The sequence below is a fragment of the Phalangium opilio genome, unplaced genomic scaffold, assembly GCF_054372755.1.
Source record: "Phalangium opilio isolate 3A_F unplaced genomic scaffold, DU_Popi_V2 ptg000483l_1, whole genome shotgun sequence".
In the NCBI taxonomy this organism is placed as follows: Eukaryota; Metazoa; Arthropoda; class Arachnida; order Opiliones; family Phalangiidae; genus Phalangium; species Phalangium opilio.
In genome coordinates, this window is record NW_028324236.1 from 1024319 (window position 1) to 1096407 (window position 72089).

The 72089-nt window shown below is 38.0% G+C and overlaps 2 protein-coding genes and 2 long non-coding RNA genes across 4 annotated transcripts; 3 read left to right on the forward strand and 1 right to left on the reverse strand.

Annotated features, from left to right (window-relative positions):
- Positions 1–26155: 26155 nt before the first annotated feature.
- LOC149594017 (uncharacterized) lies at positions 26156–27213 on the forward strand. The gene is made up of 4 exons (XM_089861661.1): positions 26156–26528; positions 26616–26701; positions 26777–26887; positions 26958–27213. The coding sequence occupies exons 1-4, from the start codon at positions 26156–26158 to the stop codon at positions 27180–27182; spliced, it is 795 nt and encodes a 264-aa protein (XP_089717787.1). The 3' UTR covers positions 27183–27213.
- A 5296-nt stretch (positions 27214–32509) lies between these two features.
- On the forward strand, positions 32510–32906 carry LOC149594018 (uncharacterized). Its single transcript, XR_016379510.1, has 3 exons — positions 32510–32580; positions 32644–32739; positions 32819–32906. It is a non-coding gene; the product is annotated as an uncharacterized LOC149594018 (long non-coding RNA).
- Positions 32907–33000: 94 nt separating this feature from the next.
- On the forward strand, positions 33001–34168 carry LOC149594019 (uncharacterized). Its single transcript, XR_016379509.1, has 3 exons — positions 33001–33123; positions 33278–33693; positions 33802–34168. It is a non-coding gene; the product is annotated as an uncharacterized LOC149594019 (long non-coding RNA).
- Positions 34169–66252: 32084 nt separating this feature from the next.
- Positions 66253–71888, reverse strand: LOC149594020 (uncharacterized). Its single transcript, XM_089861662.1, has 2 exons — positions 66998–71888; positions 66253–66878 (listed from the first exon to the last, which is right to left on the reverse strand). The coding sequence occupies exons 1-2, from the start codon at positions 71886–71888 to the stop codon at positions 66253–66255; spliced, it is 5517 nt and encodes a 1838-aa protein (XP_089717788.1).
- Positions 71889–72089: the final 201 nt, after the last annotated feature.

Here is a 72089-nt window from a genome sequence, read left to right on the forward strand (position 1 = left end):
TTACCAGTCGTCGGTAATCTAGCTTAATTACCAGTCGTCGGTAATCTAGCTGAATTACCAGCCGTCGGTAATCTAGCTTAATTACCAGTCGTCGGTAATCTAGCTGAATTACCAGCCGTCGGTAATCTAGCTTAATTACCAGTCGTCGGTAATCTAGCTTAATTACCAGTCGTCGGAAATCTAGCTGAATTACCAGCCGTCGGTAATCTAGCTGAATTACCAGCCGTCTTTAATATAGCTTAATAACCAGCCGTCGGTAATCTAGCTTAATTACCAGTCGTCGGTAATGTAGCTAAATTACCAGTCGTCGGTAATGTAGCTTAATTACCAGCCGTCTTTAATCTAGCTGAATTACCAGCCGTCGGTAATCTAGCTTAATTACCAGTCGTCGCTAATCTAGCTTAATTACCAGTCGTCGCCAATCTAGCTTAATTACCAGTCGTAGGTAATCTAGCTTAATTACCAGTCGTCGGTAATCTAGCTTAATTACCAGTCGTCGGTAATCTAGCTTAATTACCAGTCGTCGGTAATCTAGCTTATTTACCAGTCGTCGGTAATCTAGCTTAATTACCAGTCGTCGGTAATCTAGCTTAATTACCAGTCGTCGGTAATCTAGCTTAATTACCAGTCGTCGGTAATCTAGCTGAATTACCAGCCGTCTGTAATCTAGCTTAATTACCAGTCGTCGGTAATCTAGCTGAATTACCAGCCGTCTGTAATCTAGCTTAATTACCAGTCGTCGGTAATCTAGCTGAATTACCAGCCGTCGGTAATCTAGCTTAATTACCAGTCGTCGGTAATCTAGCTTAATTACCAGTCGTCGGTAATCTAGCTGAATTACCAGCCGTCGGTAATCTAGCTGAATTACCAGCCGTCTTTAATATAGCTTAATAACCAGCCGTCGGTAATCTAGCTTAATTACCAGTCGTCGGTAATGTAGCTAAATTACCAGCCGTCTTTAATCTAGCTGAATTACCAGCCGTCGGTAATCTAGCTGAATTACCAGCCGTCGGTAATCTAGCTTAATTACCAGCCGTCGGTAATCTAGCTTAATTACCAGTCGTCGGTAATCTAGCTTAATTACCAGTCGTCGGTAATCTAGCTTAATTACCAGTCGTCGGTAATCTAGCTTAATTACCAGTCGTCGGTAATCTAGCTTAATTACCAGTCGTCGGTAATCTAGCTTAATTACCAGTCGTCGCTAATCTAGCTTAATTACCAGTCGTCGCTAATCTAGCTAAATTACCAGTCGTCGCTAATCTAGCTTAATTACCAGTCGTCGCCAATCTAGCTTAATTACCAGTCGTAGGTAATCTAGCTTAATTACCAGTCGTCGCTAATCTAGCTTAATTACCAGTCGTCGGTAATCTAGCTAAATTACCAGTCGTCGCTAATCTAGCTTAATTACCAGTCGTCGCCAATCTAGCTTAATTACCAGTCGTCGGTAATCTAGCTTAATTACCAGTCGTCGGTAATCTAGCTTAATTACCAGTCGTCGGTAATTTAGGTAAATTACCAGTCGTCGCTAATCTAGCTTAATTACCAGTCGTCGCTGATCTAGCTTAATTACCAGTCGTAGGTAATCTAGCTTAATTACCTGTCGTCGGTAATCTAGCTTAATTTCCAGTCGTAGGTAATCTAGCTTAATTACCAGTCGTCGCTAATCTAGCTTAATTACCAGTCGTCGGTAATCTAGCTAAATTACCAGTCGTCGCTAATCTAGCTTAATTACCAGTCGTCGCCAATCTAGCTTAATTACCAGTCGTCGGTAATCTAGCTTAATTACCAGTCGTCGGTAATTTAGGTAAATTACCAGTCGTCGCTAATCTAGCTTAATTACCAGTCGTCGCTAATCTAGCTTAATTACCAGTCGTCGCTGATCTAGCTTAATTACCAGTCGTAGGTAATCTAGCTTAATTACCTGTCGTCGGTAATCTAGCTTAATTTCCAGTCGTAGGTAATCTAGCTTAATTACCAGTCGTCGCTAATCTAGCTTAATTACCAGTCGTCGGTAATCTAGCTAAATTACCAGTCGTCGCTAATCTAGCTTAATTACCAGTCGTCGCCAATCTAGCTTAATTACCAGTCGTCGGTAATCTAGCTTAATTACCAGTCGTCGGTAATCTAGCTTAATTACCAGTCGTCGGTAATTTAGGTAAATTACCAGTCGTCGCTAATCTAGCTTAATTACCAGTCGTCGCTAATCTAGCTTAATTACCAGTCGTCGCTGATCTAGCTTAATTACCAGTCGTAGGTAATCTAGCTTAATTACCTGTCGTCGGTAATCTAGCTTAATTTCCAGTCGTAGGTAATCTAGCTTAATTACCAGTCGTAGGTAATCTTGTTAAATCACCTTTGTTGTTACTGTCTCTAAGGCAGTTGGTAACTTAATATAAATGTGTGGGGTCCTTTTCCAACTTAACTTGTTAGCTATTACAAGCTTAGGTTCTCTTGTTTTTTACCACTACGAAAAATTGGACCAAATAGCCTTAACCGTGCTAACATCATAAACTGACTCTTATCCATGGTAAAATATCGCATATTGGAATGGTTTTGAAAATGTGAAATTAAACATACTTTAACTTAAATCTAATTAATGAAAATTGGAAAGCACAAAATCTAAATACCAGGCTTTCGTTTAAAACCGGTTTCAAGTCAAACAGCCGAATAGTTATTGCATTACGGCTGCCACAAAATGGTTATTTGTAAAATATTTTCCCATGTTATTTCTATGGGAAAATTTTATGTTTTTCATCAAAATATCGTAAAAATTTTATGGAAATGAAAACCACCCTTAGCAACTTTATTTTTTATAAAATAAACTATTAAATGAATCTTTTTGAAATTTTAACCACATATTGAGGGTCCGAATTGTAGTTCTGTGGAATTTTTTCAAAACAGTTAATACAATACAAAAAAAGTTATATCCAATCAAAAAACCATCCTTATACATTAAAGTCAGTATGAAGTCTTATCTAAGAGAGCTACCGCTCTCCTAGAATTGTGAGCCGTATCATATAAGAATTAGTAGAAGTGTAGAACCATTTTTAACCTCGTCCTAGAAGTGAAAAATTTCGCATTTCAGGCAAATATTATTTTATAATAGATTAATACAAATGCAGACTGAAGGAACAGATATTATATAAAAAAGGACTTGGTTTGCCCAAGCCTAAAAAACAAAACGATAAGAGTTTTTTCCAGTTGACTGAAGCGCGGAGATTTTGTTTTTCTATATAACTTTAAAGACAATCTGTATTTTACTACTCTTTAATTCAATCTCCTGACTTTACTGCTAATGGATTTATTTCCTATAAGTTAATTGAAATAAAATATTACTTATCTCAGATTTTTCATGATAAACGGTTTACGAAAATGGAATTGTTGTTGAAGCCAGTTAGTAAAGACTAGTGTTGGTAGATGAATGGCCAAATTTCCGTGAACCGCGAACGCGTCCCGGAAATCGAGTATTTGTTTGCTCCGATTTGTAAACTGCGAACGCGGTCACGTAGGGTCTGACAGACAGACAGACACGGCCGGTGTATTACCTCTCCGTGACATACGTCACTCGGAGAGGTAAAAATGACGTTCCAAAAAAATGCCTACATATTATACCCTACTCAGTTTCAAGTCGGTAAAATAACGTTCCACAAAATTGCCTACATGTTATTGTCAACTCAGTTTCAAGTCGGCAAAATGACGTTCCGTCAAAATGCCGACGGACTGTTGCCCACTCGGTTTAAAGCTGGTTTCGTGACGCGCATCTTCTTTTCCAATTGTCGCTCGATGTGTTAGTTTTGAGTCGGTTTAGGGACGCGCAAATCATTTTCTGACGGTCACTCGACTAGATTATTTCAGCTGGTTTAGTGAAGCACAACTCCATTTCCGACTGTCGCTCAATGAGCTATTTTTGAGTCGGTTTACTAACGCAAATCCCCTATTCCGATTGTCGCTCAACCAGTTAGTTTTGAGTCGACTTCAAGGCTTGTTTATTCTTAACCAAGAGCGCATTGACTACTCAACGGCTCGGACATGAAGCATTCTGGACCGACAGTTAGTTAACTCTTTCGGGCCGATTGATCAAATTTGGTGTCGGCCCGACAAGTTTTTGCTACTGGGGATATTATCATTTTAGTACACAAACGTTACAAGTTGGAAAAACCAAAATATTACCTCTCCGAGTCAAGAGGAGGACTACTACTACAAATTATTTACCTAGATATGGAATTATTTCTCTTTTTTTGATGTAAAAATTTACGAATTATTGAAGCAGTATTCCAAGCATAGCGAGTATACAGTAAAGCAGACGACATTTTACATCCAATAAGGGTAAATCTTGGACATATGGAAATCAGTCAATGGAGAAAAGAACAGGAAATGAAGTCTATAAATTTTGCTGAGATATAACATTTATGTGTTTGTAAAGGCCCAATTGTCTACGCTTCACCTGTTCACCCTATATACTCATAGCTACATTCAAAACTGGTTTGCAGTGTAAACACTATCGTCTCATCTCACCTCAACAATATTCTTAGTTTGCCAACATGACTGTTAACGTTAAATAACACCAAATCTGAATTGTGGCTAGACGCACTGAAAGTGAATGCGCACCATAAAAAGAATGATAACTCCGTAGCTAATACCAGTTTACCACTAGCCCTTTCACTGGTCTAATTGCCACCATGATCTTTTCTTCTATATAAAATCTATACCTGATTATTTAAACGTGCGTTTAACTTTCGGCTCACAATGAACCGTTAATGTCTCTTCATTACAGACACGAAAATCAAAACCCATAGTTTACTACAACTCAGGCCTCAATTATTTTCTCTTTAGTTCACTAGGCTTATTACGGTTAATACTTGATTTAACCGATTTAGGCTTCTTTTTGCAATCGCTAAAGAAAGGATTACTCTATATAAATATAAAGTTTAGCTTAAGTAATATATAAACAGCCATTTCAAATAATGATATTAAAAAATGTCCTTGGAATATCAAAATGAAACAGTTTGCAAGCTACAAAACTACTAAATACCTCGTAATTACGAAAAATATTTCCACATTATTATTAATATTAATATTATTATTATATTAATATTAAGGTTCTGTATGATTTCTTTACACATCGAACTGCTAACGTGGCGCACTAGTGTAACAATGAACGGAAGGCATGGACCTAGCCAATGCGGGGCCTAGGGCAGATTGCTAACGCGAGGCCCCTCATTTCTTAGTATAGGTTAAAAATTATATATTTATTTATTAATATCAAAATCATTCACCAAATCCTCGAGGCTAGAGGACTTAGTATCAGAATTTCGTCTGCTTATATTTTGGTTCCACCCAGAATGGTGGCATGGCCTAATAGATCACGTACTCCCGCTACACAAAACTTATAGCGCATCGTCTACAGGGGTTATGACCAATCACGAACGCTTGTAATTCTCTTTTTGGGAAAGGTTTTAGTTCAGTTTTCATTGCAACATGGGCTTTCTATTATGTTCTCAGCGGTATGTTAATGTAAAGCCCACCCTACACGTTCAATAATATGCGCAAAATACGTGGAGCCCGCTGTTTTAGTTACAAAGTATAAATAAACGTTATCCAGACTAATATTTGAGCAAAGTTCAAAGCCACAAAACGTTTTAGGAAATAAAACATCATTTACAATAAATTTTGCACAAGTTTTCCTTTAAAAACTGAAAATAAATATTGTGCGAGTTTTTTATTGGTCAATGTTATTTAAACAATTGAACGATATTTCGCATTCGAATAACATTAAACTCTGACTTTTTGACACCTTATATTTAATGTTTGGACAATATAATTGTACCCGGACTCTAAATCAAGAGTTTTATTGTGGCAAAAATATTTTCAATATAATCGGAAATATCATGTGGAATTTAATCAATATATTTGTCCAATAACGTTTTAAGGGTTTTTTTTTCAAATATTGGTCCTTCAATAAACCATTGGATTTTAATTTAGAAAACTAGAGAAAAGATTTGGAATAATCTATAAGATGTTGAATTTTATAGATGCCCCCCACTTTTAATTTAAGCAAAATATTGAGCGAGCAAAGGCCGCATAATCTGAATTCTCGAGCAGTTGGATTTATTGAAATAAATTGAAAGGAAAAAAATTTGAAATTCTGAAGCGGCCCGATGGCCTTTGAAATTTAGCGGGGCCCCTCAAAACAGGGGGCCCCTGGGCCCGGTCTGCCTTGCGGACAATCCGGGTCTGATGGACGTACACACAGACAAAAAATAGACTGCTTTGTAACTCTTTCCGTATTAATTTTGAATTAAGAAACAAGATTAGAATAAATATAATTAATATTAAATATTTCTTCGTTAGTTGTTCGCCTAATTGAGCGTTACATTGTTTTTTAAAAGAACATTTAAACGTTCTTGAGAAACTCGACTAATATTGTCGTGTGAAATGAAGCATGCGCCTTTTGTTTCGCCTTACTCAAATAAGTGAAGGATTCGAATCGCTGCTGTAGATAAGAACATCGCAATTGCGTGAACCTTTGGAAGAAGACCCTGCCATTGGAAGGCTAGACGAATCTCGTAACCCTAGCCGATGGCCGCGTACGTCTTGACCCTAATGAAGATGGAGTAGAAGCCAGTATGTACAGACTGGTGTCCATGTGGGATGGACAAAGACCAGAAGATGGAGGTGTGTAGAAGCCAGTGTATATAGACTGGTATCCATGTGGGATGGACAAAGAGCAGAGGATGGTGGTGATTAAAAGCCAGTGTGTACAGACTGGTGTTCATGTAGGATGGACAAAAGACCCGATGATGGCGGTGCTTAGAAGCTAGTAAATACAGACTGGTGTCCCTGTGGGATGGACAAATAACCAGACAATGGAGTAATAACCAGTGTAAGAGGAATACAATTTTCCAAATTTCCGGGAACTGTAAAAGCGGTACGGAAATTTAGAACATATTTGCTCAGATTTTCAAACGGCGAACGCGGTCCCCTCGGGTGTAACACCTGACAGACACACCCCCACACACAAACAGACGGATACGTCGAAATTAGAACCTCTCCGTGAAAAACGTCACTCGGATACATAACAAGCCACGGCTGCCGTGTAGGTAGCAAAAGCCGCAAAAACCGCAAAAACGTGTAAAGCATTCAAGCTAAGTAGAAAGTCGCCATGATTCAACGTTGTTTAAGTTTAAGCTCGTGAAAACATAAATTCACTAGGTACACCAACGTGCTCATAACCCTACACCAAAATGTTCTGAACATAATATTTTGAAATAATAATGAAAGTAAAAATTTCATGATGACACCAAAGTAACGTTTCTGTTATACCAACTTTTCTACACTTGTTCAATCGATAAAAGGTAAAATTGAACTGAAACATCAAGGTTTTGTTTGATGTTTAGCAATATTAATGGATAAAGTTAAAATGGACGTTTCGTAGGTTGCCTGGTTTCTCATTTGCAACACAACAAAAGTAAGTATGTCTTTTCAATGGTATTACTAGGTTTTTCCATGTGAAATATGAATTGCGCCAAGCTACTTCTTATTTTTGAAACTTTAATAGATGTAGCACCTAGTGAACCGAATTGTTTCACTATATATTTTATGTGATATAATTTTTGGTGTAATTATAAAAAATGCAAAAGAAATCAGATGTGAAATATTGATACAATGCTAAGGCGTAAATATCGATTCCTTTGCAAATTAAAAATTTAAAATGATATTTTTTTGGAAAATTTAAAAGATTCCAAAATCCAATATAATTAAATTGCTCGAAATGAAACACTTATATTTAATTTCGTTACTTATATTTCGATCGAAAACTGCATAATATATATATAAGCGTACCGGACTTGTCGTTTTGGCAGAAAGTTTTATTTAAACATGGTTTATTATGAAGTGCAAAGAAGTATTTTGTTAGCTTAGACCTTGCACAAACATAGACGGCTATATTTAAAATTGTAATTGAAAATATAGCTCTGGAACTTCGAGCGTAACTCGAACCAGAAACCTGAAACATACTAAATAATAAAGGCTGAAAACCGTCGGCGGCGACCATTTTAGATACGTCTAACGGGTAAATGTCCAGACGGAATGCCATAAAAAATAGAAGCAAAGCCTCCAGTAATAATGGGTCACTTTAGTTCTGTTCGTCTGTTACTAACACATCCACGTCACTCTAATTAAAGGTATTTGCGATTACTAAATGTTTTTGTTTTCAAAGCCCATAAATTGTGAAAACTTTATCCCAGAGAAGCATGAAAGTGGTTGGCGGCGAAGGTTTCCACCCTACTTTTGTGGCTGCACCTCGTATGAGCAGTTCCCTGTAGAGCAGTTCTCGAAATAGCAACCGCAATTTCAAAAAACAGCGGTGTTTTTCAAAACTGCTGTTTTAGAAATAGCGGCTGCTATTTTGGGAGATAGCAGCGTTTGCGTTGAATTTGGCGCATTTCTTAACAATACAGTTGTTTTCGTTGGTTTCAAAAATGTGACGTACTAACGGATCATGTTTATGAATTTTTCTAAAGGTACACTTAAATATTGTACTATTGGATGGATGGAAAAATATTTCGAGAAAGGTGCTTTTAGTTCGGACGTAGATAATTGTAAACAGTAATTTTTGGGAAAAGGCATATTACTATTTGGGAAGTTAATGAAGATAAACAAAAATATTTTGGAAAAGGAGTAGCATTGTTCCACCATTTCCAAAATATTACTAGCCTTAAGCTAACTAAACGAAACAAATCATAAAAACCCCAAATTTACCAAACCTAATATGACCTGCTATTTAGTTGAAATAATAAATTTTAACCTAACCAAATTATCCATATCTGACCTAGTTCTTTTTGAGTTCATATAACCCTGTTGGGCCAGCTTACACCAAAATAAACAACTATCGTTTTTTACATATATGTTTCTCCGCTCTTTAGAGAACTGTTGTAATGGTACACCGCGTTTACGAGAACCGTTGTATTGGTAATTGCTGTTATGAGCACCGCTATTATGAAATTCGCTCATACGGGAACTGCTCATGTGAGGGCTTCCCACTTTTGGTGCGCTACAAAGTCGGCAGTAGCGATTGTACTGCATACCTTAATACTGTCTGTATAAAGTATCTAGTGAAATCTTTAAAGCCGAAGTCTTTTTGAAAGACTTATACTTAAAGTGACCATTTATTTTTTACCCCAAATCTGAAGCACAGATTTGTTTATGGAGGTCTGGTGATGATTTTAAGCAGGGGCGCCGATCATTGTTTTTCTCAGGGGGGCTGTCGCCCAAGGCAACACCAGGGAGCTCAGCCAAAAATTTTAATTCCTAATAGAAAATATGAATTATGATATTATTGAAAAGAAAGTGTGTTTTTATAGGAACTATAGTACTAAAAATCCTCATAGGTAAACCTATTTTAGCTTAAACTATGTAGAAAAATCTCAAAAAAACTAATCGGATTTTACTTTCAAAAGCAAAGCCTATTGAAAATATTATGTTTAAAAATTCAGAGCGAGCGAAGCGAGCTCCGCAATTTCGCTGTCTATAAATTTGATCTCGATGAAATAGCTAAATTTTGACAAACTTGGCGCTTAACTAACTCTTTTGAAGGTTGTCGTTAAATACGCATTTGCGTTTAGGCATTTTGAATAAAAGAAGACTCACTCGTCACTAGAAAAACTACACAAGTCACCTTGACATTGTTCACAGATTTGAAGAAATATTTAGCAATAATTACATATACCGGGCGATAATCAAAACTGGGACAATTTCCAGAAAACGGGACTTTTTAGTGTCCCGAGGCATTCTTCGGGGACACCGGGACAAAGTTTAACAAACCGGGACTGTCCCGGCTAAACCGGGACGTATGGTCACTTTACTTATACTTAAGTATCAATCATGTCCGGATCATTTAAACTTGGCGTTCTATTTGATATGATAAGAAAATATTTGCTTTCAGGCGAGATTCAAAATAGATACTAGAAACAATTTATCTTAAAGCGTGTATAAGATTTTAAATATTAACCATATATCATCAGTTTCAATAAATGAAAGTCTATTTATAATATTTAATAAGACAAAATACACAAAAAATATGATTCTATAGAGTTAAAAAAAATATTGTTTTTTTTTTAACTTTCATTTTTAACTTCAAACGTTAGTGATTATGTTTATATTATCGTAATATCTTTGTCGAATACAGCAATATAAACCCAGGATGCCAAATTCCGCACAATTTGAAGGGCTCGTTTGGGCACAGTTTTTACATCGAAATTTTAGTTCAACATTTTTTAGCATAACCCATTTCTACAATGATTTAGGCTTAAATTTGTTTCGGTTAGGGTTAGGCTTAATATAGAAGCTTGCTATTAAACTTGATATTTGACCCTTGCAATATTACTATCGATATAGAGAAGTGTATTGATATACGTCGATATAGAGAAGTGTATTGATATACGTCGATATAGAGAAGTGTATTGATATACGTCGATATAGAGAAGTGTATTGATATACGTCGATATAGAGAAGTGTATTGATATACGTCGATATAGAGAAGTGTATTGATATACGTCGATATAGAGAAGTGTATTGATATACGTCGATATAGAGAAGTGAGCATGAAAACAAGTGTGTTTTTGTTAAAAAAAAACAAAAGAAGAAATGCATTTTTTAATTTCCATTGTAAAAGTGCATTAAAAATAAATCGATCGTTAAATAGCATCGAAACTTTTATGATCGAGCAACCTGGAGTCTACCCATTCAACCGAATTCCATTTGAACGAATCCCATTCGTCCGAAAATTTCTAGCCAGTATTTTAAAATCTAGCCCAATGGCGGTTTTCTATTAAAAAGGAATATTTTCCCATTCAATCGAGTCCCATTGGAACGAATTCCCTTCAACCGAAAGTTCCAAGCTAGAATATTAGTGTATTTGATTTCGAATTTGTCTGCGTCCTACCGTGGTCTAGTGGTAAAGCGTCGGATCGTCACGCAGAAAATCTTCGTTCGAATCTCCATCCGGAAGGTGAGTTTACTAAAAATGTTAGGTTAGGTTTGGTTATGTTAGGTTAGGTTTGGCTAAGTTAGGTTAGTAATATTTTGTAAATCATTTAACAATGTTACGCCTTTTCCAAAATATTGATGTTTAGCTTCATTAACTTCTCAAATAATATGCTTTTTCCAAGTAATTATTGTTATGTTAGGTTAGGTTTGGTTAAGTTAGGTTAGTAATATTTTATAAATCATTTAACAATGTTACGCCTTTTCCAAAATATTGATGTTTAGCTTCATTGACTTCTCCAATAATATGCCTTTTCCAAAACATTACTGTTATGTTAGGTTATGTTTGGTTAAGTTAGGTTAGTAATATTTTATAAATCATTTAACAATGTTACGCCTTCTCCAAAATATTGATGTTTAGCTTCATTGACTTCTCAAATAATATGCCTTTTCCAAATCATTACTGTTATGTTAGGTAAGGTTTGGTTAAGTTAGGTTAGTAATATTTTATAAATCATTTAACAATGTTACGCCTTTTCCAAAATATTGATGTTTAGCTTCATTGACTTCTCCAATAATATGCCTTTTCCAACATTACTGTTATGTTAGGTTATGTTTGGTTAAGTTAGGTTAGGAATATTTTATAAATCATTTGACAATGTTACGCCTTTTCCAAAATATTGATGTTTAGCTTCATTGACTTCTCAAATGGCATGCCTTTTCCAAAACATTACTGTTACGTTATGTTATGTTATGTTAGGTGTGGTTTGGTTAGGAGGACGTCTCTTCCTCTTTGGAGCGGTTATACACTTCAAGTAAGTGTATCCCTTATGGAATGAAACAATAAATAAATAAAACCATCAAATTCTACTCTATTTGAGTCTTTTTGGGTATAAATATTGGGTTAATTGGAATAGGAGAACTGGGAATTGGGTTGAATGAGGTTTGAGTAATTGGGAATAGGGTGTTTTAAATTGAGTGAAATGGGGAGTAACCTTAATTAGTACCCAAAAGGTTATAAGTGCAATATGACCTTTAATTTTTCATATATTTACGTACAAAATATAAAAACATTAATTGGATAAAACATTTTTATAAGAAGATAACTATAGAGGATTTTTAGACCAAATTACTGCAATAATTTACCGCCAAATTCGGCTACTTTTCGGTCCAATGGGATTCTGTCCAATGGGCCAGGAGCATTAAACCTCACACTTTGGCTATAATCAGTCCCATGGGCCAGCAACATGATTTTTAGGGTCTTAAAATGTGATCAACAAGAAAATAAAAAAGTTTCATTCTCTAACTGTGCAGAGAGAAGTTATGTAAAATTGTCCGAAAATGAGTTTCGCAAAATTATGCGGGAAGATGCTATAGGTTTTTAAAGTGTGAAAAATAAAACTGTGCGGAAACGGGCCACCACCATATAAAATATTCAAAATTTACACGTTAAAAACTGTTTCGAAAAACAACTTCTATTCAAAGATTCTAGTTGCTTGATGATAAAACACAGGAAATGATGAATTCATATCCAGCTATTATGGATGAAAAATTATCTGAAAGAATGTGAAATTTGTAGTTGTTTATACCAAGAATTTTCCCGCAAATTTTGGAAGTTAACAAGGGAAAGGTGTTATTTTCAGGAAGCTCGAGATAGAGTAACAAACTTGCCCCTGCACGTTTTTGTGATGCAATTATGAAATCCTACTGCGCAGTGATTTATATACGTTATGCAATCAGCACGGAATAATTCCTAGTTAAGGGAATCTAAATATTCAGAAAGTGATTTTCAGTTTCGGTTCACCAGAAAGGACACCTACTGAAAATACATCTCGAACAGTACCATGCTTAAAACTGAACACGCTGACCAAAATTGGCCAAAAATTAGTGGTTGAGCTATCAGTCAAAATAATACAGTCATTGTTTATTGCCAATGAAATAGATTCATGGTCTAACCCGGTTTCTCCTTTCCATCAAAACTTGCAGAGGTTAACGGTTAACGGTAACAGTTATTATAGGCGCTGTCGGTTAGCTGTGGCATTAGAGCTAGCTCGCCACCACCCTTCTACTAACTGTAATGGGACAAACCAGTAAACAATCCGCAGGCATAGTGTGGCTATCCCTTCTTAAACAAAACTTTATTATTATTAGAGATTATTATTTTTACTTTGTTAGTGTTATTAATAATCATAACACCTAAGTTAAAAAAGTCCCTTTAACAGGATCTGTTAAGTACCTTTCTACTAATACGACGCACTTAGATACAACCTGTAATGATGAAGCGCTGAAACTCTAAAAGGATTACCAGCGGCCTGTAATAACAACTTCCATCAAAATGAAATAAAAAATGGGTAGATATTACTGTTGACTAATATTTTTGAAAACATTTTTCTTAGTACGCGCTACTACTTATGTGTAACGGTCCTGCAAATTTTCAGCCTTTTAGGGCAATTGGTTTGGGCTGGGAGTTGATTATCAGTCAGTCGGTCCAGGGTTGGCAAGTTTTTAACAAATTGTTTTAAACTTTGGTTTAAAACTTGTTTTAAACAGCCATGAAAAAAAACATTAATTTGTTTAAAACGTTTTAAACAAACAGTTTAAAACATGTTTTTTATGGAAAGGAATTTCGAATATTTTAAACTCGTTTTATTTGAAAATAATAGAAATAATAAGCTTCAGTCAAAACCTTGCAATAATTTGACTGTTTCATATGAGTGTTTAATTGTTTGGGAACCCTACCAGTTGATTTATCCGTTACCAATCTGTATTGAAGACTGATATTCAATAATTTGATTAAGAATAACTTATTTTGTCGTCTACCTAAGGTAAAGGAACAACGTTTTTCTACACTGTTGGTACATTTTACTGTTCTAAAGTGATTACGCGTAATATTTAAAGCCAGGCCCTTGACAGTGCTAAAATTAATACGCTTAATCCGTAAACGGAAAACATGAAGCGCCTACAAAGTAGAAAGGGGTGGTGAAGTTTCATATGTATGAGTTCTGACCAAGAAACTCTGCAGTACGGAAGCGAAAATTCCTTAATAGTGGCCACAAAAGAAATCAAGCATTTGGACATTTGCGGTTAAATGAACAATTTTACCCATCACCCTCATTTTGCATGCGCTATTAAAAAATTACATTTTCGTTTTGAAAATATCTCTTGCTCTTTTTAAGCAGTCAGTAGAACATTTCAAATATTCAAATTTGATCTCTCAACACGTTCTCCCTTTGAAATAATTAATTTCATGATAAAATGTTGTCGGAAAATCTAATTTTAAATCGTGTTTTAAACAATAAAAACACAACTTTTTTAACTACATTTTTGCCAACCCTGGCAAGGACCCTTTCTTACACCTTCAAATTCTAAAATTTAGGAGCTCTTGATTTCGTCTTTTCGTGTTTTTCTTCTCAATACGTGTTCGTGGTCCGTTGGTCAAGCTGTATGATACTCGCTTTGGGTTCAAGTGGTCCCTGGTTCTAATTCCACACGGACAATTTCTTACACCCTGAAATTCTAAATTTAAGGAGCTCTTGCTCTTTTTAAACAGTCAGTAGAATATTTCATATATTCTGTATTGATCGCTTAACACGCACTCCCTTCAAAATAATTAATATCATAAAATAATTTCGGAAAATCTAATTTGTTCTTGAAAAAGCTCAAATATGTTATTTTTCAATTAATTTGGAGGGAATAAATCGATTAACAATTAAATAAGTTTATTGAATTAAATTGTGATTAAAGAATAAATTAATATAAATAAAGAAAAATCGCAATATCGGATCTTCAGTCAATTGATAAACGTCACTCTCATCGTTTGTTTTCTCTGTCTTGGTCCGAACCAAGACCATTTTGTTTAATCAAGCAGGCTGTGAAAATAAGCGCCTTGCGCTAGCGGGAGTAGTGGCTTAAATGGAGAGCCGCAATGTATAATATATAGGCTATTAGTTCTGCAAGAATGATTTTAAACATGTTTAAAACCAGGTTTTTTTTGTGTTTTTTACTGTTTTTTTCTGCTTGTTTAAAAAACAGTTTAAAACAACAAATCGTGTTTTAAACAATAAAAAACACAACTTTTGTTTTTTTTAAAAAAACTCAATTTTTTCCAACCCTGCTTCTCTTTAATAAACAACTCTTAGCGTTCGCTCGTACAAAAATCTGTTGCTGGCTTTAAGTTGGGTATTGTAGGCATTAAGTTTTTGGCATGGACAACCGTGAAAGTAGCAACCGTGGAAATCGTATATTTTGGGTGGAGTTTGGCTATAGCCGTCGACTAAATAGCGACCCACGCGATATTCACCGCCATAGCTTAAAGCCGTGCGCAAATTTATATTTTCCGTTTTCTCTACCCAAGCGAGATATTTTAAGCTAATCTGACTGTGGTTAAATTTTGCGTTATAGCCGTTAGAAGGAACAATGCCCATGCTGTAAGGTTTATAGTAATTGTTAAGATAGATAGTGGTTAGAGCACCTGCCAAAGTAATATTTTTTAAGCAAAAGGGGTCTAATTTTGTTAGATCTAAGTAAACTTTTCTAAAAGCTTCGACGCCTTGTCTTAGGACTCGGACATCTTGAATGCAATATTTAATAAGCTCCTCTTTGATGTTGTAAATAGATCCTTCCATTGACGCGTACCAAGTTTGAAAATCCCGATAATCATTGGTCTTCATTTGAGCTACGTTAAAGTACGAAGCTTCAGGGATGACGCCAATGTAATTAAGATTTTCTTCGGTATGAAAATCAAATGGAAAGAATCCTTTTGCCACATCGCCGAGGCTAAACATGCTGGTGAAATTACGCAAAGGTTGACTAATGTAATTAAAGCTATCGAGGAATCTAATTTGCGGTCCCTCAAGATGAATCATTAGAATTTTACTCCCGTCAAAAATAACGGCAGGGGTGACGTGTCTATGAACTAAAGCGTTAAGAATTAGGAAGTTATCAAAAGCTTTCGCGTAATGAGCTACGACCTGCGTGTTAGTAAAGCGCGGTTGGTACGTTTTCCGTTTTTGTCCAGTCAAAACTACCTGCTCTACGCTAAATAATTATTTAAAAATTGCTCGATGCAATTGGCTCCGTAAAAAATTTTGGTTTCAAAGCCACCTTCAGTTTCTACGTCGCAAACTAATAAAATGGGGACGTGGATATTATTTCTGAGAATAGTCTCAATGTCGTAATAAATAAACCGCGAGGCTTTCATTTTGGTTTCCAGAGGCATAACAAAATGCTCGCCTGGCGGATGGACTATTTTACATTGAGAGCATTCGGGATTACAGTCGTGATCCTCACCCATCAGCCGCCCACATTCTAAACATCGTTTCTGACTCGCGCAGGTGCCATTAAGTAAATGAGTTTCGTAGCAGGGGCCCGGGAAAATGTAGCGGTGGCATTCGTCGCAACGTTTTAAAACGTCCTCCTTGGTTAAATGAAAAGCTTCTCCTTGACACCGAAAACATATATAGGGTTTTGTATCCTCGGGGCATTTATGCTCTTTTAACAATTCACGTTTGTAAAAAGATTTCAAGCATAAATCGCAAGAGGTACAACCGCCCATCATGCCGTGCCAAGTTTTCGCAGGGTGGATATGGTCGCCAATTTTTAAGAGATAGATAAATTTAGGAGCTTGGGGTCCTTTGAAAAATATGGTAAAATTATTCGCAGCATCAACTATTACGATCCGATAATGGGGAGCTAAATAATTTTGAAATTTTTGAATATCTTCTAGAGTAACGTAACCCTCGGGGACTCCGGCTTTTCGGTGCAAGATCTTTGCAATATTACCCACAAGGGTGCTATTACGTTTCAGTTTGTCAAAATTGTTTTGGTTAAAGGGCGGACCTTGCTTACTTTTGTTGATAAAAATTGCGATCGGCCATCCCTTTACCCAAAACTAAACTCCGAGCAAAACAGAGGTTATCATTGTTCTCCATAAAAATAAATTGGTTATTTTGTTTAACGAAATAATCCAAATTAACCAAAGTTCTATTTTTAATGGATTTATAATAAGTCCCTATATTTGCATCGAGGTTTAAAAAAATTATGTCAAACTGAAAATCTTCCCCATTAAAGACAAAGTCCCGACTAGATTGCGTTACTCTATAGATGGTGCGCATAATTCGCTTACTGGTGAATTTGTCAATTTTTATAAATTTAATATTAACAGGGGTCGTCAATCCGGGGGAGCTTAAAACAAATCGAACCCGATTATACCCAGGGTTCTCGGTTACTAATTTGCGTATAACTTCGTCGAGAATTTTTCGAAAATTTCGAAAAAAATCTCTTGTTGGGATGTCATCCAAATTTTTGAAAGCTATACGCAAATCAATTTGTTTACAGTGCCACTTGCGACTCGTTTTGTCTATTTGCCGCTCAATTGTGTAGTACCGGTTTACCATTGTGTGTTCCTCTCCCTCATTACCCTCTGAGTCACTCCCGCTGCTGCTGCTCGAACTCATTTTTTGAATCTCTATCAGAAATAAAAAAATTAGAAAAAACATTTGGTTTGTAAATTTATTGTTAAATAGATACGTACTTTGCTGGGAGGCTGTTGTTTGGCTTCTTCGTCTTGTTTGACGACCTCCACCAGCTTCTTGAAGGCGTTAAGGAATTCAACGCCTTCTTTGTTGTTTTTTTAAGACTGTCTTCAGTCTTTTGTGATCGCACTCCCAGACCTTATCAGGCTGGGAGTTTCTAATGACCGGAAACTTATAAACCGCGACCTCTACGTAAAAATCCCCCTGGCGTGGGGGGACTTTTGTCTCGAAGTACTGCCCTTCTTTTCTGAGGCGAAAGGAGCCCTCAATACCACTGGACCCGACGATGTTTTTCTGCAGGACGTCCTGCACAAAGGTCTCGTCGTCCGAGTCCAGCAGTATTTCGATGGGTTCTGGCTTCAGGAACTGAGTGATGTTTCTTTTTCCACTACTGGTAGAAGCGACTGCAGAATCTTCTTGCGACGACGGCGGTGAATCGAGGAGGCTTTGAGATTCTTGGAAATATTTACTCATTGTGGTAAGTTAGGTTGTGATAGTCCAATGCCGATGCTCGAGCTTTTATACCCAAAATCTCAGGGTCATTTTTTTTAGAATACAGGCCCAGACATGGTTTTTTATAACACAATAACTTTTTACTTTTATTAAAAGTTTAAAAAATATAATTATGTACCGATAAGCGATTTTTTACTTTAACCTAAAATACATTTTTTATTGTGGAGTTGATAATAAAGATTATAAAGTAATTACTTTTAACCTTCACTAATAAATTGTTTTTTCTTATATAAAGCGATCTCATGCAAATTATTCAAATTTAATGTCATTTAAATTATTTTAATATATTTATTCAGATTTAACTCATGTTAAAAAAACAATTTCTTTTCCTCCTAAAGTAATTACTTTTAACCTTCACTAAGAAATTGTTTTTTCTTATATAAAGCGATCTCACGCAAATTATTCAAATTTAATGTAATTTAAATTATTTAAATATATTTATTCAGATTTAACTCATGTTAAAAAAACCAATTTCTTTTCCTCCTAAAGTAATTACTTTTAACCTTCACTAATAAATTGTTTTTTCTTATATAAAGCGATCTCACGCAAATTATTCAAATTTAATGCCATTCAAATTATTTAAATTATGCCTAGACAATTTTTTTGCATACAAAAAAGAAACTTAGACCTTGGAGAGATTTCTAATTTTATGCCTAATTAACTTTTTGCTATTTATTGAATTTTAGAATCTCGAAAGTATTGGCTAGACACTATTAGATTTGACCTCGATGATTAAGTATATAAACTCAGCATTTCAAAATGAAAGTTATCAGTTGTTTAACTTTTGTTGCTGAATAACCAGTCCCACCCACTTTAAGATGTCTTTTTCTAACGCCTCTCGTTTGCCCTGCCTGCCGGTCATCAAAACCCATCCGGCAGCGCTTATTCCCCGTCGTGCCACTCCCCAGTCGGCCGGACTGGACTTATATTGTCCAGTCGATACCGTAATTGACCCTCACGGTATCAAAATTGTATCTACTGGGTTAGGCGTTATGCTGCCGGCGGACAGCTACGGCCGCATTGTTGGCCGTAGCAGCTTGACGGCCCAAGGGCTGTTTGTTGCCTAGGGTACAATAGGTATGTTTATTACTTATTTTATGATGCCCAAAAGTATAATATTTCTTAACAATAATAGACGCCGACTATCGGGGACCCCTAAAAGTCGTCATAGCCAATGTCGGCGGGACTCCCTACACTATTCGGCGGGGCGATAGAGTTGCCCAATTGATCGTCACGCCGGTTATATTGTTGAGACCGGTGGAAACGGCGGTAAATATTTTTAGTTTTATATTTAGGGTTCAATGTGTAACACATTTTTATGCTGTTTCTAGACTCTAACCCCTACATCACGTGGCAGTGGGGGGTTTGGCTCGACCGGTGTTTAGTCCTTTTTTTAATGGTGGTGGGGTTTTTTTTATATAAATATTTCTTATTTTATATTTTATTGTATATATCATATGTTATTAAAAAACTTTTATTTGTATATTTGTTATTCTTTTTAGACTTATAATTATAGGCTTATTTTCTAGCTCCGCCCTAATTAGCCTATCCAATGAAATTATCTCTTTACTTACTCGCTGCCTAATAAGAAAAGTAGGAACCAATTAGAACTGCCGCTTAACTCGCTAGTATGTTACATATAGCACGTACTGGCTATTTAAATATCATTTGCTATCATAGCCCTCCCAATATGCTGTGTCTCATTTTATTTTTTGTTTACGGGTTAATAGTCAACGTTTTGTTAACTCTTTACGAAATTGAACGGCGAAGTAGAAAACAATTAGAAAATAAACCCAAACGTCCCTCCGCCGATTGCACTTCCGAGTCAAATAACGATACAGGGTCAACGTGAAAAATGAACTCTTTAAAACATGTTTGTTTATCCTTGCTGGTTGTTGATTATTCTGTAATATATATTCTGTATTTATTTATTACGCATATATGTACATCTTATAAAAAGTAAATATCTGATGGGTTAAAATCTGTGTTTTTATTAACTTTAGGCCTACAGAGAGCTGGTTCAGACCAGGATGACGTCAAGGTTGAATATAGCTTTTAGTTTTAGTTTAAGTTAAAAAGATGATGTCATGGGGGGTTGAAATTAACAGGCGGGAGCTCAGGCTAGTCCAGACTTGTCTGAAAAGTTTGGTTTGAGTCTGGTGGAGGGCGGCCATCTTGGGGTGGCGGCCATCTTGGATCTCTGCGAATCTAGGTAGTCCCTACTACTGATGTTTTGCCCGAAGCCAAAAAGAAAATGCAGCTTAGTAGAGAAACGTTGGATGGTATTTACACAACCGGTATAGCATCATTATATACAACTTAATAACTTGAATTTTAATGTCAGACAAATAATTCTAGTGCACTCGGTGATTGGAGCAACCAAATATCTATTGAGCAAAGGAGCGCCATTTGTTTTAACTGGAGTCTTCAACCAAGATCCCCTAGAAGCACATGTTGGTATGCAACGCCGTTCAAGTGGCTGCAACCAAAACCCAGATCTCTCTAATATAGGCTTCAATGGACGAAAGTTTAAAATAATGCAACCTTTAATTAATGTATCAAAAAAGGAAATACAACTAAATATCAAATATAAACTCAACTGTTCAGTTTATTTTCTATTAAAATAAGGTTTCATTTAAAGATTGCTTCACTAATTTCTTATCACAGTTATAATCTGTTTCACAAATTTCTTATCACAGTTAAAATCTGTTTCACAAATTTCTTATCACAGTTAAAATCTGTTTCACTAATTTCTTATCACAGTTATAATCTACAAGTAAAATTAACTTCGTTCAGACTTGCAGTAGCATGTCACTTTGCATGTACACAAAGAACTTTCTTTCAACAATCTTCTCAAGCTCTTTTTCTTTGCTATAGCTTTATGTCGAGCTTCGTTAAATTTTATTTGTGTATAGTTTCTCAAAGCAGATGCCCGGCAATTAATAAATGTTTCAAAAACGAGTGACATTGCTCTTTCTCTATGCTCTAAGTTTTTGCTTCCCCATTCAATATTCCATTGATTTATTACATTTGTTTCCTTAGGCCTTGCAATCACCATTTCTTTGCGTGTTTTATTTTGACCCACCAACTGTTCAATTTTGTTTACGTTTTCATAAAATGGTTTTGTAAATTGGTCTAACATTTTGAATAGTTTAAATCCTTCAATGGTAAGGGGAAAGAAGCCCACCTTTACTTATTAAGTCTGTCCACTCCGCGAAAGATATTTTTTGGAAACCCTCTTTTGCGATGCAGTTTTCGAACAAATCTACGATCATTGGTTCTTCATATCGCTTCGCAATTTTTCTCATAATGTAGCCACCAATGTGATGAATTACTTGATCTTCTTTATCACGGATTTCTGTTAGAGTCATGACAGGGAATTCTCTGCCTTTCAATTCAGAATCAAAAACATTGGGTTTCAAGGCCACCCATTGAGATAAAACATTAGCCATGAATCTTCTTAGCCAGTTAAATACTATTAGCTCTTGAGATTTTAAATCAATCTTTCTAAATCCATCTAATTTACCAAAAAGGGAAATTAGCTGCAAAGTTAGAACTGGCTTTTCTCTGAGTTGTCTTGCATGTATCACGAAGCTACCCTTGTCTTTAATGTTTTCAGTACTTAATAGTGCCAGGGTTCCAATAACTTCCGCGCTTAAATTAAATTTCACTGAACTTAAATCCTTAATAAAATCCACTACACTTTCTCCCTCAAGATGTGCGTCTTTCATGTCAGCACATGTTTTTAAACCAAATTGCTTCCGTACGTTTGAAAAATGTCAGTATTGAAATCTGAATTTAGAAGAATTTTTTAAAATAATCATTGTTCTAATATAGAAAACCTAGAAGTACAATGCTAACCAGTTGAGGCAAAGTTCATGGCAAAATACATTTGTGGTTTAATTGATTTTTTGACGGTGCTAACAGGTGGTGGATAATCTTTCGATGTCGACAAATCCATGGGTGCATTTTCGTTATTTATACATATATCGAAAGCATTGGTAGGATTGCACTATATCTATTCACATGAAATAACGGTCTTACCTGACTAATTAGACAACGGGGAGTTTAAAAAAATATTGGCCCGCCGCAAGTTGGTCAAAAATGTTTTGGAAAATTTGAAAATTGCATGTACTTGCCGTCATTAAGACCGCTACGCGCATAAACGCATTCTGCCCTCAATCTTGAAAAATTACTCGGGGGGGAGGATAAATATAATAACAAGGACTCGCGACGGAAATCAGGGAGCACACACTGTGGAAATTTAACTATTAAATTTTATACACCCGCTGAAACATTTACAATTCTCATACCAGGATAGAAAAATATTTGAAGCAAGCTCCAATTTTAAAAATATACAGCGATATTTTCTAAATTGCGTATATTATTTCGGAAGTAAATGAAGGTAGACAATAATATTTTGGAAAAGGCGTAACATTATTTGGGAAATAAATGAAGATAAACCACAATATTTTGGAAAAGGCGTAATGATATTTGGGAAGTAAATGAAGATAAACAATAATATTTTGGAAAAGGTCTAATATTATTTTGGAAAAGGTCTAATATTATTTTGGAAACTTAATAAATGTATTTTTTGGAAAAGGAATAATATTGTTTGTTAAGTAAATGAAGAAAAACAGCAATATTTTTGAAAAAGCGGCCAATTATTGTAAGCTAACCTAAAACAAGTCAACTAATATAACAAAATCAATTCTTTTAGATATATTTTAGTTTTTATTTCGAAATTTTTCTTATTTAACATATATTTTTCTAAATTCACTCATCGTCGCTAAATGTGTTTTCTTCCGTTTTTCCAGTTATTAAGAACGCGGCTTTGTTTCGGGGTTCGACGAATTGAGCTCCAACTCTGAAACACCAATCTCTATTAACTCCAACTCTTTCCTTCCTGGTCCAGGGTAGCACAACTTGATATCGTCTAAAAACCGCCTGAAATTTATACCGGGTGTAAGCCAATTGTGATCCAAGTCCTTAAAAAACAAACACAGGTAATAATAACTAGCCATGTAGCTGTTTAGATAACAATCGTTTCTGTACGATTTTATCGAGTCCTTAAGGTGGCGGTTCCGGTTCTCGATGTTGTTTGTGTGTGCTTGAGAATTTTGACTATTTTTGAATTCATATTTGTGCGTGGCCTTAAGATGCTCCTGAAAGCCAAGCACGGTACAGTTCATGTACATGGGTGGTCCATCGGATACAATAATTGAACCTGGAGCGATGTACCTTGCCATTTGCGACCACAAAACTGCTCTAGACTTAGCTTTTTACTTTGAGGAAAAGGCCGTCTTTTGTGTCTCTGCAATAAATTCCGAAAATGCAGATCGATTCCCCAGCTAATTCAGTTCCTCGAATATATTTTCTCCGTGTTAAATAGGTCTCATCAATATCAACGAATAGGCCTTTTCCACCGATCTGTACTGAATCCGCCCGGTTCGAAATGATAATTTCACATAGTTCCCGACATAATGAAAAATAATTCACGAAAGTATGTGACGCTGAGCCACTGTGGCAAATTGTGTCAGACACACCAAACTTACAACACCATAAAAACACCAGATTATCTGTCACAGATAACTTTTGGTTATAAAACCAAGTGTTTTGGGTTGGATAGTGTGACTTAACGCACTCCTTCAGTAGGAAATCTGGCAATTTTCCCTTGGCTTTTTTATGCTTTTAAATTTAATTTTACGACTGCCATAGGCGGAACATTGAATTACTTAACCAAAACGGCTTTGATTATTTTTAATTCCGACCAAGTAACCATTTGGCGTACCGTCAGGTGAAGTATTACCACATTCACAAAGGAGTTTTCTTTCGATATGTTCTTCAATACTTGGTACCAAACCCAAAGAAAAAACCAATTGTATAGCGTCCTTTTCTGATCTTGTGAAAAAATTGAGAAGAGAAATAAAAGAGTCGAGCCGTGAAAAAGAGCTGGGACGTGGGCTTAGAAATAAACGAAGCTAGGTCTTTGCTGGTTTGTGCAAACTAGCACCTTTTTGCCCACAAACCCGCAGCTACATCGATCGGTGCACTCCACACCATTTGCCCTACATGGGCACCCTAGGCGCCCATGGGCTCGAGCACACACGGACCGACACGAACAACAATTAGAAAAGGGGTCCGCTGAACCCGATTTCATTGCAATTGGGAAGTCTTCCATATTTTTGAACCTTTGTAACGTTGCCCGGATATGTACGTTACAGGTCTCTCTACGAGCGCGATTTTAAGTAGCGAATGTAGGAGATGTTAAAAAGTGACTCTTCGTTTTGAGGGTAGAAATAGAACTGATATTTTATTATTCGGAACAACAGTCAACCTGTCATAAAACCATTCGGAGAGAGTTTCTTAACATCTCTCCGCCAAGTCATCAAGCCATAAATTTAGGTAGATTATCGGAAACTCCAATTAGTGCCTAATGGCATCCTAGTCCGGGAGGTCAGGGTCACGAGGACCACCCCAGCTAAGATGACAATAGGACACCCTAAAGGCATAGAGGGTTGGAGATATGGAGACGCGCGGCTTTTAGCGACTATACGGCGAGTAAAGTAGCCGGCCGTTACACCTTCTACTCTCAAGAACACAATTTTTAAAATGAAATGAAATGGTAGAGTGTTGGTTATGCCTGATTCGGCTGTGGGAAAAAGTGAAGCGAGCAATTTTAGCATGTTGGCGTTAAAATCAAAGGGGGTGATCACTTTTGGTTTCGTGCCTAATAACCAATGGATAAGGAAAAAGTAATCGTTGTAGACGCTGTACCTTTTACTACAATATAAGGATTATGCTTAACCTTTAAAGGGAGGGTGAAGTAGATAGAAAATTAAGTGATTTTTTATCGATTCTTCTACCAATTAAAAAACCAGTCTGTATGGTGTAACATTCGGGAAATATTCCCGAGTGATTTTAAAATTAAAATTAGGTTCAGATTTTAATAATAATTTTAATTAAGGACGTCCGACCAATCGCGTAACGCCCTGCCTTTTTGTTAACCAAATTCTCGTGTCACGCGCCATGTCTCGCGCCACGCTTGTCAGGTCGCGCGCAAATTTTATCAAATCTCGTGATAAATTTCATTTGACACGGAACGTGTCACGAGAATTTTGTTAACAGAAAGGCACGGCGTTACGCGATTGGTCGGACGTCCTTATTTAAAATTATCCTTAAAACCTGAGCCTAATTTTAATTTGTTTAAATTTTTCTGATGTATTTCCTAAATGTTTCACTATGAAGACTGGACTTATAATTTGGACAAGAATCAATAAAAAAATCACTTCATTTTCTACTTCACCCTCCCTTTTTAAGTGGCGTGCACTTGATAGCGCTAACATCCTTACATATAATACCTTTGAACACGAAATCTGATAGTGATTATCCCCTCGATATAATTATAGTCAGGCTTATCAGCTCCTCTTGTTGGTTGCCCCAAGTTTTTATTGTTGTGCTAGAAGCATTCACTTGGTTATTTTGTATACGAGAAGCTATGGGAAACCTTTTACTTTTAGAAGGACAGGATGGTTGCAATTTAGGGGGGGGGTTACAGAGTCAGGACCAATAAACTTAATGACTCATGGGACAGACAAGGAGATTGGTTAAAGAATTTTTAGCTTTCCGATGCTTTTGAAATGAAAGCAATGTCTTTTTACTGTTTTTCTACTACAAATTTGTCATAGCGTTGGTGTTGGGTAAAAAACTGAAGAAGTACAGTCAAAACAAAACTGGAGACATCAGTTACGGTTTTAATATCCATTAAAAGCACTCAAAACGGTGTATCCCTCCCTCTAGGCGCCTGGTAGGGGGATGACACTGAGCTAAGAGCAAAGTAGTCCATACAAGAGCGCGACCAGAGGGAGGGATACACCGTCTACACCCCCTCTACCGCTAGTCCCGTTACTAGTCTATAGCCTTAGATCGTTGTTGGGTGATGTACAACCTTAGCACATTGGAAAGCACACGGACTAATGCAAAATGATTATTGCCTTGTTTGAGAATGATACAATAAAGGGGCTAGATAAAATTCATCCCCTCTCACCTTTAGAGAAAACGATGTATAGACATGGAGACCGGGGAGTTCTCGCTAGCGAGCATATATCATTATTATTAAATTGGGCATGAAATTGTTTTTCACCATCAGCTATCAGCTTCATTTTTTGAAGCCAGCTGTTGATGTTTTCTGGGAGAGGACACAAAAAGAAACTTTCGAAGAATTGTCGGGAAAAGAACTTGTAGTAGCTGGAGATGGAAGGATGGACAGTCCAGGGCATTCCACCATGTTTTGCACGTACACTTTGGCAGATACTGAATCAAAGAAAATCATAGCTATATCCAACAAAGACGTTCGACACGCTGAAGGGAAAAGCCCGAACATGGAGCTCCTGGCTTTCAAAGGTGCTTCCAAAGAGGTTCTGGAGGTTGGCGCCCAACACAATGTCAAAGTGCTGGAAGTCGTCACAGATGCTCATTCGGCAATTTCAGCTGAGCTAAGTTAGTTTGAAGCTCGACATTAACGTTTGGCGATTTTAGAATGCATGGTATATTTATGAAAAAAAATTTATTTGCGACTATTCGTAGGGAAGGAGGATTCTTGTTTGCCAGGTGTAAAACACTCGTGGGACACGTGGCATGGTGGCAAAATAATATTAAAGAGATTGAACGAAGTAAATATGTTTCCATTTTTAAATCTCTTGTCACACCCTTTATCAAGTGAATGAAACAGAACGTGCTTCATGTAGATTGGACTGAAATCTAAAGAACATAGAGATTTATGTCACTGGGCTCCTCTACTACGTAATCATTTCTGGTGGTGCTCCAAAAATTGTCAAGGACAGGTCTTCACTATGAAGGTATTGTGCTATGATTACCTTGAATGAATCTTGAAGAACAGGTGGTCATTTGAAATCCAATTATTTATAGAGTTTGTGGTTGACTTGTCTCCACCATGTTATCAACGAGCATGAGTGGCACTTGGAGATAGGCATGTTCAATCATTGCGACCATGAACCTTTAACTGAAGAGCAGCTGGAAAAACACCCCTGGTTACAAGCCAACTCTCCCACTTTCTTAAAATTAAGAAGCGAAGTTATGAGGAAGTACCTCTTGAAAAATATGGGATACTTCACAAATTTTAGGTATGCGTGAGTACAGACTGTTAAAAAAGTCTTTGCGCGTTGCGTTTTTCGCACATATTTTACTATATTTCAAAAACTATTCAAGCTAGCGCTCTGGAATAAAGTGCGTTATAAAAGTTTTGCATTTTTCTTTCATATTTTACCCGTTCCAAAGTTGTCCTTTGCATACTTATACCGGAAACCGGAAATGTCAAAATTATCAACTTTGAAAATATTGGATTCTCGAGGATATAAATGCGATTTTCGGAATCCTTGGGGTCGATTCATATTTGAAAAGTGTTCACCAAATTCAATTCGGATGAATAGGTCACGAGTAATCAGCCTTTATTCAAAATCTGGCAAACTTTTTTAGATTGGCGATAATTCATAATCGAGTATCGAATCTTTGTCGTAATAATGCTCGTTAGATGCTATGACAATTTATGCATATATATATGATTGGTCTTTTGGCGCAATACTTTGAAACAAATCAGACGTTCATTAAAGGGATGGTGAAGTGGAAAATAAAGTAATTTTTTATTAATTCTTCTATAAGACCAATCTGCATCGTGAAACATCCAGGAAATAAAACCGAACGATTTTTAAACGACAATTAGTTTGAAATTTCATAGATAATTTTAAATAGGGATCTCCGACCAATCGCGTAGCGCCCCGCCTTTTTATCAACAATTTTCTCTTGGCACGCTCCGTGTTGAATAAATTTATCGCGAGACTTGAAAAATTTGCACGATGTGACAATTGTGGCGCGAGACATGGAGTGTGCCACGAAAATTTTGTTAACGAAAAGGCACGGCGTTACGGGATTGGTCGGAGTTCCTTTTTCGAAATTATTCTTAAAATCTTAACCTAATTTGAATATTAAAATCAATGGGAGGTATTTCCTGAATTTTTCATTATGCATACTGGTAGAAGAATCAATAAAAAAATCACTTTATTTTCCACTTCCCACTCCCTTTAAGAGAAAACTCGCGTCTTTTGAAGAGGAGAAGCGGTTTGAAAATTTTGTTTTTTGGGCCATGATATCATAATATTTAGAACTCATATTAATTACGTCTAGGTCTTCAGCCCGATTCATTGCAGCCTAGAGAAAATCTCATTCATGATGGCGTATGCGCTTCACGAGATCCCTTCAAATATTCGACTATTCCAAATAAGAAACAACTTGAGAGGAGAGGGCTTCTATGCTAGGAATGTTCGCTACGCGATTGAGCTTCGCTAAACGGAGCCCGAGGTTGGCTATAGCCTCCCGCGTTTAGCGCAAATGTGAGGCCAGGGATAGATTTAATTTTAGAAGTGGGAATAGAGAATAGAGTAATCTAGGAACGCGTCAAATTCCCGGACCCCCTTCCACGGAAAGGAGGGGTATCAAAGAAGAGGCGTGTCAAAGCGACAAAGGTTAAAAGGAATAACGTATTTTTTGCCGATCCCGTCAGTAACGTCAGCAAAACGTAGTTTAATTGAGCAATACGAAAATTTAAACTTTTCATCACGCGTTAGAGGGAGGGCTCTATACTGGGCTATGAGTCGGACTGAATTAAACGCTAACCGTTCTCGAATCCTGCTTCTAAAATTAAATCTATCTCTATTGAGGCTTAATAATAAAGCCGACCACAACCAAAGCATAGGCAAAGGCGTATTTCACAACTGACGTTCAAAGCTACCGATGGAAAAACCTAAAAATTAAATAAAAAAAAATGAATGCCGGTAAGAATGATCACAACTGAAAATAACAGCTTACAGCTAAAACGAACCCGAACGGTAAACACTTGAAGTTGGCCTCTCTGCGCTGCTGGTCTGCTACTCCTTTCGTTTATTTTCTATGGCAAAAAATACTAACTTTGGGAGGTATTGGGATATTAGGTCATTTGTGTTTTAACTTTTTAAGACTTTTATTGTGTAGGAAAGAAAAAACGACCCTGTTTAAAGAAACTTTGGATAAATTTTAATATTTAGTTAAAAGTTGAAATTTTTTTATAAAATTTGGACGAAAATATTTAAATAACAAGACTTCCTTTGAGTTTCAAATTGAAGAATGTTCGTGTGCTTTATTGAACTATTTTTTTTACAAAAAAGACAGTCACTTTCAGTTTCAATTGTTGCTTTTATTGGGCATCCCCTAGTCGTTAAAGGAAGGATGAAGAGGAAAAATAAAGGGATTTTTTGATCGATTGTTCTTATTATAAGACCATTATATGCACAGTGAAACATCCAGGAAATACAGTCTCCGAATGATTTTAAAATTCAAATTAGGTTCAGATTTTAAAGATAATTTGAAGTAAGCACCACCGACTTATAGCTTAACGCCCTGCCTTCCTGTTAACAAAATTTCCGTTGCACGCTCTATATCTCGCGCCACGATAGTCACATCGCAAGCAACTTTTATTAAATCTCGCGATAAATTTCATTCGGCATGGAGCGTGCCACGAGAATTTTGTCAATAGGAAGGCAGGGCGTTACGCGATGGGTCGGAGGTCATTATTTCAAATTTTCTGTAAAATCTGAACCTAATTGGAGTTTCAAAACCATTGGGAAATATTTTCTTGATGTTTCACTATGCAGAATGGTGTTATAATTAGTAGAAGAATCGATTAAAAATTATTTGATTTTTCATTTCACCCTCCCATTAAACACATTCTTAATCGTATTCTAAAAGACAGACATAAACTCTAATGAAATTAGGAGGTAAAGCATTGTAATATTAAAAATAGAGATGCGCCCTGTTCGCTGGTATTTTTTTCTCCTTATGAGTAACCAGCCCAAGTCGTGACCGGTATTAATATTAATAACCTGATAGTTATTCTTGACTAACTTAAAACATTGTTTTAGTGTATGGTTTCAGGCTCAGCAGGACAATTGTCCAACCCGTACGTCCCGACTCTTTGCAAGATTTTTGGACAACGAAGGAATTAACGCTTTGGATTGGCCCGACTTGAACCCGATTTAGCGTTTATGTCTGTCATTTAATAAAAGATTAAAAATGTGTTTAAGGGCTACGGGAGGTTAAGTAAAATATTAAGCTACAATTGAACTGTTTGTAATAGATAGTTCAAGAACGCAGACGGTATTTCCTGGATGTTTCACTATGCAAAATGGTCTTATAATTAGAAGAAGAATCGATAAAAAAATCACTTTATTGTCCTCTTCATCCTCCCTTTAAGGGCTAGGGGATGTCCAATAAAATATCAAGCAACAATTCAAGCTGAAAGTGACTGTCTTGTTTGTATAAAATAGTTCAATAAAGCACACGAGCATTCTTCAATTTGAAACTCGAAGGAAGTCTTGTTATTTGAAAATTTTCGTCCAAATTTTATAAATATTTTTCAACTTTTAACTAGTTATCAATAATGATATTAATAGTTATCCAAAATTTCTTTAAAAAGGCTAGTTATCTTTCCTACACAATAAAAGTCTTAAAACACAAAATGGCCTAATATCCCAATACCTCCCAAAGTTAGTATTTTTGCCATAGAAAATAAACGAAAGGAGTAGCAGACCAGCAGCGCAGAGAGACCAACTTCAAGTGTTTACCGTTCGGGTTCGTTTTAGCTGTAAGCTGTTATTTTCAGTTGTGATCATTCTTACCGGTATTCATTTTTTTTTCATTTAATTTTTAGGTTTTTCCATCGGTAGCTTTGAACGTCAGTTGTGAAATGCGCCTTTGCCCATGCTTTGGTTGTGGTCGGCTTTATCATTAAGCCTCAATAGAGATAGATTTCATTTTAGAAGCAGAATTCGAGAAGGGTTAGTGTTTAATTCAGTCCGACTCATTGCCCAGTATAGAGCCCTCCCTCTAACGCGTGATGAAAAGTTTAAATTTTCGTATTGCTCAATTAAACTACGTTTTGCTGACGTTACTGACGGGATCGGCAAAAAATACGTTATTCCTTTTAACCTTTGTCGCTTTGACACGCCTCTTCTTTCATACCCCTCCTTTCCGTGGAAGGGGGTCCGGGAATTTGACGCGTTCCTAGATTACTCTATTCTCTATTCCCACTTCTAAAATTAAATCTATCCCTGGCCTCACATTTGCGCTAAACGCGGGAGGCTATAGCCAACCTCAGGCTCCGTTTAGCGAAGCTCAATCGCGTAGCGAACATTCCTAGCATAGAAGCCCTCTCCTCTCAAGTTGTTTCTTATTTGGAGTAGTCGAATATGTCTATTTGAAGGGATCTCGTGAAGCGCATACGCCATCATGAATGAGATTTTTTCTAGGCTGCAATGAATCGGGCTGAAGACCTAGACGTAATTAATATGAGTTCTAAATATTATGATATCATGGCCCAAATAAAAAAAATTTCAAACCGCTTCTCCTCTTCAAAAGATGCGAGGTTTCTCTTAAAGGGAGTGGGAAGTGGAAAATAAAGTGATTTTTTTTATTGATTCTTCTACCAGTATGCATAATGAAAAATTCAGGAAATACCTCCCATTGATTTTAATATTCAAATTAGGTTAAGATTTTAAGAATAATTTCAAAAAAGGAACTCCGACCAATCCCGTAACGCCGTGCCTTTTCGTTAACAAAATTTTCGTGGCACACTCCATGTCTCGCGCCACAATTGTCACATCGTGCAAATTTTTTCAAGTCTCGCGATAAATTTATTCAACACGGAGCGTGCCAAGAGAAAATTGTTGATAAAAAGGCGGGGCGCTACGCGATTGGTCGGAGATCCCTATTTAAAATTATCTATGAAATTTCAAACTAATTGTCGTTTAAAAATCGTTCGGTTTTATTTCCTGGATGTTTCACGATGCAGATTGGTCTTATAGAAGAATTAATAAAAAATTACTTTATTTTCCACTTCACCATCCCTTTAATGAACGTCTGATTTGTTTCAAAGTATTGCGCCAAAAGACCAATCATATATATATGCATAAAGTGTCATAACATCTAAGGAGCATTATTACGACAAAGATTCGATACTCGATTATGAATTATCGCCAATCTAACCAAGTTTGCCAGATTTTGAATAAAGGCTGATTACTCGTGACCTATTCATCCGAATTGAATTTGGTGAACACTTTTCAAATATGAATCGACCCCAAGGATTCCGAAAATCGCATTTATATCCTCGAGAATCCAATATTTTCAAAGTTGATAATTTTGACATTTCCGGTTTCCGGTATAAGTATGCAAAGGACAACTTTGGAACGGGTAAAATATGAAAGAAAAATGCAAAACTTTTATAACGCACTTTATTCCAGAGCGCTAGCTTGAATAGTTTTTGAAATATAGTAAAATATGTGCGAAAAACGCAACGCGCAAAGACTTTTTTAACAGTCTGTACATAGAGAGATGAACTGTACCACCATTCATCACGCGCAAATCTTGTTTGTTACAGGCACACAGGCTTTCTCGAAAGTTACCACAGTCAAATTCTAATGTATGCCCCAAAAAGAATCGCTTTTGGGTATGTCTAACTTTGTTTCCATCATTTACCATGTTGACATAGTAATTTTTGTCTGTGATGTAGCTACTGGGGCTACCAAATAAGGATTAAATTAGCCGCCATAGACCACAACAAGCACTGTGGAAGGCCTCGGGCTTATAGACAAGATGGACAGCCAAAGTAAAATTTCACTAATATACTTATTATAGCCTATGTGTTTGTGAAACAAGCTTAACGGTCATAAATGTGTAGATTCCAGAGATACACGTGCCTACAGTAAACGAACGAAGGCGTGGTACATTGTGCCAATATATGAGAAGAAAAAATATTCATATATTCCGGAATTAACGCGGATCATTTTCGAACAGAGGGAAAACTTCAAGGTAAAAATAAAATCTGTTCTTTTTCAGCTATAAATTTATTATGATTTCTAGGGGTCATTGAAACAAAAAGTACCACTGGATGCTGATCACCCGTTAAGGGTTGCCAAAACCAGAGGAATGGTAGAAGCCCCTTCAAAGGAGGAATTAAGAGAGAAACAGATATCTCGATTTTAAATAATAAGTAATAACTAAATTTCTTGGGAAATGACCGCAAAGCGACCCCCCACCACCCTAATAACTCGTAAGTCATAGGAAGGGAAATTTGCGGTCATCGTGCACTGTCAGTCCTTGAAGGGAAATGAAATCACTTTTCTAATGTCAAAAATAAACTTCAGCAATATACGAAATAAGAGGTTTCGACAGTTGGAATGCTGAGGAATCAACGCTTATTAGGCTTGGGATCCTAGACATAAGAGACCCAACAAAGGCTTGGGATCCTAGACATAAGAGACCCAACAAAGGCTTGGGATCCTAGACATAAGAGACCCAACAAAGGCTTGGGATCCTAGACATAAGAGACCCAACAAAGGCTTGGGATCCTAGACATAAGAGACCCAACAAAGGCTTGGGATCCTAGACATAAGAGACCCAACAAAGGCTTGGGATCCTAGACATAAGAGACCCAACAAAGGCTTGGGATCCTAGACATAAGAGACCCAACAAAGGCTTGGGATCCTAGACATAAGACACCTGAAAAATCCATCACCACCCTCTTCTTTGGACCAACGTTAGTCGTCCTCATCACCAACGGGTAGGTAAGATGGTGCCTGCATGACACAATCACTGCTATTTAGTATCAGCTCTGGTTTGATATTGATGGCCTGAAACTGACGAAACAGTTTGTTGATGGTCCTTGCAGGTCTTGAGCTAGGGACCTTGTAATGGATGCAGCGAGATGGCGTCATTTGGCATTAGTGACCTTTCATCCCGCATATACCCGCTTAGTCGGTATCAGTTAGGGGCGGCATGGTTTGGGCTGACTTGGCGGTATACCGGTGTCTCCTTGGTCACTTAGATGGACAACACATCCCCATACGATAAAGAACTTCAGCCGTTGAAATAAAAGAGAACCAAAGCACGTAACGTATTATTACTTTTAACGTTACTCTAAACTTGGCCTTAATACATCAGTTCATATTTATTGTTTTATAACCCTCATACTTTATGACATCGGAGGAGAGGTTCCTCAGTATCACCACCATGAAGGGGCCGGATACCTTCCCACAATTGGAAGCGCCTGAGGAGTTATCCACATCGGAGGTATCAGCATGGAAGAACCTGCATACCAATGTACCGTTACCATATCTGGATGAGGAATGTACCGAACGCCCTGGAAGCGGAGTCAACATGATGCGACAGTATCGAACGAGAAGCCTAAGTTCCTGTGCCACAAGCAACCAAGAAAGAACCCGAGTCGTATTGTATCTTAAGCGATACAGGCTCGAGAAGAGATGCTGTAAAGGAGTTTTCCTCCGCGGTCTAACCCGGTTTCTCCTTTCCATAAAAACTTGTAGTGGTTAATGGTACTAGTTAGTATGCTGTGGCATAGGGGCTAGCCACCACCCCTCTATGCAATGTAAAGGGACCCACCCTAAAACAACCCACAGGCTTGTTTTAGAAATCCCTTCACAGACAAAGCCTAGTTATTATTATTAGTCCATCAGAACATATATATCAACCAATTTTTAAATTTAAATTAAATACAAAATTTTACTTCCTAATTTTAACCTACTACTATTTTGTTTAATAATTATATATTTGTTATGCCTAATAGGATAATCGATTGTAACATTTTATATTTCTGTAAAATTATCATGGCTGCGTTCAGTAAGCGGCATGAAAAACATCGATGACTAAAAGATGACATCGATGTCTTACTGAACGGTTTTTCGCGTCTTTGGGCGTGACGTCATGATGCTCATCGGATGCCCATCAGGAAAATCAGCTGTGAGAGGAGGTTTTTTTGATGAGCATCGGATTCATGACGTAAATTTCGTCAATTTGCGCCGCGACAAAAAAAAATGGGAGAAACTACATCCCAATCTCCAGTTCTCCACCAATTGAAAATAATGAAGAATTGACAAACATTATCCTTATCTCTTATAATACTGAAAAGCAATATATTATTTCGGTAAAAAATGGATTCTGATAGAATTTTGATTTAATTGATAGACTGAAGTACAATATCTTTGTAAATATTTCGGATTTGTTTTTTAAGCCTCTTATCATAATATCGGTGCCATTAATTGCGTTTTCCTTTGGTTCCTCGCGGAGCGCTCCCAAGGAGCAATAAAAATGGTAGTTGTAGTTTCCAGCTTCGTTAAAGACTGTTTTTGAAGAATAGGATCTCCTAGTTTTATTCCTCCATGGGATCGCTCCGCGAGGACACAAAGGAAAAAGCTATAAGAAAAGCATCGATTACGCAAAATTGTGCCGTTCAACAACTGCAACGTCATCATGACGTCAAAAGAACACCTATTTCATTTTCCCAAACATCGATGTTTTTCCCGATGAGTGTTACTGAACGCAGCCCATATGTGAATGTGTTTGGGGAACAAGTAACGAACGCCGCCACGAGGCGTCGTTTTCCCTTGTGACCTTTGATCCCGAATATACGCCCTTAGTCGGCCTAGTCACTTTTCATTTAGGTGCGGCATGGTTTGGGCTTAGTTGGCGGTATACGGGTGTCTCTCACTTAGATGGAAAACTGTTGGAATAAAAGAACTAAAGGACGTAACGTATTATTTAATTATTAATTAATGGACTCTATAGTAGTAAGATGTTTTCTCTGGACCGCTAACTAGCTTTAATGTACGGATTGTTACAGCCTTACTGGGCTCAGCAGATGGGATATTAGGCTTAATAGACACCTGCATTTGATAGACGTTGATACTCATTCTTTATCTCCTCTTTGCTGCAGCTACAGTGAGGGTGCACAATATGCATTTGGCATCAGTGGTGGGACGCGACTCCTCCCACAATAATAATGACTATAATTAAAGGGTTCCACATCCACAAGTCGCTTGGCAGGGATGAAATGACACTACCTAGCTTAAACCGCACTAGGTGAAAGTAGCGCCATTGTCGCGGAGTAAGATTTTTCCAGTGGAAAGTATATAAAAGGAATTGCCGACCGACTTGTGCAAAGTGATAGTCTTCTGCACATATCAAAATATATTTCCACTGCATATTTTGAGTTTCTATTTTAGAATCAGATACCGCGGCGAACTTCTTGCAAGGTTTTATAATAATTTTGAATTTTGATTTTGAATTTGTTTATTGCGTGCATAACAACATACATAAATGTACTTTTCATAGTTATACACGCGTTAAATTATATTAATTTAAGATATTTACTAGCTAACAATTATATCTTTTTCCTTTTAAGACAAAAGTTATTCATTAGATAAATAAAAGAATTATATAAAGTTTTAAAATCCTATATCTTTGACTTTCAGAAGAATCGTCAATAAAATGTGAAAATAATAAAAATGTTAAGAATGTTAAAATTTAAGTTTTTAACAATCATGTCCGTGTCTAGCCTTCCAATAGGTATTTAGTTATTTAAAATCTAATACAGATCATTAGTGGCATTATAGATAATAATAATAATAATAATAATAATAAAGGCTTTTTATTGGAACAATCATTAAGGTGGAGTCCTTATTTACAATGATGTCCAGAGTTAATTTAATAAATAAAAGTAATAGATAATAACTTAGATTAAAAGTATAGAGCCTGTTTACAGATAATTGCAGCCTCATTGGTCAAAGTAGTAGTTGTAGTCCGTGGTATTTATATTTGCGACTTCCGTCACGGAGGAGTATTTTCGAGTATTGGATATAAATGTATGTATATTTTTGAAAGTAATTGGTTTATTTGTTCACTTTGTTTATATATTGGAAACACTAAGTTGTCCCTTTGATTACGTGTGGCAGAATTGGGCTCAAACATGTTTATTTGCTATTACAATTATGAAACTAAATTAGTCAAACGCAATGGGAATCTATTTCTTTTCAACGTCAATAAAGGATCAATGTATTGTATTTGTGGTTTATCATTATAATAAGCACACAGTAAGACCAAGTGTAAGTCATTGAACTAAATTAAATACTTACTAAAATAGGACGAATGCATTTCAATATAGTGGCTATGTAGGATCACATCCGCAAACCAAAATTTTGGAATAAAAAGAGTGTAAAACAAGCGTTCAATATAAAACTATTTTATTTTTTCCCGAGGGACCGAACATTCTCAAATAAAGAAGTATAGCTTACACCTTCATTTGAGTTTAGACCATCTAAATAATCAAAAACAAACCACCCTTTCATAGCTTGAAGTCTTAGAATAATAAACAGCCCGCGCCTTCAAACCATCGTATGCTCTAAGTCTAAGCTGTTAAATGGCAACTTATGTCCAGCACTGGTACCGAAAAACTGGTCTGGTCATAAACCAACCATAAAAATTAAGGGTGGCAGCACATTCTCTAATTTTTTTGAAGCTGTGCGGACAAGTACAACTCTAGGGGCGAATCGTGAGCAGATTTCCGCTTTAAGCCTTTTAATGGTCACATGACACAGGGTACGATCATTTCACGCTTTCGACGCGAGGTGGCGGTTGCTACGCGTTGCCATGGCGATTACCATTGAGTTTACTGTCCCTATATTAGTGGTCTGAGATTCCACTGACCTGTGCACAAAACGATTGCATAGGCCTGTGCACAAAGAGATTTTATACTCCCTTGCACAAAAAAATTCTGTAGGTCTGCGCTTAAACAGACTCCGTAGACATTGGTAATCTAGTCTTAATTATTTTAATGGTTAATCTAGTTTTATTATCTTTAATCGGTAATCTAGTTTATTACCTTTAACTGGTAATATAATTTAATTATCTTTAACTGGTAATATAATTTAATTATCTTTAATTGGTAATATATTATAATTATCTTTAATTGGTAATCTAATTTAATTACCTTTAATTGGTAACCAAGTTTAATTACCTATAATTGGTAATCTAGTTTAATTACCTATAATTGGTAATTATCTTTAATTGCTTATTTTGCTTAATTAGGTTTAATCTGTACTTCGCAACTAAATTAGTTGGACGCGCAAAAGTTATAATGACAATTAAGCTAGCTAATTGCCCTACCAATTTGATTATCTTAAGTCACTATCCGCAGTAAAACGACGCAAGTCCTAGAATGACTTTCTTTATTACTTAACCCAAGCAAAAAAGTCTTAAGTTCCACAGTTTAAAGGTAAACCACGTAATTCGGAGCAGGTACTTAAAACTATTAAAAACAATACTTAAACTTTGTTTTTCTTAATGAAACAAAATTGGAGCCTACTTTAAAAATGGGGCTTTCATTTAAGATCGTTTTCAAATCAATCAAACGTATAGTTATTTTTGTAAGGGTAGTTACAAAATGGGTAAGTTTGGAAAATTCCCCATGTTATTTCTATGGAGATTCTCTAGTTTTTTCCAAAATCTGTGATTAATTTTATGGAAATGAAAACCACCCTTAGCAACTTTATGCTTTATAAAACAAACTATTTAATGGATCATCTTGAAATTTTCTTTAAATGTTTCGTATCGAAAGATTTAGCAAAATAGCTCAATTTCAAAATCTAAAAATGTTGATTGTTATTAAACGCAGCTCTTTTCTTACGTTCTCTTACGAATGCAGCCGCGGCGCTGCAGCGTAGTCTCGTAGATCACTGCGTACTGCCGCTACTGCGTGGATAAAGAGGAAACGTCGTCTACTACAAAGTTTCTTTAATATGATTGGTACTTGTGTAGGAGGAAAAAAAACCTTCTATCATCCTATACCGAAAACCGCGTTGCTTCTATCACCGAAGGACGAGGTAACGAAAGCGATAAAAAATGTGTTTAGAATGGCTCCTTTTTCGGGTGGCAGAAAATATTCGTTACGGGCTTTTCGTTAGCCCGATCGTTAGGAAATTTTCGGTAGCGCTAACGAACGTCTCAGAATAGGACCCCATGAATCAGTCGTGGAAACTCAGCTACATACACAAACATCCAGTTTTTCGGAAGAAATTCTAATGCCAGAAGATAAATCAACGTCTTCGGAACAATCAATAACGGACCCGGCGTTACACCAGTCACCTTCTTCTGGTTTTGCGGAGGAAATAGTACCTCCTGAACTGATTTCTACTCCTTCGGAGAAAATATCTAACCCTGAACAGATACCTCAATCGAAATCCCAATCACAGCGTGCGTCAGACAGTTCATCAGGCACGTTGTCGGAATCAATGAGAACTCCTAGATTGAATAGGGCCTCCTTACCCAATTGTTATTTAGAACCTTTTAAATTGGGATGGCGACGAGAGGTGTGTAAGAGGGCGACGGTTCAGCCCGGAGGTAATGAAGTAGATATCTACTATCGACCTCCTGATGATAAAAGGTTAAGGTCACCTTATGAGGTTCAAGTTTACCTTAACAATAATAACATAAAGAACCTAAAAAGGGAATATTTCTGTTTCTCCCGAGAGCCAATTTCTGTTTTCCCTTGGGAATTTATTTCCCAAGCAACGAAAAGAAAATACTAACCACTTTTTATTTTAGATGTCCGAAGGGAACGGGAAAAATAAAAGACCTGAAGAGACTCCCTGGTATTTTGAAGTACCTAAAGGAGTTCAAATTAAAGAGAATAGACCTTTGAAACCCCTAAGCTCAACTGGCAAGTCCGTTGAGATATTGATCCTCAAAATCAAGTACATTGCCGATACTGTGGTGAATTAGGACATGTCGCCAACGATTGCTACGTACCCAATCGATTTAGAAATTCAACATATTCTTGCCCATACTGCTATACCCAAGGGCATTCGGGAACCGATTGTCCTTTCTTGGAGGAGGAGTCTCTCGTATTAGAAGTTCCTCAGGAAGAATTAAAAGAATTCCTGAATCCTGAGGGATCGAGTCCCTTGAGTGTGCCTTCTTCGTCTCCCAGGCAAGAAGAAACTGCTGGGGTTACCCTTAATTCAGAAGTGACCTCCCAAGCGGGTTTTGACCCTTTTTCTCTTACTCCGTATTTGCCTCCCAATGATCTACAAACTGCAGTCCGTGAACCTATCACTGCTTACCGTAAATTGAGGGAGCAAGCTAATGCAGACCCTACTCCTATGCACGTCAACGAATCTCCGAATCCACTCCCACTCCCTCCTTAACATAAATGGAAACCTTTACCAGAATCATCTGAGGTGCAGGACGATAACTGGGAACGTTTTGGTTCCATGGGATGGGTTCCCAAAAGAACCTTCCCGAAGACGTTAGTGTATTCCGCTATTCCTGACGCAAGGCGTCCCGTGATTTGGAACACTGTTATATGCTGGCGATGTCATAAAAGCGGCGACCATGTCGTGTCGGACTGTCCAAACAAGAGAAGTAAAGCTAAGGAGAAGCGGAGAGAAGCCCGAAGGATAGCCCGTTTAGATGCCAAACATAAGAAAGAAGAAAGCCAAGAATACAAGAAAGAAAAGCAAAAAACAAAAAAATACAATTTCTCCCAGGCACGCAACTACTAAAGATCAAAAACCCAATAAAACAAGGTTGGCTGGGTTTTTTTTGAAATAGTTGACGCTGTTTTTCCCCTGTAAGAAGGGAACCCGTGCGCGTATCAAATAGCAACTATTAAGCTGCGCGATGCGGGAAAAAGAGTGGTTTGCACACCTCTCTACTACAGGGGGGGGTCATTGTGGGAAAATGCTTCAGCTTACTAGTGGCCTCCCCTTTATCATGATATTTTATCAAATCGTCATTAAAAACCTCAAAGCATGACAATAGTGGGTTGTATCTCCACTTCACTGGAAATCAAAATTTGATGGATAACGCGTGAAATACTTAATCCATTTTTTACCTCTCCTTGTGACGATGACGTCACGGAGAGGTATTACATTGGAAGTGTCTGTGTTACGGATAGGTTAATAATAGAGATAATAGATAATAGTAATAAAGAGATATAATGTGATAAGCGAACTTTCCTGTGGAGTGAAGTCAACGACGACGGCAGTTCGGCCGGAGATACCAACGTGATAACATAGAATCAATCTCATGCGTGTATTCTTTAATTAGTAATAAATGTAGCATGGCTGCCAGATTCCGGGAGTTTCTACTCCTTGGATCTGGCAGGGTATTAAGCCTCCATGCTACATACTCCTCCTCCAGTTTACTTGTTGAGATAGATCACAAGAAAAGTTTAGTTACGATTAGTCTCGGGTCGAGAGCGGTTCTCTCCCCCTTTTTGTTAAAGTCTTCTAAGACGGAGTTTTTCTGTATAAACCAAGTTAGGTTTCGGGATCGTTGTCCCTTATTTCTTTTTTGAGAATAAACTAAAGAAGATCAGTCTTCTTATATTGGATACTAACAGTAAGTTGTCTTTATTCTTTTTTATGGCCCTCGGGGGGATTTTTCCCTTGGTTAAATTATCATACAGAGGTTTACAATAAGTTTTAATATTATCACGTTGTTCCGTTTAACCAAAGTCCTCAACAATTTAAATCCAATTTCAAGAGCAAAATATGATATTCGTGCATTAACAATTCTTTTATAGATTCTCTAAATTTCTTATCAATATTGAGGCGTAGAATTTTTTTTATAATCTCGACTTTGTGCGAGAATCGGTATGTTTAACCTTAATGACCGCCATTTGAAAACTTGGTCGTTTTTAGATCTCCTGCAATTGCTTGGCAAAACTTTACGAATCGATAAGCAGTTATTGTTATCATGCACTGTTCTTATAGTCATCTAGCAAGATAAAAATGGCATTTTTTTAAATTTTAGTGTTGAGAGAATATTTGAAACTAAATGTTTCGATAATGTCTTTCTACAATCGACGTACGTCACTGAACTAGTGAGATGGCAAGTGCCCGAGAAGACACTTTCACCAGTAACGCTATCTCAAACAGAGGTTGCATTTCGTATCTTTGGTGTTGATATCGTAGCATGCATTGTTACCCTCCTGTTAGAGAAGCTATTTTATCTCTTGAAAAATCTAAAATCTAAAATCTCGAATCAGAAATCAAGGTACCAACAGTTAATATCAACTGGCATCAGATGACTTTCTTATCCAAAGGTCTGATAATATTTACACAGTTCCATATCTGTCTTTATTCGTATCCACTTACAAATTGTTTGTTAAGATACAATTTGTTGTTAGTTATCACTATGTTTAGCAGCTGCTGTTTTCGTTCTTTCTTTTTTTGTTTTTGAAGAATCTGAAAACCTATTCCAAACCAGTGCCGAAATTGTTGATATTTTAAAGCTAGTGACTTCAATTTAGTTACTTTGGAAAGTCAGTACTATGAGAAGGGGATAATGATTAAAAGGATGACATTCTGTATCATCTTAATGCTATAGTTACGTAAATGATTCTTCCCAGGCTCACCCTTTTTGTTTGCTATCCCGCTCATCAAACTTCTATAATTGTTTGGTACTAAATCTTCAGCAATCAATCCACAAACCCCGTCTTGACGTGGAACAAAAATGAACAAGCGCTCCTTGGCAAATAGTAAAATGCTAATAGAGTAATGATGAGAGAACTATTTATCGCGCATGCGATTCGGTTTAGTAACCTTGCTTCAAATTTTCTGATGTTTGGAAAGATCATGTTACAATTACTAAGCTTTATTATACACTGCTCTCGAAGAGAAGTATTTTGTACTTCTGGTACTATCTATCCTATTAGTTTGCAATAAACGCTCCACTGATCCAAGTATAACTTATGAAAACTTCCAAGATAATTGTGATGTTCAATTGCAGTCTCGTTTGGTAGTTTAGTTGGTGATGGCTCGTCGCACTTGTCATTAGAGAACTATATTATAATTCGATTGCCCACCATGACATGTATATAAAAATCATTACAAAGTTATTAAACGGTAAGAAATATTTCCCAAGAAAGATAATTAATTACCTCTCCGAGTGACGTATGTCACGGAGAGGTTCTAATTTCAACGTATGTGTCTGTCTGTCTGTCTGTTGTTACACCCACGTGACCGCGTTCGCAGTTTGCAAATCGGAGCAAACTTGTTCTCAATTTCCGGAAATTTCGAAAATTGTATTACACTTACAGGCTATTACTCCATTGCCTGTCTAACACCACCAGCCTCTGGTCTTTGTCCATCCCACATGGACACCAGTCTGTACACACTGGCTTCTAAGCACCACCATCTTCTGGTCTTTTGTCCATCCCACATGGACACCAGTCTGTACACACTGGTTTCTACACACCACCATCTTCATGTCATTGTTTTTGTCCATCCCACATGGACACCAGTCTGCACACCTGGCTTCTAATCCATGATCATCCTTAATGTTAATACATACGCGGCGATCGGCCGGGGTTACGAGAAACGTCCAGCCTCCCTAAGGCGGGGCTTCCACCAAAGGTTCACGCAATTGCGCTGTTCTTATCCATAGCTGCGATTCGTAACCCTTATATACTACCTATTTGAGTAAGGCGAAGCTACCGGCGTATGCTTCATTTCAAACGCCAATATTAGTCAAGTCTCACAAGAATGTTTAATTGTTCTTTTTTAAAACGATGTAACGTTCAATAAGGCGAATAACTAACGAAGAAAATATTAAATATTAATTATATTTATTTATATATTTAAGATAATCTTGTTTCTCAATTCAAAATTAATACGGAAAGAGTTAAAAAGCAGTCTATGTTTTTGTCTGTGTGTCCGTCCGTTGTTACACTAGTGCGCTGCGTTAGAAGTTCGTTTTGTTTTGATGTGTAAAGAAATCCTACAGAACCATAATATTCCCTTTATCCTTAATATAAAGTGAGTATGTGGAAATATTTTTCGTAATTATGATGCATTTAGTACTTTTGTAGCTTTAAAGCTCTGTTTCATTTTGATATTCCAAAGATTTCTTTTAATATTATTATTTGAAATGGCTGTTTATCTATTACTTAAGCTATACTACATCTGTATATAGAATAATCCTTGATTAAGTGATTTCATGAAGATAGCTAAGATCTAAACTCCGGCGGGTATATCAAGTATTATCCGTAATAGGATTAGTGAAATAAAGAGTAAATAATTGAGGCCTGAGGTGAAGTAAACTTTTGGTTTTGATTTTCGTGTCTGAAATGAAGAGACATCAACGGTTCAGAGTGAGCCGAAAGTTAAATACACTCTTTAATTATCAGGTTAAGATTTTATAATAGAAGAAAAGATCATGGTGGCAATCAGATTAGTAGGGCTAAGCTACAGAGTTTTTATTCTCTTTATGGTGCGCATTGACTATCAGTGCGTCTAGTTACAATTTAGCTTTGGTATTATTTAACGTTAACACTCATGTTGGCAAACTGAGAATATTGTTGAGGTGAGACGAGACGATAGTGTTTACACTGCTAACCAGTTGTGAATGTAGCTATCAGAATATAGGGTAAACAGCTGAAGCGTAGACTTCATTTCCTGTTCTTTTTGCCATTGACTGATTTCCATGTGTCCAAGATTTATCCTTATTGGATGTAAAATGTCGTCTGCTTTACTGTATATTCGCTATGTTTGGAATACTGCTTCAATATTTCGTAAATTTTTACTTCAAAAAAGAGAAATAATTCCATATCTAGGTAAATAACTTTGTAGTAGTAGACCTCTTGACTCGGAGTGGTAATATTTTGGTTTTCCCAACTTGTTTTAAATATTAAGTATACGTGTACTTTGAATGTGTCCACTTGAAAAAACATGCACAATATTAATAAACTTGAAAAGCAATAGAAAATATGAAAAATTTCTCACTAAAATTTGTATTAAGGGAAACATACAACAAATTTTAACTTGGCATGACACGCGCGGTACTACAATGATTCGTAACTTGCAAAGTAGTTCACTTATTTCGGAATTAATTGTACTTATTGTGATCAGTTTGAAAATAGAAAACAAACGCTTCAAGTAAACAAAAAAAAATTTAAAATAAATTGATTGTTTACAGTTAAAGCAGAAATTTTTAGTTAAAGTAATATCAACTAAAAACTGCTTCACTCAAATAAATTAAAAAGTGAACTTGAATAATCAAATATATTATTATACATTTTCAATTGCCCAAGAAAATGCTCTATATTGAACTTCATGGTAAAAATAACAATGGTAATCTTTGATCTCAAATTTCACTGGTCACAGATCAAATTTTTGAAAGGAAGTAATATAATAATAACGCTTAGTCAGGACGCAAAATTTTACAATATATTATATAAGAATTACTTTCCGAAATCATTCAGGTCGTAGATGAGATGTGTTAGTTATAATTTCAAATTCAGAACGCTTGTTGTTCATGCTCGTCTTCAGTAGTAGATTTAAAAAGTTGATAAATATTAGCTAGTTATTAATAATGATTTTTTCCATGATCATTTCTAATTACTTGTCAATTTATTGTGAAGAATACACATGTGAAGAATCTAAATTAATGTGAAGAACCAAAATTAATGTTAAGGATCTAAATTAATGTGAAGAACCAAAATTAATGTTAAGGATCTAAATTAATGTGAAGAACCAAAATTAATGTTAAGGATCTAAATTAATGTGAAGAACCAAAATTAATGTTAAGGATCTAAATTAATGTGAAGAACCAAAATTAATGTGAAGAACCAAAATTAATGTTAAGGATCTAAATTAATGTGAAGAACCCAAATTAATTTTAAGGATCTAAATTAATGTAAAGGATCTAAATTAATGTGAAGAACCTAAATTAAGGGAAGAATCCCAATTAATGTGAAAATCTTAAATTAGTATTTAAAATTAATGTGAAAATCTTAAATTAGTATTTGAAATTAATGTGAAAAATCTTAGTCAAATTATAGTGAAACATCTTGGTCAAATTATTGTGAAAAATCTTGGTCAGTTTTTTGTAAAAATCTTAGAGAAATTTAATATTATGAAAAACAAGTGCTTCGAGTAATTTATGCAAATAAACTTGTTCTTCCTTATGTAGCAGAGTTAAATAGGGTTATTCACGTAGAACTAGTCAGTACTATATCTTTTTGTTAAAGATACGTGAATCGACGCGACGTGGTTTTCAGCTACATCGTAGATATACGATGAGGCTATTCGTTTGTCCCGCGAGCCTGTGGTGGGGGTGGTAGTAGTTTTTCGTGATTTGTAATGTGGTCAGAGTTACCCAAAGGTTATGTCAGAGCTAACCGAAGAAATGGTTATTTTATGCTTTTGGCAGTAACAAATTTTTCGTTCTTCATTGAACGGAGAGTGAATGTGAGAGAATTGTAGTGAGGTGATATTTTTCGTTCGTGTATTTTAAAATGATGGGGATTATAATAGTAAGTTTAAGCATTGCATTTAATTGTACAGATAAGGTTAATCTTTGTGAATTGTAGTTTACGTTCGCTCGATATGTTATTTAAAGCTAGAGAGATAATTTTAGTATTGCCTTAATTTAAATGGAAGGTTTAATACTCCCGTTAAAATTCCGGTCACCCGTGGACAATAAGGGTTTCACGCTTTCAATCCCGCTCCCCTATTTCAAAATTCAGAGTAATCGAGGGGAATTTTTAAAAAGCAAAAGCCAGTATTTACCGACGTTATATTTTGAATGGTATTAAGACGGTTTTTATTTTTAGAATTTACGTGTATTTCTCCACAAATCGAGAAGAATTTTGGAAGAAAGTACAAGCTTGTGGCCCCTGATATTACAATTATAACATAAGTAAATTTCTTGAAGTAAGGATTAGGGGTTTTAGTTTTTTGCTAGGGCATCGTGGGGCTATTCACTCCGATCTTCGGAACTTCTTTTAATGGGTATTTCGTTTTTCCACTGTTAAAGGATGCGCGTTCTGGGGGTACACACGTTTTCCGTTTGTGTTAGACCATAATTATAACTGAAGTAAAAAACCTTTCAGACAATATGGCTATATGCAAATATTGTGATGCCCAAGTACTTAATGACGCATTTTAACATAAATGAGAGGACAGTGTTTACACAGCAACCAGTTTTGAATACAGCTTTGAACATAAAGGATACTCATTTGAGGCGTAGACAACTGAGCCTTTACCAACATATAAATGTAATATTTCTCCAAAATGTATACTCGTCATTTCCCCTTTTTTCCCCATTGACTGATTTTCATGTGAACAAAACTATCCTTATTGGATGCAAAATGTCGTACTGCTTAATAATTGTTTAATTTTAACTTCGGCAATTGCTCATCGAGAAAAGAGAAATAATTCCATATCTACGTAAATAAGTTTGTAAGTAGTCCTCCTCTTGACTTGGAGAGGTAATATATTGTTTTTTTTGCCGAGATAAATCTATGACAAGAATGCAAGAATTCTACAGTTGGTATTCTTTTTACAAATAGCCACTTGTTGTATGGTGGTTTGTCATAAATTACTGGCTGAAGTATCACCATTACTTTCTGAAAATATGTTCTAAAATTAGTTTTCGATATTAATAATGTAAGAGATTTTAGATATTTTCTATTTAAATATTTTAAATCCATATTTCTTAACCTTCACTCTAGGTATTAGCATAAGCATATCATACCACCAGTAAGCATGAATTCACAATACGACCACGGGTAATCACCATTGTACAATAGCGCCAGAGAGAGATTTGAGGTCCTGCACCACCTCGAGGGGAATCGAAGCAATTCTCTCCTTCCCCGTATCCCCCTACTACCTTTTAACTCGGAAATTTCAGCAGTCGTCTGCTTCTATACTACGATTACCGCCGCCAATTACCTCAGTTGTTATTTTAAGTTTATTAAGCGTAAATTATCTCGAATTTTTGTTCAAAATAGAAAAACTAATAGTGATTAGTTTACACAATACATATGGTTTAAAATTAATATTATAATAACCAAAGATGAAAGAGTAAGTTACCGCAAGTTTTGTATTCGCCACTTTAACAGTTAAAAAAATTCAGTGTACTCTCCCATCCGAATAAATAGATGAATAAATAAAATTAAAATAAACATTAACTTTGCACGCCTCCCCCTCCCTGATCATTACCAAAGACGCGAACATCAAAACCCAAGGTTTAAATTGTTTGTTATTATTACAAGTATTAATTTAGGTAGAGCATATAATAGGTAAGAATAAGATATATACTAATCCTTGTATTTATGTCCAAGCTCCCGGTAGCATCCCTTGCGCGATTTGAAAAATGTTTCCTTATTGTGCCACCAGGAAGACCCGTGTCACGAGTTTTGCCAAGACAATGCCAATGGCTAATTTCCCTCCGATTCACGCTTACGGGAGGTTTGATATGCTTATGGTATTAGGCATGTGCGAGTATCATTATTTACCATTTATTCGCTAGTATGTATATACTTGAGACGTTTGTTGTTTTCGAAAATGTAATACATCATTTTGTCAAATGAATCGTAGGGTAGCAACCCTGGATCCTAGAAATTACATTGGAATATTTAAGTACTAGTTGAAAAACCCGTTGGAGCTAATAATACGGGCGATAGTATATGTTTCGGCAATTTTCATGTTTGCTTTATCTCTGCTCCCATTGGTTACAGGAAAACTAACCTAACTACGCGATTGAACCTAAGCTCAACCTTACCATACCTGAAATGCACAATAAACTTATATTCTATTCTATTCTCTTATTATTATCTCAAAATTGCAGCCGCTATTTAAAAATAGTGTAAAGTCACGCTAAAAGTGAGGCGCGCAGGTCGAACGTATTTATCTATTTATGATGGCAAATGGTTAAAAATGTTAAATTATTTTAAACTTTAAATTCGAGTAAATTACCACCCATTTACAGTTCAGGTTTTGTAAAATAACATACTGTTTTTCCGATAGCTTTTTATTATAGTAGCAGTTGGATACCCAAATATTCTGAGCGTTATTGAATAAAATTAATATTTTCGGCAATATGACAAAATTGCAATTTGAAATAAATAGGTATATTGAAGCTTCATTTTTTGAATTATCGAATTTATCGGGACATTTTAATAAATAGAAAGTTATCAATAGAAAATACTTTTTTGATATTTCATTTTTTCAGTTGCGTTTAGCAAGATTCAAATTTGAGTTTGAAATGTTTGTAATCTGAACTTACTGTATCTTCAAAATTCATAATTGTTACGTTATAATCAAAACCCTCCATTTTTGTCCGAGAAAGAAGTCGAAAAATCGTTACTAAGAGAAAAAAATCATAGAATTTTACGTGCATAAATTTAAACTTAACCTTATATATATTTCAGTAAGTTGTTTACTTGTTTGTTTCTTCTTTAAACAAAGTCACATCTTTTCACAACATGAGGAGGTTTTAGAAATGGTTTCGTTGAATTCAACAAGGCTGTTTCCGTGGAACGCTACACATTACGACTTTAATGAACGCTCTCTCGACCCGTACTATTTGTTACCTCTCCGAGTGACGTATGTCACGGAGAGGTTCTAAAATCGACAGGCATGTCTGTGTGTGGGGGGGGGGGGTGTGGGTGTGTGTGTCAGGCTGTTGTTATTGACTTACACCCCAGGGGACCGTGTTCGCAGTTTGCAAATCAAAGCAAACGTGTGCTCAATTTCCGGAGATTTCGAAAATTGTATTACACTTACAGACTATTACTCCATTGCCTGTCCAACACCAGTCTGTACACACTGGCTTCTAATCACCACCATCTTCTGGTCATTGTCCATCCCACATGGACACCAGTCTGTACATACTAGCATCTAATCACCACCATCTTCTGGTCATTGTCCACCCCACATGGACACCAGTCTGTACATACTGGCTTCTAATCACCACCATCTTCTGGTCTTTGTTTTTGTCCATCCCACATGGACACCAGTCTGTACACCTGGCTTCTAACACCCCCATCTTCTGGTCTTTGTTTTTGTCCATCCCACATGGACACCAGTCTGTACACCTGGCTTCTAACACCACCATCTCCTGGTCTTTGTTTTTGTCCATCCCACATGGACACCAGTCTGTACACCTGGCTTCTACTCCATCGTCATCGTTTGGTTTAAGACATTCGCGGCGATCAGCTAGGGTTACGAGAAACGTCTAGCCTCCCTAGGGTAGGGTGTCTACCAAAGGTTTTGGCAATTGCGGTTGTTCTTGCTTATAACTGTATTTCGACACCCTTATATACTACCTATTTGAGTAAGGCGCAGCAACCGGCGTATGCTTCATTTCAAACGCCAATATTAGTCAAGTCTCTGAAGAATGTTTAATTGTTCTTTATCAAAACGATGTAACGTTCAATAAGGCGAACAACTAACGAAGAAAATATATTATAATAATTATAATTATATTTATTATATTTATTTTAGTATTTAAAGTAATCTTGTCTCTCAAAACAAAATTAATACGGAAAGGGTAAAACAGCAGTCTATGTGTTTGTCTGTGTGTGTCCGTCCGTTGTTACACTAGTGCTTCGCGTTAGCAGTTCGCCTTGTGTTGATGTGGAAAGAAATTCTACAAAACCTTAATATTTGGTTTTCTCATAATGTAAAATTAATATATGGAAATATTTTTCGTAACTTCGATGCCTTTAGTAGTTTTGTAGCTTTAAAGCTCTGTTTCATTTTGATATCCCAAGAATATTTTTTATAATTATTATTTGAAATGGATGTTTATATATTACTTAAGCTATACTACATCTGTTTATAGGATAATCTTTTCGTTATTGGTATCAAGAAGAACGCTGCTATGTCGGTCAAATGAACTTTTATTTGTCAATAGGCCTAGTGAACCCAAAAGTAAACGCTTGGGTTTGGTTTTCGTTTCTGTAATGCAGAGACATTAACGGTTCAGAGTGGGCCAAAAGTTAAATACACTTTTAAATAATCAGGCTTAGATTATATAATTGAATAAAGCATCATGGTGAAAATCTAGGCCGCGTTCAGCAGAGCTCAGCGCTGTTAGCAATGTCATACAGAAGGGGTTTTTGTTTTTGAATTTTGACTTCACGGTGCTCAGCGCTCAGCCAGCGCGGTCACCAAAGAAAATAGTCGGGTTTTTGGATAACGTGACGTAAAACCTGGTAAAACACGTAGTTCTCAGCTTGGCGGTAAAAACATGGAGGTATTAATTACCGGTCAATGCCAGCGTATAAGTTGAAGCAGACTTGACGTGGCTTCCTCTCATCAATTGAACCTTAAGATGTGAGCTATTATTAATAATGCACTTTCCTTCTCAGATAGACGAATTCTTTCATATAGCAATTCATCCTAAATCCGGGAAATGTTTAAGTTAAATCAAAATATCAAGGATAGAGCATTCGATAATAGTCTATACATACTTCGAAGAGAGTCATTCACTATACAGATTACAATCAGGTTTTAGATTCAGACACTCTACTACGACTTGCATCTTTAATTTACACGATACCATACTTGAACACTTAAACAATGGCAAGTACGTTATCCTTGTGTTTATCGACTTATCGAAAGCCTTCGACACTGTTCACCACGACATTCTCATCGCCGATCTAAAAAAGAGCGGAATCGGAGGGACTACTTATCAGACAGACAACAGACGCTCTACCACAACGGGACATACTCGGCTACCCTTAAAGCTAAACACGGCGTTCCCCAGGGCAGCGTCCTCGGCCCACTGCTGTTCAACAAGTACACAGCTAATGTTCATAATTCGTTAAAATCATCCCAAGCTAATGAATATGCTGATGACACCGCGCTAATAGCAGCGAATAAAGACTTGCGGCAGGTCCTTGTAGACACCGAAAACGATTTAACTAACTTTAAAAGATCTCTTAGGGAGAAAGGACTAATCTTAAACGAGGATAAGACAAACTTTCTAATCCTATCACCCAATCGGCAAATGAAAACCGCAGCCCAGGATATAACTACAATGAGCTCTGGAACTATCAAGAGAGTAAAAATGTACAAATACCTCGGATGGTGGATTGACGAAACATTAACAGGGACTCCTCACTTAGATTATATTACAAAAAAAGTCAATACAAGACTATGGGTGTTCAGGCGTCTACAAAAATACCTAGAAACAGATACTCTGAGACTACTATACAGTGTGGAAAAGATCAGAGTGCCCACATTTTTCGGACATTTTATAACAAAAAAACTCGAGATCAATTAGGAAATTAATTGTAGTACGTTTCCCAGACTCATGGCAATTTAATTAAAGAATCCTCTGGCATCCACTAAACAAATCGTTCATGTAGTTTCAAATTATCACAAAAATGAGAATTTATTAGAAATCAATACAATAATGTTAATGAAAAATTGGTTTTTTATCATAAATGTTGCAAGATTAATGCTGCAACAAACAGGAAATTAATGTCCTTCAGCGCAAATGTTCGATGTGTCTACCATTCTGATGTAGACATTCTTCAAGTCTACTGGCCATTGATTCGCGGTCATGGCGAAGCATTCCTGGGGTGATGTTGGCAGTGGCGATTCTTATTCTGGCTTTAAGGTCGTCCTGTGAATCTGGTTCAGTTGCGTACACCTTTCCCTTGACATAGCCCCAGAGGAAGAAATCTAACGGAGTTAGGTCAGGAGACCTTGGAGGCCAGAGCGTTGGTCCACCCCTAGCAATCCATCGGTTAGGGAACTCGTTATTCAGCCACTATCTTACGGGTACGGCGAAGTGCGGTGGCGCCATCCTGTTGGAACCACATATCCGTCACTACTGCCAATGGTAAATCATTAATGGCATCAGTAAACTCTTGACTCAAAAACTCCAAGTAACGTTGCCCGGTGATGTTCTCGTCAAAAACGAATGGCCCAATGATTCTGTCGCCAATGGTGCCAACCCACACATTGGTTTTCAAACGCACCTGATAATAATGCTCCCGAAGCCAGTGAGGATTTTGCTGGGACCAATAGTGAAGGTTATGTCGGTTGACTGTTCCATCTCGATGGAATGTAGCTTCGTCAGAGAACATAACCTTGCTAAGGAAACCTGGCATTTTTTCCCCTGTTAACGCTTGGTTTTGGTGATTTTGGTAAAGATGGAATCGGTTAAAGAATTCTCTGGCATCCACTAAACAAACCGTTCATGTAGTTTCAAATAATCAGAAAAATGCGAAATTTTAATAAATCAATACAATAATGTTAATGAAAAATTTGCTTTTTATCATAAATGTTGCAAGATTAATCCTGCAACAAACAGGAAATTAATGTCCTTCTAACGACAATAAAAAAACACCTACTGCCATGAAAGGCAGAACGATTGCGGCTGTTAACAAGGGCCAATGTGCATTAAGGGTTATTTTTTAGGTTTGTGACCTCTAGGCCGTAAATACGTGGTTATCTCACTTCGGAAGTGGGCCCCACCTACGAATTAAATTAGCTTGGTACTTGGTTATGATGGCGCGTTTTACTAATCGCGAAAAGTTGGATATGATTTACGTTATGGGTGAATGCCGAGGAAATTCTCGCCTGGCAGTTATTTTGTACACCAAACGCTTTCCGAACCGAAGGCCACCTGCTCGAAGGACTTTTGGTAAGCTAGAAGCTAACATACTAGCAGAAGGCTACAGCTTTACGGTTCAAAAAACGTCAACGTAGGGTGGACCGGATAGTTGGAAACGAAGCTCGAGAGATGGATATTGTGGCAAGGTTCAAAGCCGACACTCACACCAGCAGTAGAGCATTACGAGACGAGTGTGGCATTAGCCATCGTACATTTCTGTCAATTTTGCATCGGAACCGATTCCATCCTTATCGAATTCACCTACACCGAGCGTTAACAGGGGATGACTATCTTAGGCGTCAGGACTTTTGTATGCCAATGCGGTTCCTCGATGAAGAAATGCCAGGTTTCCTTAGCAAGGTTATGTTCTCTGACGAAGCTACATTCCATCAAGATGGAACAGTCAACAGACATAGCCTTCACAATTGGTCGCAGCAAAACCCTCACTGGCTTCGGGAGCATTACCATCAGGTGCGTTGGAAAACCAATGTGTGGGTTGGCATCATCGGCGACAGAACCATTGGGCCATTCTTTTTTGACGAGAACATCACCGGGCAACGTTACTTGGAGTTTTTGAGTCAAGAGTTTTCTGATGCCATTAATGATTTACCATTGGCAGTAGTGAGGGATATGTGGTTCCAACAGGATGGCGCGCCACCGCACTTCGCCGTACCCGTAAGAGAGTGGCTGAATAACCAGTTCCCTAACCGATGGATTGGTAGGGGTGGACGAACGCCCTGGCCTCCGAGGTCTCCTGACCTAACTCCGTTTGATTTCTTCCTCTGGGGCTATGTCAAGGGAAAGGTATACGCAACTGAGCCAGATTCACCGATGACCTTAAAGCCAGAATAAGAATCGCCATTGCGAACATCACCGCAGGAATGCTTCGCCACGTACGCGAATCAATGGCCAGTAGACTTGAAGAATGTCTACATCAGGAAGGTAGACACATCGAACATTTGCGCTGAAGGGCATTAATTTCCTGTTTGTTGCAGCATTAATCTTGCAACATTTATGATAAAAAACCAATTTTTCATTAACATTATTGTATTGATTTCTAATAAATTCTCATTTTTGTGATAATTTGAAACTACATGAACGATTTGTTTAGTGGATGCCAGAGGATTCTTTAATTAAATTGCCATGAGTCTGGGAAATGTACTACAATTAATTTCCTAATTGATCTCGAGTGTTTTTTGTTATAAAATGTCCGAAAAATGTGGGCACTCTGATCTTTTCCACACTGTATAGTAGTCTCAGAGTATCTGTTTCTAGGTATTTTTGTAGAGGCCTGAACACCCATAGTCTTGTGTTGACTTTTTTTGTAATATAATCTAAGTGAGGAGTCCCTGTTAATGTTTCGTCAATCCACCATCCGAGGTATTTGTACATTTTTACTCTCTTGATAGTTCCAGAGCTCATTGTAGTTATATCCTGGGCTGCGGTTTTCATTTGCCGATTGGGTGATAGGATTAGAAAGTTTGTCTTATCCTCGTTTAAGATTAGTCCTTTCTCCCTAAGAGATCTTTTAAAGTTAGTTAAATCGTTTTCGGTGTCTACAAGGACCTGCCGCAAGTCTTTATTCGCTGCTATTAGCGCGGTGTCATCAGCATATTCATTAGCTTGGGATGATTTTAACGAATTATGAACATTAGCTGTGTACTTGTTGAACAGCAGTGGGCCGAGGACGCTGCCCTGGGGAACGCCGTGTTTAGCTTTAAGGGTAGCCGAGTATGTCCCGTTGTGGTAAAGCGTCTGTTGTCTGTCTGATAAGTAGTCCCTCCGATTCCGCTCTTTTTTAGATCGGCGATGAGAATGTCGTGGTGAACAGTGTCGAAGGCTTTCGATAAGTCGATAAACACAAGGATAACGTACTTGCCATTGTTTAAGTGTTCAAGTATGGTATCGTGTAAATTAAAGATGCAAGTCGTAGTAGAGTGTCTGAATCTAAAACCTGATTGTAATCTGTATAGTGAATGACTCTCTTCGAAGTATGTATAGACTATTATCGAATGCTCTATCCTTGATATTTTGATTTAACTTAAACATTTCCCGGATTTAGGATGAATTGCTTTATGAAAGAATTCGTCTATTTGAGAAGGAAAGTGCATTATTAATAATAGCTCACATCTTAAGGTTCAATTGATGAGAGGAAGCCACGTCAAGTCTGCTTCAACTTATACGCTGGCATTGACCGGTTAATTCTAACGCAAACTTCCTAACAACAAATTATATGTTTCTCAAGTATTTCTCCAGTTGAGAGTCATTTGTAGAACCTAATTAATTTTTGCAAATCTTGCAAATATAATCTTGGACCAAATCTAAATTCTGAAAAGAAATCGGATTATGATGTGTGAATACCGGAATTTAGAGATTTTGCTGAAAGATGGTTCTTATTTCTTTGTTTTTGATGTTCCCAGCCAATATACAGAATTTTTTGGAGCTCTTAAATCCTATTTTAACTAGTATGGATGGATATTTTGATGTATCCGATAAAACGCACTCCTCTAAGTACCGGAAAAAAATACGTGAACATGACACAATAACTTGGAACACTGATTGTATTCCAATTTTTTAACCATCCAAATTCAATATGTGGCCACTTCAATAAACTGTTAATGAGGTTCTACTGAAAGCTGGGACGGGAAGTATTTTGATTGTTGGCCTCTGGTTTGGCTATAATAAACATATAATTAACTGCTTTTGAAGCCATTTGTTCAATCTATCAGTGCTTTGTCCAGTAGCGTTGCTAGGGTTTGAAATTTGGGGGGGGGGGCTAATCTGTTCAAACAATTTGGAAGTTGTTATAGGAAATTAATTAAAACATTTTTGCATAATTGGTTCATTGGAACATTTGTAGACCTTTATAATTATCCTAAAATTTGTGTCAACGTGAAACTATTCGTATTTTAAAGATATATAAACTTTTATTAAGGGCAAAGTATACCAAAAATTTAGCTTCTAAAATCCAGTCCAGTGCTTACAGATTTAGAATATTGCAGTCTAACTGATTTTTTTTCGTAAGTTTGGACATTTTTTAAATACTCTAATATGACAACCATATTATTGGCTAATTATTTAATTAAATATTGATTAATTAGCAAAGCACCAGTTTCTTAATGTTTTTCCTATGTAGCTCTTGTTATGTAGCACTGAATTTTATTTTTATATAGAAACATACTTACGATACCTAGAACCTAAAATAATTTTTAAATAGATTAGTGTAAAATCCAATTAATAATTGTTTAAGCCATTATATCAAACTAAAAGCTTCCTATTTCCTGTCCAGGGAACAAAATTTTCAATTTAATCCCAAAATTTATTTTTTTCCTAGTAGTTCATACCTTTCTTAAGTACTTAAATAAGTTTTTGAGCCTTGAATGCTTAAGATATTTTAAAGTTAATTAAAACATTAATCAAAATATTTTCCCGTGTAAATCATTCAAAAAAATAGTTAGACAGGAAGGCTTTTTTTTGCGTTTGATAAAACAACGATAAGCCTATATCCTTGGATATTTTGGATGGTATAAGTTGAAATATTTAACGACTAGTTGAAAACCCGTTGGGGCTAATAATACGGGCGATAGTGTAATGTTTCTGTTTCGGCAATTTTCATGTTTGTTTATCTCTGCTAACACTGGTGGCTGGAAAACTTACTGACCACCCAATTGAACCAAAGCTCAACCTAAACAAACCTGAAATACTACACGCTAAATAATATGGAGGATCAAGTTGCCGCGTATTATCCTCCTAAAGGTATTTGCAATTCTAAGGGTCCATGTAGCTTCGCATTTTCTTGAATTTCCCCGTTTTCGCCGAGCTTGGCAATTAAATTTTTTCTGTAAAATGCCCACCAACACTCTAATACTTTGTACTAACATTAATTTTAGTTTTAACCCTCTGTTTTTGAATTCAGCTCATAAATGTCGATGGAAGGCACGTTATTAGTAAAACATTAATTATCGTTAAGGCTTTGTTTTTAATCTTAAAATTGCAGCCGCTATATATAAAAAGAGAGTAAGGTCACGCTAAAAGTGATTAAGTTCTGACGGCTGGGCGGAGATCGAACAATTTTATCAATTTAAGATGATAAATGGTTAAAAATGTTAAATTAAACTTTAAAATCAAGTAAAGTACCACCCATTTACAGTTCACGTTTTGGGAAAATATACTGTTTTTCCGATAGTTTTATTATAGTGGCAGTTGGATGCCCAAATATTCTGAGCGTTAACGAAGAAATTATTATTTTCGGCAATATGATAAAATTGCGGTTAGAAATCAAACGATAAATTATAGCTTCATTTTGTGAATTATCGGGACATTTTAATAAATAGAAAGTTATCAAGAGAAAATACTTTTTTGATATTTCAATTTTTCAGTTGCATTTAGCAAGATTCAAGTTTAAATTTTAAATGTTTGTAATCTCAACTTACTGTATCTTTAAAATACGAAAATGTGGTCACGTTATAAACAATACTCTCCATATTTCCCCTGGAAAGAAGTCGAAAAATCGTTACTAAGAGGAAAAAATCATAGAATAATACGCGCATAAAATTAACCTTAACTTAATATATTTTTCAGAAAGTTGTTTACTTGTTTGTTTCTTCTTTAAACAAAGTCACATCTTTAACAACATGGGAAGGTTTTTAGAAATGGTTTCGTGGAATTCAACAAGGCTGTGTCCGCGGAACGCTACACATTCTTTAAGTTTATATAATATTCCAATAGAGATTTATTCTAAGCTGTCATTGCTAGTGCTAATGGTGAAGTAAACAGTGTTAGAGAACTTGAGGTAGAATTATTATATCATTTATAATATTGCTTCGGCGGATTGTTTAAACATGAATCAGTATAATTTGACGAGCCGGAATTTCTAACTAAGTCGCTTTTAGTATGCCTGCCCATAAGTAAGATGGTCTCAGATACTGCAAAATCTTTTTCCTTTAAACTGTACTAATAGGGGAGTTCGCCGAAAACGAATGCTGGCGAAGAGTTTCTGATTCCTTGTCTGGAAACGGTTTATTTGAAACATAAACAGTCGATATAGTTTAATTAACGTTGTAATTAAACGGCATGAGAATATAGTTCAAAACATAAATCGGTTTCGAAAACTTCGCAAACGGAGAATTCATATAAATCCTTAAGTACAACGAATATTGAGTTGAAGCTCTTGGCGAAATGTAGTTTTACGTTGCTTGTCAGTGGAAAAAGCAGCTTTTGAAATCTATATTCATGGTGTAGTTGCCCTTATTCATCGCCTAGTTTGAAAATCCGAATTTAAATGTGTTTCTAATATTATGAATCTAGAAAAGTGTTGTATGCAATTAAAACTGGGAAATGAGATCCTTTGTGAAATATACGTTTGGTTGCACGCTCGCTCTATAATTACCAGCAACGAGACTGATAGTCACGTTGACGCACAAAATGACCTTTTCAACGATTGCCATGACAGTGGATCGACACCACTTTTAAAGATTTTGCTTGAAATAACAAGCTCACTTGTATTGTTGTATTGTTGAAAGGGGTGACGCGTCGCCGCGTCGAGCACCGATACCAAGGGTATATTGTGCGCCCCGAGCTGTTTAGACTGCGAAGAGTCCTGTCGCCTCGATGAATCGGAGAATCCGATTGGCCGAGACAGTAGAGAACTGGTGAGGTTCCATAGTATGCATGTCAAAATGCTCAAACCTCATGGCCGCGAGGTAGTCGCAGCTGCAGAGGATATGGGAGGAGGTTTCTTCTACCTCCCGGCAGAACCTACAGAGTGGGTCATCAACGATGCCCAATAAGTGCAGGTGTCTATTCAGCCGGCAGTGTCCAGTGAGGAGACTGGTGACCAGCCTAATTTTGCTTTTGGTGAGGGCAAGCAGTTCCTTTGCCCTAGTGATAGAAGGACCCGGGACAAACTCCTTGGCTTGTCTCTGCCCATCCATGTCAAGCCAGAGCTGCAGTTGAAGTGCAGACATCCGGCAGTGAATCCTATGACGAATGATGCCATGGGGGATGGGAACCGCAGGCTCAGGTCCGAAGAACTTCGCCTCAGCCCCCCTTTTGGCATACATATCAGCCCTTTCATTGCCCAGATATCCGCAGTGTCCTGGCACCCACAGCAATTGAACCTTGTTGCGGGCAGCCAGAGAACACAGCAAATCCAGACAACTGAGGACCAGTCTTGAGTCAACAACGCACTGATTCAGTGCCATGAGGGCGGCCTGACTATCCGAATAAATCTGAATCGTCCGTCCGCGGTAATTTTTCTTGATGCAGAAATCCGCACATAAACAAATGGCCATTATTTCCGCTTGGAAAACACTGGCAAAGTTGCCGAGGCTCTCGTAAAAACCAAACTTCTTGGTCAAGCAGTAGACCCCGGCACCAGCTCCAGAGTCCGTCTTCGAGCCGTCTGTGAACCAGACGGTCTCCCCCCAGTACCAAGGACTGGGTTGGTCTCCCAATCAGTGCGACTAGGAAAGTGCACGCTGAAGGGCTTGTCAAAATGATATGATACAACAGACTTGTCTGAGACCATCGCAAGTGATGGCTCGAGACTGCTGTACTCACTGAAGAGCTTGGTGTGACTGAAGTCCCAGTGCTTGGGCTCCCACCAGCCGTGGTTGTTGAGCCTACAGGCTCCCATAATAGCTTCCTCCTCAATAAAGAGGTGGAGAGGAAGCATATTCAGAAGGATCTCCAGAGAGGCTGTGGGGGTAGTCCTCATGGACCCCGTGATGCCGATGCACGCCAGCCTTTGAAGCTTGCGTAGTTCATCTTGGGCTGTATTAAGGCGAACCCTGGACCACCAGACAAGAGCTCCATAGGAGACCACTGGCCTGATGATTCTAGTATAAATCCAGTTCACGGCACTGGGGCTTAAGCCCCAGGATTTGCTGACTGAACTTCTTATACGCCAGAATAGAATTTTGGCTTTCTTGATGCTAAGGTCAAGATGGGATTTCCAAGTAAGCTTGGCATCAAAGGTCACGCCAAGGTATTTGACCTCGGTGGAAGGAAATATCATTGAAGAGGTCATTGGTCCTCTTCCGAGTAAACGGTATAAGGACAGTCTTGTTGGGATTGACGGTGAGGTTAACATCCCTACACCATTCCTCATCAACATGCAAGGCAGTTTTCATCAGTGCAGCGATCGTTGCAGGGAACTTCCCCTAACAATCACTGCTATGTCATCCGCATAGCCAAAGCAGTGACAGCCCCCCTCCCCGAGTCGACCCAGCAGCGCATCCACCACCAGGCACCAAAGAAGAGGGGACAGAACCCCTCCCTGTGGACAGCCACGGTCGGTGGAGATCTCCAGGGATTCCCCGAGAAGAGACGCCGTCACCCTGCGATTCGTGAGCATGGAGTGTATCCAACGACACAGAGTGTCGTCAATACCAAACCGCTGCGCAGCGCGAAGAATAACTTCACTAGAGACCCTATCAAAGGCTCCCTCAATATCAAGGAAGATGGCTAAAGACATCTCCTTGAACTCGATGGCCCTATCAAGCAGAGACCTGCACGGGCCGAGTTTTTCAGGCCCGACCCAAGCCCGGCCCGGTTTTAGCATTTTAAATAAGCCCGAAACCCGGCCCGAGTCCGAGTACATAGTTGGTTTTTCGGCCCGGTCCGGCCCGGCCCGTTACAAGCATTAACCAAGCCCGGCCCGGCCCGGCCCGACACATTGCATAAATTGAACAGGCCCGACCCGGCCCGGCCCGTTAAACGTAGTGCAGTTGTAATTTTTATATTTTTTACATAAAATCAATGATTTGAATTCATATTTGCTTTAGCGTCGTGTGTTTTTCATTTCTTTTGATAATTGTTCGTTACATTTGTCCTTAGAAGCTTATACTCATTTAATTATCTTTCATTTGAACTTTGGATTAAATGATAATCAAGTTTGGCCCGGCCCGGCCCGGCCCGTTAATTTCCAAAATTTTAAAAGCCCGACCCTGCCCGGCCCGTTAATTTTCAAAATTTTAAAAGCCCGACCCGGCCCGGCCCGATACAATTTTCAAAAGTGGAAAGCCCGGCTCGGCCCGACCCGATCGGGCCGGCCTCGGGCCGGACCGGGCTTAAGCCCGGCCCGTGCAGGACTCTGCTATCAAGGCAGTTGAAAATGCCATGGAGCGCCGTCTCCGTAGATTTGCCTTTCTGATAGGCAAACTGAGCAGTGGACAGGGGAGTATGGGAGAGAATTCCATCCCGCAAATACCTGTCCACCAATTTCTCTAAAATCTTTAGGAAGAAAGAGGTAAGACAGATGGGTCTAAATGCCTTGGCCTCAAGATAGCTCGCCTTCCCAGGTTTGGGAATAAAGATAACCTTCGAGCGCTTCCAGATATCCGGAATATGCGCCAGAGCAATGCAGGCCCTGAATATCCTGCACAGATAGGGGCCAATGGCGTCTATACCTTCCTGAAGGAGGGCAGGAAAGACGCCATCTGGGCCAGGGGACTTATAGGGCTGAAACGAGTTGACAGCCCACTTAAGTCTGGAGTATGTAACTATCTTATTGGCAATGCCCCAGTCCGCCCTGTGTGCTCTCCGAAAGTACACGGGGAGAGCATCGGTGCATGTGGGGACAAAAACCTTGGAGTCCGGAAAGTGTACCTTAAGCATATACTTTAGGGTATCAGTCCCTGACTTGGTAAACTCACCTTCTGCCACCTTAATGGTGCTGAGCTGGTGAGTGTTATCATGAGCCAGGATCTTCATGATCTTGGCAGTAGCGGGGGCATCGGAGATACTACCGCAAAAGTCCCTCCAGGAGTTCCTCTTAGCCTCCCGGATGGCTTTATTGTACTTGTTAAGGGTCTGTCTATAATTAGTCCAGTCCCCAGTCCTCTTGGCTCTATTAAAGAGTTTACGAGTGAGCTTGCGGAGCCTGCCAAGTTCCGAATTCCACCAAGGAACGAGCCTTGGCCGGCTGGCAGGCTTCGCTGGACAGTTATGGTGGTAGGAATTGATAATGGACTGTTGCATGAGATCAACAGCCAAATCAAATTCCAGCACCGAGGTAAGTTTAGGAGCATTACCTCTGAGTAGGAGGCAAAGTTCCTCCCTGTAGTCGGACCAATCGGTCCGACGAGGGTTGCGCAGTTCCGTCTTAACCGAAGTTGACTTGACTGTGACCGAGAAGCAGATGTGCCTATGGTCTGAGAGAGATGGTTCATCAGACACATGCCAGTTAGATACCGACAGACTGATATTATCTGCAAGGGTGACATCAATGACCTCCTTTCTGTTAGAGGTAACGAAGGTTGGTTCATTGTGCCTGTTGAGAATATGCAGGTTCGTACCGACCAGATATTCAAGCAGGTCATCACCACGTTTGTTGCAGTCGCTGCTGCCCCACGTGACATGATGAGCATTGGCATCACAGCCTAGAATGAGCCTGTCCCCCTGCCGCTCACAGTGGTCGACAAGAGCGGCAACCTCCTGTGGTGGGGAGTCCGTGGCATCATGTGCAAAGTAAGCAGACGCTATGACAAGGCCAGTTGCCTCTCCAAAAGAGGAGGGCAATACCCTAATCACAGCAGTATCCCTAGTGAGGTAGTTCGGAAGCGGAAGGGTATCGAGACCCTTCCTTGTCAGAACACACGCCCTGGGGTTGAGTAAGGTAAAATCATAAGTAATGTTACCTACATTCTTTAAACCAAGGATTTTACCATTATGGATCCAAGGTTCCTGAATGAGGGCCACATCCAGGCCCTCTAAGGCAAACCTCCGACAAAGGACTGCCGAGGCTGCTTTGCAGTGATGCAGGTTGATCTGGATCACCTTAATGCTCATGCCACAGAAAGAGAGACGGCCTAAGCCGCTACTTGGCAGCAGCTTGGAGTCCCGATCCAGGACCGGTATCTCCTTCACCACCGCCAGCAGCAGCCCCGGCCTCCATCTCCATCCAAGTGTCAGGAGCGGAAGTCCTCTCGGTATCAGAGTCCTTCAAAAAGTCGGACCCTGTCCCGAGGTCTATGTCCGAGCCATCTGGAAAGGATGGCTCTAAGTTAATTCCAGCAATATTTGCTGCCAGCTCCCCACTCACGCTGGCTGCGGTATTGCCTTCATCATCAGAAGCTTCAGAGACCTTCTGGAGAGGGTCCTGTGGTGCGTTCAGGACCTTGAAAGTCCCGACATCAACACCAGTGAGACCCTCAAAGCCGGCCTCCTTGATGGCCTCCATGGAGGAGCCATCAATTAGGAATATCCAGCGTCTGGTGCTCTTCTCATCGAACGACTTCAGGCACCGCCAACAGTCGGTCAGAAACCTTCCGTTGTAGGCCTCTAGTCGCCGGAGAAGAGCCGCCGGATCAGTGGTGCGACGGTCCTTGGTACGGAAGGACACCTTGAACGGCTTCGGGAGTTCACAGGCTTTCATCACTGAAAGCCGTGTTCCCCCTATGGCACGCTCATTCTGGTGCAGCACCTTCACGAGCCATTCACCGGTCGCAGAATCTCCACATGAATAGATCATGGCCCCAGCCATGATGTGGAAATTTAGGGGACGCGGCAGCGAGCTTCCCAAGGAGAGCTCAGCGTCCAGTGCGTCGAGTATAGCGGCCTGGATGGGAACAACGTCCGCATCCGTGACCGCATTAGTAGGATAGCCATCTTTAACGATGGCCATCTTGACAATGCTGGCGACGTCGCAGTAAGACTTAGTCTTCTTTGGCGCCGCCGCTTGTGAGCTAGGCGAGGGATCAGAGTCCTCTGTCCTAGCTCTCTTCCCAGAAAAGGTGGTAGCTTCTCTTGCACCAGGCGTAGAGTCCGTACTCGAGACGTTACTCCCAGCACCCGAAGGTACAGGAGTCCCATCACGGCCCGTATCTCTTGCACCCAGTGCAGAGTTCTGGCCACCTTGTAGGGCTTGTTTTCTTCGGCGGTTGGCCTTTCGCCTCCTATTAACCTCACTCAACTTGGTAGAACCCAGTTGAGGGGCAGGAAGCGATTTTTGGCTTTCCGCCGATTGAGGGTGGGTGCTGCCGGAGGCAGCAGCTCGCCCAGAAGCAGGTTGGGAGTTGCCTCCTTCCCTGAGAGAAGGCTGGGTGCCGGCAGAGCCGGCTCCATGCCCAGGTTTGTTTTTAGTTTTAGTTTTAATTGTAGTTTCCATAAAGGTCCCACGAGTAATGAGGCAAGTAAGAGGTCACCACCCGGTAGTCCTCATCCCGGGTGGAAGGCTAATTACAACGGGGTTTCGCCTGGTACCCCGAGGGGATCGTTCGAGATACCGTAGTTTAACTTCCCCTTTACCACAGAGCCCTCAGCACGATGGCTTGGGAAGGGCGCGTATCAACTCAGCCCACAAAACGCAGTGGTTAGCCAGCTCTCACCACCGAGGAGGTGTGATACAACGCACTGTTGAGGACCCAAGCTGGCGGCCGCGCAGGCGAAAAGAATGACGGAGCAGCAAAGCAAGGGGGGGAAGAAAGCGCGCCATCCAGCTTGCGTCCCCAACTTCGAGAGCCAACAAGCTCCCTTAATGGTGCCATATAGCGACCAGAGAACAATATTTTTATCTATTTAGATTGAGAAATGGTTTGAAATTATTAACGTAAATATTAAATTAAAAAATGATGCTGATCCATACGCTGAACTAATTTTTTCCTTCAAATTATTATAAGGTCATTCCTTGCAATTAAACTGTTTATTTGAGATATCCAAATGGTCGATATACTTCCATTTTTATATTGCAATCAAACAACTGGGCTTATATATCACCGCTTATAAAAGTGCAATATAGTAACCTGACAACAATATCTTAATCTATTTAGATTGAGAAATTGTATCGAATTACTAACGTAACTTACCGAACGTTTTCCTTCATATTTAAATAAATATTAAATTCATAAATGATACTGATGCTAACGCTTTATTTGATCATGTTTATTTTTTTGGTAATTTTTGACATCTAACTAATTATGGTACGAAAATTAAACTGAACTGACTGCTGAAATTCACATGAAGTCATGGTCGCTTAATTTTATAGGATAACAAAAGATACCAAAATTTTATTTTTGGTGTCATAAGATTCAATTGATCTTCATATATGACTCGTACCCCCTGGGGCAAAATATATCTTAATTGGTTCCATGTCGGGATAGAGTATGGATGTCCCTGTAAACTTAAAATTGTAGGGTTAGGTGCTCCCTCTAAATAAGATCTAAAGTTACGTTGATGTACAGCTGGGAGAGCTGGGCGGTAAGATTCGCAATCGGGACCGACTGAAAAATCCCAATCGCGCTAAATAATTTTTGTTTTGCGCGAGATTTACCGGAACTAAGTTTCTGGTCTACGTTTTCTAAATACTAAAATTTGAAGCTTTTACTTGCTTCCTAAGGTTCATAGTTTTTACTTTCTAAATCAAAGTACTAAGGTTGTTTTCTAAGTTTTATTTTTGCTGGAGCAGAGCTCCTTGTTGTTTGAATTCCAGAAGTGATGTGAGTTACAAAGGGGCCCGTAGGCCTTTTATACATACAGTCCGTGAACTTATATACAAGAAAAACAAATTTATTTGCACGTGTGATATGGACTACGCTTCGAGAGGGAGAGTTTTTCAAAAGATAGGATGACGTCTTTTGGGTTCTTGACCCTCCACACCTGAACGTCCCCTTCCACCGAAATGTAAAGTTAGGGTCAGGCGTTCACGCCTCTTCTATAGATGATCTGGTTTTATTTTTAAAGGCGATTTGTTGCGGTTTTTTAACTCTTTTGAATTTTAGTTTCTATTTTTAACCCTTTAAGGTTATTTTTTGGGGAACTCTGACCTTTTTTTCAACACTCCCCGCCGAAAGACGTAGTCTTTCCAAATTAAAATAAGAAAAAACAATACACTGATATATAGTTACAAAATCAATAAGTTAACAATGAATTTTTAAATTTTTTACAATTTTATACAAGATAATTTTCAGTTAACATCATCATTAACTTCCAAAGAATATAATAATTGGACAGGTCTTCTTAATTCGTTTCCTTTACTATTTTTTAACATGTACGATCTAACCTTTCCGTCCCTGCCAATTATTATTTGCGTTATCACGCCTAAATTCCACATATGCTTTTTAACGTTATCCTCATGGATGAGAACAACGTCTCCTACTTTTAACTCTTTTTTGTTTTTGTTTAATGTGCTGTGGTGTGCTGATCTTAATTCTAAAATATATTCTTTTCTCCACCTCTTCCAAAGTTTTTCAGTTAATTCTATTCTATATTTTTGTTTCTTAGTTATTTCATTTCTAGAGGTTGGAATTTTTTCTTTTTGTGTTTTCTGTGGTGGCAGACAAGTCACCCTTTTCCCTAACAGTAAGTGTGAAGGAGTCAAGGGACTGGGTTCCCCTACGTCATTAAATACGTAGGTTATTGGTCGATCATTGACTACGGCTTCAGTTTCCACTAACATGGTTTCCATTTCAGAGTATGTTAGTGCAGCCTTCCCCATTATTTTCTTTAAGGTTGTTTTTGTAGATCTAACCAATCTCTCCCAATACCCCCCATGCCACGCCGCTCGTTCGGTGATAAATCTCCATTCAATGCCTTTTTTACCAAAAAATTCAATACATCAGGGTCTTTTAGGGTTTTCCAAATTTGCTTCAACTCTCTATCTGCTTTTTTAAAGGTTTTCCCATTGTCACTGTATACAATGTGTGGTATACCCCTTCTAGATATCATTCGAGTGAATGCTAACAAAAATTCGTGAGTGGATAATGATGAAACCAGCTCTAAGTGCACCGCACGTGATACGGCGCACGTAAATAGACAAATATATGATTTTTCCATTTTTCCGTCAATTTTGACCAACAAAGGCCCCGCAAAATCTACTCCTAAAGTTTGAAAACAGGGGGTCTCACTGATTCTTTCCCTGGGCAAATTTGCCATTGGGGCATCCCCCGCAGTTGCTAAGTGTTTTTTGCAAAGAAAACATCCCTTTACTACAGTTTTTGCTAATTGCCTGCCTGATATTATCCAATATCTTTCACGAGCCTGGGTTATTGTGTCTTGTGTTCCGGAGTGGCACACTTCCTCGTGACTCTTTCTCATTATCAACTTTGCTAATTGGCTAGATTTTTCTAAGACTATAGGGTGTTTCGCGGTGTAACTCATGCTAGATTCATCTAGCCTACCCCCTACTCTCATGATTCCTTCGTCATCTAAAATTGGTCTAAGAGTCGCAATTTTTGAACTGTTTTTAATTGAGCTCCCCGCCGTTAAGGTTTTAATTTCCTCGCCAAATTCTAGTTTTTGGGTAGCCCTAATCCAAGCAAATTCTGCCCTTGTTAGCTCGCTGGCTTCAATGGGTCCCCTTTTAATCTGGATTTTTCTACATTTGTCTAAAAATCTAAAAATGTAGGCCGTTATCCGCAAAGGCTTGTTTAAATTACTATAGTTTTTTAGCTCAATTAAATTGGTTAAGCTAGGGTTTTCTTCACACCTAATGACTAAAACTGTTTTCCTTTTTTCGCATTCTACTGTTTCTAAATTTTCTTTTGATTCGGTTTGATCTTTTCCCAACGGCCAGTTTGTTTGTTCCCCCTTGAGCCAATTTGGGCCTTCCCACCAAAATGTCCCCTTATCTAAATCATCAATTTTACACCCCCTGGTGGGCAAGTCGGCTGGATTCTGTTGACCTGGACAATGGTGCCAGTTTTTTGGTTCTGAGATTTTTTGTATCTCTTTTACTCTGTTGGAAACAAAAGGTTTCCAAATGTCGGTAGCACCCCTAATCCAGCTCAACGCTATAGTCGAATCCGACCACATAAAGATTTCTAAATTAGTTTGGTCAAAGGCTTCTTTTGCAAACTTTACTAATCTAGCGCCAATGACGCAACCCATCAGTTCCAATCTAGGGAGACTCAATTCCTTCAATGGGGCTACCCTTGCCTTAGCGGTTACTATTGATACCCTAACATCTGTTGAGTTAACTAGGTAGCGCACATAAATTACGGCGCTATACGCCTTCAAACTCGCATCACAGAAACAATGCAGGGAAACATTGGAAATATTTTTAGGAGACTCCTTAAAATAGCACCTGTTGATGGCGATTTTTCTAATTTCGGGCAATTCCCCGTACCAATTTCTAAACATCCTTCCATGTTCCTCACTTATTGTTTCGTCCCAAGAGACCTTGTTTACCCACAAAAGTTGAAGTAGCATTTTTGCTCTAATGGTATATGGAGCTAAAATCCCCATAGGGTCAAAGATCTGTGCTACCATGCTAAGTACTGTTCTTTTATTTTCTTTTATGCTTGGGAGTATTTCTTCCAGATTCGTTAAATCGAAGGAAAATTTGTCGGTTTTAGGGTCCCACACTAATCCTAACACCTTTTGTTTTTCTGGTTCTGCTTGTCCCTCAAATAGTATCCTACAATTTTCCCCCGACATGTTTTCTTGTTTCCAGAGCTCCCTTAGCTCCTTCGAGTTTGTTTGCCATTTTCTAAGCTTCATGTTGGCTTGTTTTATGATTGTTGCTACTTCTTTTGAAAGTTGCAACGCCCCCTCGACACTATCCTCCCCACTTGTAAGGTCATCGACATACAAGTCCTTGTTAAGTACTTCTACTGCCTGGGGTTTTTGCTCTTTAAATTTTTCAATGTGAAATTTTATAGTTCCCGCCAATAAGAAGGGACTAGAAGTTATGCCAAATGGCACTCTGGCCATCCTAAGTGTGACGAATTCATTTCCCAATACTTGTCCATTAACCTCTTTGACCCATAGAAACCTTACTGAGTCCCTTTCCTCTTCCGCCACTCCTACCTGTAAAAAGGCCTTTTCTATATCGGCCGTGATTGCTATTGTATGTTTTCTAAATCTGAGGAGTAGCAACAAGAGGTCCGGGTTCAGATTGGCCCCGCTGCTAAGACAATCGTTTAGGGATGGTTGTCCCTTTTCACTGGAAGAGGCGTCAAATACAACCCTCAATTTGGTTGTAGCGCGTTCCTTTTTGAGTACTGGCTGGTGGGGCATGTAGTATGTCCCAACCTCGTTTTCTTTAATCATTGGGTCTGGCACTTGTTCAGCTATTCCTAAATCTAACTGTTCCTCTATTACGTTTTTATAGTCTGAATACAGTTCTTGATCTTGATTAAATTTTCGTACCAAAGATTTCATCCTTTGTGTGGCTATGGTTTTATTATTGGGCAGAACCTCTTTCTCTACCCGCCATGGGAATTTTACCTGATATCTATCGTCAACTATTTCAGTGCTTTCTCTAAATGTTTTCATAATGTCTGATTGTAAAGGTTCTAATTGAGGATTCCCATCAATTCCCAAGGCTTCCAATTCCCATAATGATTTCATCATGTCAGATGTTTTTCCAATATTTACAAATCCAACCCTGACTACATTGTTTACTTTTATGTTGGGTGCGTTTGTAGGGCCTTGAATGACCCACCCCAATCTAGTTTCTAAGCATACTAAATTCTTTGTGAATCGCTCTACCTTTCCCGTGACGATTTCCCAGTAGTAATCTCCGCCCACTAATATTTCTATGTTGGTTTCTCCTATTTTCGCCTGGCTGGGAGGGTCACACAAGGGCAATCTTTTATTTTCCATCAGATTTTCAATTTCTTTAAACTCAGAGGTGGTTATAGCCTCGCGTAAATAGGGCAAAACTACAGCTGTTATTTCTACCTTTTCATTGGGGTCTATCAGGCTTTGTACGTGCAATTTTACTACCTTTCTTGGTTCTACACTAGGGGTTTTGTTCGCGAAGTTGTAAACAGTGACGGTTTGTTCTCCCACCACTGGCAATTCTAATTGGTTGGCAACTTCTTCCCTTATAAAAGTGGCTTGAGCGCCCCCATCTAACAATATCCTTACTCCCAAATTTTTATCTAAATTCTCAGGGTTGTGGGCCGTAGCCTTTGCTGTTTGCAATAATACGGAGCCCATGTCTAATTGAGTGGAAGCCACTGTGGCTACTCCCCCTTCTGTTTTTTCCTTTTGCGACTCTTTAGGTTTATCTACTGTTCTAAGATTGGCCCTATTCTTATGGCAAATGACAGCGTTATGTCTACCGCCGCATATTTTACACGTTTTGTACCTAGATAGGCAATCACCACTTAAATGTCCTAATTTTATGCAAATGTAGCACCTATGTTGTTCTTGAATCATTCTTTTCTTTTCATCTAAACTAAACTTATAGCAATTTGAGCTAGAATGACTTTCATTTTCGCAAAAAACACAATAAAAGGACCCCCTATTTTGGCCTATCATTGGTTGGGAATTTTGTTTAAATCTAACGTTAGTTTGTAAAGCAGCGGCTGATGCATATTTTTGACCCTCGTCTGAAGGTTTGAACGGTTTTGGTTTGGCTTTTTGTTTGTTTAAACCGAGGAGAGCGGACGTTTCTCTACCTTCTAATTGTTCCCTAATAAAATTTAACAACTCTTCAATGTCCCAATCCCCATCCCCCTTTTTTGATAGACTATATAATAACCTAATTTCGTTTGGTAAGCATTTTATAATTGCTGGACATATCGAATAGCCGCTAAGCGAAGTGTCTACCCCCAAAGAACGCAAGCTTCTTAAATTTACTTCACACGTATCAAAAAGACGTCTTAGTGACTTAACATCATTAGAGTCATGCACAGGATCTAAATTAAGTAATCTATCCATGTGGGTATGTTTTACTAAACGTGTTTTCTCGTATCTATTTTTTAAAATTCTAACTGCTTCGGCATAACTGGAATCCGAAGCGTGTAGGCCTTTAAGCGAGCTTTTAGCTTCTCCCGTTAAATGGGATTCTAATTGTGTTAATTTTTCTAATGGAGATAAGTTTTCATTTCTTACTGCTAGCTCGAACCGGCTCCAAAATCCTTGCCATAGTGTGAAGTCTTCGCCGGAGAATTTTGTTATTTCCAGCGTTGGTAGTCTCGAAGTCGTCCTATAGCCATTGTTGTAGGTGTTGTTTCCTTGGGGTTGGTTGACAGTAATTTGACCAGAGATCGCCGTACTTGACGTCGACTGTGGTCCGGTGATATTGGGCTGGATGTTGGGGCTGATGACTCCTGCTCCTACGTTCTGCGTTGTGATGTGTCCAGATGGTAGAGTTGGGTTTAAACCGTTGTTTAAACCGTTGGTAGTAGTGTTTGTTGGGATGGTGATCGTCGTACCGCTCGTTCCGCTGACCGAGCTGGCCCTCGATGAGGCCGCTTGAAGTTTTAGAATTCTTCGATTCACTTTGGATTTCATAAGAGTTATTTCGTCCTGAATTTGTTCATTTTTATCTACTTCCGCTTCGATGACCGTTTGATCCGTCGCGGGCATAATGTCTAATATTTTCTCGTTTAATAGTTTTAGCGATTCTTCCTTTTGTTTCAAAAGGTCTAATTGATCTTCTAGATCTTCTAATTCCGATTTATCGTCGGCTAACATAGTTTTTAATTGGTTTTTTATTCTGGTTGCCGCGCTTCTCACGGTCGTTCTAACGCTTTTAATTTTTGCTAAGTTTGTTAAGTTTATTGGTATCGTCGGTTGCACGTTTGAGCCACCGGTTGCCCCTCCACCGGTTGGTGGGTTTTGATTTGATGCTATGGTTTTATCCATTTTTCGTATGGATTTATTTTTTCGAAAGTTCTCGCGTTTTTTTTTTTTTTTTTTTTTTTATAGAGTTCTCGCGTTTTTATAAAGTTTTTCTTCTTACCGTGATTTTAATCCAAGTTTTTCCCGGGTTTCCCGAGGCACCATAAAGTTACGTTGATGTACAGCTGGGAGAGCTGGGCGGTAAGATTCGCAATCGGGACCGAC

Excerpts from the sequence above, each read along its gene's own strand:
- LOC149594020 (XM_089861662.1), bottom strand. The coding sequence starts at position 71,888 with ATGGATAAAACCATAGCATCAAATCAAAACCCACCAACCGGTGGAGGG. Across the intron at positions 66,879-66,997 it reads TCGAATGATATCTAGAAGGG|GCATTGAATGGAGATTTATC; the intron begins GTATACCACACA and ends TTGGTAAAAAAG.
- LOC149594017 (XM_089861661.1), top strand. The coding sequence starts at position 26,156 with ATGAAATTGTTTTTCACCATCAGCTATCAGCTTCATTTTTTGAAGCCA. Across the intron at positions 26,529-26,615 it reads GGCAATTTCAGCTGAGCTAA|GGAAGGAGGATTCTTGTTTG; the intron begins GTTAGTTTGAAG and ends GACTATTCGTAG. Across the intron at positions 26,702-26,776 it reads TATTAAAGAGATTGAACGAA|ATTGGACTGAAATCTAAAGA; the intron begins GTAAATATGTTT and ends TGCTTCATGTAG.